This window comes from Urocitellus parryii, chromosome 7 (assembly GCF_045843805.1).
Source record: "Urocitellus parryii isolate mUroPar1 chromosome 7, mUroPar1.hap1, whole genome shotgun sequence".
Classification (NCBI taxonomy): Eukaryota; Metazoa; Chordata; class Mammalia; order Rodentia; family Sciuridae; genus Urocitellus; species Urocitellus parryii.
This window is the reverse complement of record NC_135537.1, coordinates 59,434,119-59,506,207: the sequence shown is the minus strand read 5'-3', so window position 1 is coordinate 59,506,207 and position 72,089 is coordinate 59,434,119. Positions and strand designations below refer to the sequence as shown.

At 39.1% G+C, this 72,089-nt stretch overlaps 1 protein-coding gene across 1 annotated transcript; it reads right to left on the bottom strand.

Annotated features, from left to right (window-relative positions):
- Positions 1–44,192: 44,192 nt before the first annotated feature.
- Positions 44,193–46,069, bottom strand: Msc (musculin). Its single transcript, XM_026397314.2, has 2 exons — positions 45,536–46,069; positions 44,193–44,636 (listed from the first exon to the last, which is right to left on the bottom strand). Exons 1-2 carry the CDS (start codon positions 46,067–46,069, stop codon positions 44,550–44,552), a joined length of 621 nt encoding a protein of 206 aa, XP_026253099.1. The 3' UTR covers positions 44,193–44,549.
- Between the last annotated feature and the right edge of the window lie 26,020 nt (positions 46,070–72,089).

Sequence of the window (72,089 nt, the reverse complement as noted above, 5' to 3'; positions counted from 1 at the left end):
GAAGTTTCCTGGTGGAGTCTTTTGGGTCTTCTAGGTATAGAATCATATCATCAGCAAATAGTGCTAGTTTAAGTTCTTCTTTTCCTATAGTTATTCCTTTAATTTCTTTCATCTGTCTGATTGCTCTGGCCAGTGTTTCAAGAACTATGTTGAATAAAAGTGGTGAGAGAGGGCATCCCTGTCCTGTTCCAGATTTTAGAGGGAATGCTTTCAGTTTTTCTCTGTTTAGAATGATGCTAGCCTGAGGCTTAGCATAGATTGCCTTTACACTGTTGAGATAAGTTCCTGTTATCCCTAGTTTTCTAGTGTTTTGAACATAAAGGGGTGCTGTATTTTGTCAATTACTTTCTCTGTGTCTATTGAGATGATCATATGGTTCTTATCTTTAAGTCTGTTGATGTGATGAATTACATTTATTGATTTCCATATGTTGAACCAACCTTGCATCCCTGGGATGAATCCCACTTGATCATGGTGCACAATCTTTTTGATATATTTTTCTATTCCATTTGCCAGAATTTTATTGAGGATTTTTGCATCTATGTTCATTAGAGATATTGGTCTGAAGTTTTCTTTCTTTTGGTTTTGGAATCAGGGTGATATTGGCCTCATAGAATGAATTTGGAAGTACTCCCTCTTTTTCTATTTCCTGAAATAGATTGAAGAGTATTCCTCTTAGTTCTTCTTTAAAGGTCTTGTAAAAGTCAGCTGTATATCCATCCAGTCCTGGGCTTTTCTTGGTTGGTTCTTTTAATGGCTTCTTCTATTTCTTCACTTGATATTGGTCTATTTAAATTGTGTATATCTTCCTGACTCAATCTAGGCAGGTCATATGACCTCAGAAATTTATCGATGCCTTCATTATCTTCTATTTTATTAGAGTATAAGGTTTCAAAATAATTTCTAATTATCTATATTTCTATAGTGTCTGTTCTGATATTGGATTTTTCATAACATATGCCAGTAATTTGGGTTCTCTCTCTTCTTCTATTCATTAGCATGGGTAAGGGTCTGTCAATCTTATTTATTTTTTCACAGAACCAACTTTTAGTTTTGTCAATTTTTTCAATTGTTTGTTTTATTTCGATTTCATTGATTTCAGCTCTGATTTTATTTCTTGCCTTCTACTGTTTGCTGCTGATTTGTTCTTCTTTTTTTAGGGTTTTGAGATGTAGTGTGAGATCATTTACTTGTTGGCTTTTTCTTCTTTTAAGGAATGTACACCATGCAATAAATTTTCCTCTTAATATTGCTTTCATAGTGTCCCATAGATTTCAATATGTTGTGTCTGTGTTCTCATTTATCTCTAAGAATTTTTTAAATTTCCTCTTGATGTCTTATGTAACCCATTGTTCATTCAGTAGCATATTGTTCATTCTCCATGTGATGTAGAAATTTGTCTTCCTTATTTTATCATTGATTTCTAATTTCATTGCATTATGATCAGATAAAATGCATGGTAGTATCTCTACTCCTTTGTATTTGCTAAGAGTTGCCCTGTGGCATAATATATGGTCTATTTTTAGGAATGATCCATGTGCTACTGAGAAGAAAGTGTATCCACTTGATGTTGGTTGATATATTCTATTTATGTCAATTAAGTCTAAGTTATTAATTGTGTTATTGATTTCTTTAGTTTCTTTATTCAACTTTTGTTTGGCAGATCTGTCCATTGGTGAGAGAGGTGTGTTAAAATCACCTATGGTTATTGTGTTATGGTCTATTTGACTCTTGAACTTGAGAAGAGTTTGTTTGATGAACATAGCTGCACTATTGTTTGGGGCATATATATTAATGATCGTTAAGTCTTGTTGGTGAATGGTTCCTTTGAGCAGTGTCCTTCTTTATCCCTTTTGATTAACTTTGGCTTGAAGTCTTCTTTATTTGATGTGAGTATGGACACCTCTGCTTGCTTTTGAGGTCCATGTGAGTGGTATGATTTTTCCCAACCTTTCACCTTCGGTCTGTGTATGTCTTTTCCTATCAAATGAGTCTCCTGTATGCAGCATATTATTGGATCTTTTTTAAAAATCCAGTCTACGAACCTATGTCTTTTGAATGATGAGTTTAAGCCATTAACATTTAGGGTTACTATTGAGATATGGTTGTATTTCCAGCCATATTTGTTTATTTTTGTTACTTGACTTGATTTTCCTCTTTGATTAGTTTTTTCTGTAGTGTACTACCTCCCACTGTAGGTTTTCATTGTTATTTTTCATTTCCTCTTCATGAAATGTTTTGCCAAGGATGCTTTGAATACCAGTTTTCTGCTGCAAATTCTTTTAACTTTTGTTTATCATGGAAGGTTTTTATTTCATCTTCAAACCTGAAGCTTAATTTTGCTGGATACAAAATTCTTGGTTGGAATCCATTATCTTTCAGTGTTTGAAATATGTTGTTCCAGGATCTTCTAGCTTTCAGAATCTGTGTTGAAAGATCAGCCGTTAACCTAATTGGTTTACCCCTATATGTAATCTGCTTCCTTTCTCTTGTGGCTTTTAAAATTCTCTCATTGTTCTGTATGTTGAGCATTTTCATTATAATGTGTCTTGGTGTGGATCTTTTGTTATTTTGCATATTTGGCATCCTGTAGGCATCTAGGATTTAGATTCCTTTTAATTCTTCAAGTCTGGAAAGTTTTCTAATATTATTTTATTGATGGCTCATTCCTCTGGTTTGGACCTCTATACCTTCCTCTATCCCAATAACTCTTAAATTTGGTCTCTTTATGCTATCCCATATTTCTTGGATGTTCTGCTCATGGTTTCTTATCAGTCTCGCTGTGCTGTCTATATTCTTTTCAAGATCATATACTTTGTCTTCATTGTCTGATGTCCTATCTTCTAAGTGGTCTACTTTGCTGGTGATACTCTCATTTGAGTTTTTAATTTGGTTTATCATTTCTTTCATTTCTAGGATTTCTGTGTTTTTTTTTTTATAACCTCTATCTCCCTATAGAGTTGATCTTTTGCTTCTTGGATTTGTTTATGTAATTCATTGTCAAAGTGATCTTTCATTGTCTGCATTTGTTGTCTAATGTCTTCTCTGAGACTCCAGAACATCTAAACCATGTATATCCTGAAATCTTTATCTGACACTCTTTCTGAAGTAGATGTTACCTCTTCTAATGTTGTATTGTCTTGCATTGTTTGTGGTCCTTTCTTTCTTTGTCTTTTCATGTTACTCACATTCCTTTCCAGCTCTGTGAAACTGTTGTGTTATTGTTTTTCCTCTATAGATTTATATTGCTCTTGTATAGTTCTGAGATCTCTCCTTTGTGGGGAAATACAATGTTAACAGTTCCCAATACCAACAATACATAATCTATGAGCAAGTTTTTGTTATTAATACATTTATAGTTCATCTCTATGTCTATGTTGGATTCAATTATTATTTAAAATATAGTCATAGTTTCATAAAAGGCATACAGTTTCTGGTGGCATATAGAGAACTGAGGGTCAGATGTAGGACGTTATGTTAAGGGAGAAAGATGTGAGAGTATGGGGTTAATATATCTTAGCAACTTTGGAGAACTCTAATGCAGGGGGCTATTAGCAGGAGAATAGACAGGAGGTATTTTAGGGTAGACAAGTATGTGGGAGGACAATAAGAAGCATAGAAACAAACACCTATTTGCATTTAGTAAATTACACATGTAGAAATAGTAACACTTGGGAGGTTGAGAGAGGAGAGAAGGAGGATGAAAAATAAAAAGAAAAAAGGGAAAAAGAGATAGAAAAAATGAAAATAAAAAGAAAGGGAAAAAGGAAAAAGGTAAAAAGAAAGAAAAAAAAACACTCTTAGAATTTTGTTTTCTTCTCTTCCAGTAGGTGGTGTTGTTCATTCCAGGTTGAGTCTCTGCCCGCAGGGTGGTGGAAGCAATCCGTGAGGTGGCTTTCCCTCACCTGCCCAGTGCCTCTCCAATCCCGGTCTCTTTGGGTTGCTCCTGGCCTCTATCTCCCTCCCCTCTCCTGCCCACCAGGCCCCAATTGATGGATCTCTTGTCCACAACCCTGGGTTCACTCCAGGCAGGTGGCGCCCTGGATGCCTCACACTCCTAATGGACTGAGCACTATCTCTGTGTTGAGTAGTCACCAATTCATTACAGCTGGGGAGAGGAGGAGTTGAAAAACAGCAACCTGTTCTGTCATATTCCCTCTGATAGCCACACCCACAGAAAGCTGGCAAGAAATATTTTGAGTTATCACAGCTGTGGGGGTGGGGAGTTGGAGACCAGTCACCTTCTCAGTCGCACTCTCTCTGATAGCCACGCCCACCAAAAACTGGCAAGAACAGTTTTGAGTTATCACAGCTGGGAAGAGGGGGGGACTGGGAACCACTCACCTGTACAGAGGCCCATCCTGCTGTCAGCCACACCGCCAAACGTTGACAGTATAGACTTTCCAAGATGGCGACCGCCCATTTCCATGCCAGGGCATCTGGTGAGGTGGAGGGAACTGGGCTGTTCCTACGGTATGTCCAGAACTCTGACCTCAGTCCAGTGTCCTGCGCTGACGTGGGTCGCAGTCTGACGCGCTTCAGCCGGGAAGGGTCTCCGCTCTGCTGCCAGAAAGCCACTAGGCTCAAACTCTGCCCGTCTGTGGCGGGTTCCAGCGCCCCACTGCTGGCCTACTTCCACCATCAAAGAGCGACTCTGCCTTCCCCACATTGTGCGCTGTGCTTGCATCAATCGGCTATTTAGAATTCTGTCACATGCTCCGAGAAGCTTAAATTCATCATTGGGAGCCTCCATAGGGGAAACCATCCAACCCCTCCCTCGGAGTCACCCACAGAGCCGCCAGTCACGAGGTCTCCTCTACTCCGCCATCTTGGAATCTCTCCTGCAACCACCCATTCTAATCCATAAAAGGACATTTTTTTTTCATATTTTCTTATATTTTTTTTCAACCTTTAGCGGATACTGGCTAACTTTCTTACTACAATTCTTGATATGTTCAGGGGAATTAAGAAGATAACCAAAAAGTCTAGCCTATTTTCCCCTGACTTTGATAAAATGTATAATAACTGCCCCAAGAATAGAAAATTTGGGGTAAAAAAAATCTTCCTCCCAACTTAGGGAGCGTGTTTTGAGTGCCATTGTGTCTAGCATTAGGATATTATTCTTTTATCCTGGTGTCTGAACACTGAAAGCATCCAAACAATGTACTTGTCCAGAAGTTTTTAAATTTTAAAATAACTATTCAGTTTAAAATTACATACTGAAATTCTTGGAAATGAACTTAAGAGTGTTTCTGGGGGAGAGACCCACTCAATATGTTACACTGTGGTCTAATCAAGATGAAAATCAGAATTATATTATCACAAATGGCCTCTCATCACAATGGACTCAAGTCAAAGTGCTCAAAATGGGGACAGGTTTGTGTCCCTCAGGCACAAAAAAAGAGAAAATGAGCTCAAAATTCTTCTCCCCTGACAGGACAAGTCAGTTGGTCTCAGCTGTTCTTACTTTTATTATTAATACTGTCATCCCTGTCTGTGGGGTCTACACCCTTGAATTCAGCCAGGTAGGGATGGCTTACTATGGCTGCATCTGTATCAAAAGTGTAGAGACCTTTTGTCTTGTTGTTATTCCCTGGGCATATGGCATAGCAACAATTTACATAGAATTTGCATTGTGTTTGGTATCATAAGTAATCTAGAAATTATTTAAAGTAAATAAGGGGGTATGTGTAAGTTCTATGAGAATATAGCCTAACTGCTGCTGCTGGAGTTAAGTGTACAATATTTTTAAAATCATGATGATAGTTGAAGTTATGGCCCTTTGTCAGTCCCTCTATTAAAAATGCATATTGCTAATTTATGTATAGGATGTCTGACAAACACTTCTGGTAACCCTCCTATTTATTCAGAGAAAAACATTTGTTTCTCTGTATATTGTTATTACCCAATTGAGTCTTAGATGATGGTCTATCTATTTGAGGCCCTCAGAATTGTGTGTGTGTGTGTGTGTGTGTGTGTGTGTGTTTGTGTGTATAGGGGTGCTGGGAATGGAACCCATAACTTCCAGTATGCTAGGCAAGTACTTCACCACTGAGCTGGATCTCAGTTCTGCACTTGGAACTTTTATATAGAGTTTGTATTCAGTTGGAAACTGAATTGATAAGAGCATACTTTGACAATATCCCTTTTTGTCTTTATCTGGGCTTTCCTTGATAGCTCAGAATCCATTTCAAATTAGACTCTGAGACTTGGGCCAAAAGCTCATCCCTTAAACATCACTTGGGGAGTTAGGAAGAAGAATTAGGAGAATTATCAAGTTGAACTCTTCCAGTAGGTACTCAAAAATGGCTTTTGTCAAACTCCAAAGGCAAAGTGAACAAATCAGTCAATAGCTCTCTTTGGAATGCTTTCTGTCTTTGACAGGTATCTTCTGGATTTGTTACAAAACGGAAACTTCAGTTTTCCACTTTGAATAGGAATTTTTATGTTTGACTTTAAAAACCTGCAACCCAAGAGGATATCAAAGAATATTTTTTTTCCAAACCAATTACATGGTAAAATAGGATTATCATGTGCATCTCATCTATACAGAATTCATACCAACTAAATGATAGATCTGCTAATTAATTGCTTCCAAAGCACTTAGGTAGTGCTGAAGAATGCTTTTTTTTTTTTTTTTTAACTCTCAGACTCCCTCTTTAATTAGATTTTCAATATGTGGCGCTTTCTTTTTTTTAAAGTGCTTCTTTTTATTCTTCTCCATTACCTCATCCTTTTTCCTCCTTGTTGGACTGAGTGACAAGGGGCCTTGGATTCATGATGAAAGAAGATGTAATTGAGCCTAGTGAACTAACCACAGGAAAATCTGAGTTCCAACTCTGGCACTGCCTCCCCTTCATTATCAAACCTTAGAGTTTCATAACGGAGACAATGTATATTGTTATAATATTGCATGGAGATGTTGTAAAGATTACTGAGTTATGTTTATTTTGGCATCACTGATCCAAAGAGCTAGGCAGGGAGAAATGCTTTTCCAAATGCATTCCACTGGAGAGAGGGCGGGAGGTCTGGGAAGCACTCTCCTCCCAAATGCCAATCAAGTCAACAGCAACAAGGTGTGTGACTTTTCCACTTGCAGGAAGTTGTAATTCACCTATTTTCTTTTGTCAGCAGTCTGAGGGACCTGTCTGGAGACTGGCAGGAAGGACCCGTTTTTCTTGCTGTGCTATTGACTTCATTCTGGTATTGGTTTCAAAGGCAGGTAAGAGCAGAAGAGAGTAGTCCTAGATCTGAATACCCTCACTACTTTCTCACACGGACTGGCTTTTCATGCACTCTGGAAAGTACCAGTGGATGGTGTTCAATGCAGAATCCCTTTAATCACTACGCAGCCCTATTATGCTCCCGTGGAAGAACCTTTCCAATGATGACATCTCAGTCTGTGGCAGGGATTCTCAATGTTGGCACTCTAGACCTAGAGGGTAGGGTAACTTTGGGGATTGGAGGCTGTCCTGTGCAATGGGATGTTTAATAGCAAGCCTGGCCCCTACCCATTAGATGGCAGTAGCATTACCTCTCCCAAGTAGTGATAATAAAAAATGTCACCAGACACTGCAAGATATTCCTTGGAAGGTCAAAGAACCACTCATCTACAAAGTCATAAAATATTGTAATTAAGAGAAACTGCTCATATCACATAGTTCTGCTTTTCCTGAGTCGTGACTAGTTGACTGCTCATGGTACCCTTGGTGATTTTAGGTAGAAGGCAACATTAGATGACATTGAATCACATAGTAGTAGCTAACGTCTTTCGATTGTTTTTCGGGTGTTCTCTTTAATCAAGCAGAAATTCTCCATTTGGTACTAGAGCATTGTTAACGCTTTCTAATATTTTACATATGGAGAGGTCAAAAGAAGAGAAACCTCAGGTATGTAGCCTTCAGCAGATATTAGGTATTATTTAGTAACATTGCTTCATTTTTACAGCATTTAGTTTTAAGATTAAATAGCACTGGTTCTCCATCTGTCCTACTGATATAAGAGTTTCTTTTAATATTAATGCATTGACAGTCATGTTGGAAAATATTTACCTACGACTCAGGGGTTCTACTCCTAGGTATTTAGCAACTGAAATTCATAATTATATTCACCAAAAGATACATGAAGGTTGCTCCCAGCATTCTTATCAGTAATATTCTCAACTTGGATATTATCTGCATACCCATCAACAAATACACCATCTATACTCACACGATAGAATTTATTCAGCAATAAGAAGGATGAACAAAATAGTGTGGGTGAATCTCACAAATAAAATATTGAGTGAAAGCAGTCAGACCAAAAAAAAAAAAAAAAAAAAGAAAGATGAGAGAAAAAGTAAATGCTACATGATTCCATACTAGAAACTCAAAAGCAGGTAAACCCAACCTATTCTCTTAGAAGTCAGAAGAATGTTTGTCCTGTGGAATAAAGACAGGGGGTCTTCCAAGGTGCTGGTAAGGTTCTGTTTCTTGATCTGATAGCAAGGGCATGTTCAGTTCATAAAAATCTGTCGATAAGGATAGTCATGATTTATACACACTTTTATATATGCTACACTTCAATTATAATTGAAATAAAAAATATATAAAATGGTAAGTAAATAGAAAAATTCAAATAATATTAAATAAATAATTTAACAGGTGGTATGTCAAATTAAAAAAAAACATAATTATAAATGTGGTTTGTAAACACCTGAATTCAGGGAGACCCAAGTTTTGTACAACATCTTTATCTTAAAGATGGGCAAGAAGAAAGAATAACAGATTTTTATGAACTGATCAGAGTGACCAGCCAATGAATAGCCAACGACTCTGTGACTACAAAAGAAGCTTCTACTCTCTTTCCACTCTACTTTCTAATAAAACAAGTCCTCTACCAATTTCTTACCACCTGGTCTCACCCTCAGTTTCTGGCATTCTCTTAATGTCAGCCTCCACACTCAGCAGACTGGCACAGACACTCCAGCACCTTGGAGTTGACAGACCTGAAACATGGAGCTGAGGTATTTCATTATCATGACACTTAATACCAAAGTGATTCTATGATGGTACTAGAAATTATGGAGAGAGCACACTGATTGGACTAATATTTCTTCTCAAATGCTGCTAAATCTCTTTGCAAAGTAAGAGTAAGAATACCCCACGGGGCTGGGGATGTGGCTCAAGCGGCCCGGGTTCGATCCTCAGCACCACATACCAACAAAGATGTTGTGTCCACCGAAAACTAAAAAATAAATAATAAAATTCAAAAAAAAAAAAGAATACCCTTGATCTTTGGCTGGTGGTACACTGAGATGTGACTTCTAAAGTGATTTTGAGCCTACCTGGTATGATTTTTTTTTAAACTTCACAGACCACAATTCTGTCAAGAGCAAAGGCTTAATCATTGTCTTGTCAATGTGTTTGGGAACAATGAAAGGCCCCTGGTTTTACTTACAAGTGACAGTTACATCAGCCTGAAAGAATGGAAAAAGCTACTATAATGAGAAGTGAGACAATAAAGAGACCTAACATTTGCAAGTTTACAAGTTGTTGGATTCCAACTAGCAGGAGAGGAAGCCCTTCAGCTAGAACTGACATGTCATTCTGTAGCCCTTTGCCTGACCTTCTCTACACGTCAACTCACACACAAAAGACACTGTGCTCTAAATGACTATCTTACCTCCAGGCTGGTAACTGTATCATCTTCCTGAACTATGCCCCTACCACATCCACTCTTGTCAGGAAGTAAGCCTTCTTAATTCTTTAAGCTCAAAGCCTGCAATGATCTTCACAGTGACCTTGAGGGACCGATCACCCCTTGGTTCTTGCCAACTACAGATTAATTTCTGCTGTTTAACCCCGGAGAAAACTGTCAAGGAACTGTGGATTCATGGAAGTCTCCCTCCGTGGGCTAAGTCAGCTTAAACATATTTGCAGATAAATTGGTTTGTGATAGATATTTTGATGGGAATTACAGAACACAAGAGGCTATTTAAAATTCTATTAGAAAAATCATGCACAACATCGGTAGAGACGAATATATTGGCTTCCATGTAATGACTGCAAAATTGTTAAAAGAAAAAATGGAAGTTAAACTGCTCTATTTTGTTAACTAAACCAAGAGAAACAGAGCCAGGGACTGGATTTGAGGATTGGCCTCAAATAGTTTCCTGTAATGAAAATTGGGATGAGAGCAACAATCCAAAAGCAATGAGAACCAACCTTAATTTAAACAAAGCTGTTGGAAGCTCTGAGGGTGAGTACTTTTCCTTACCTCGTTTTCCGTTTTAAAAATCCTCTTTCTCACTTAGGCTATATGAGAAATCACTTAGAAGTTTTTGAAAAAAAAATTTGTTGCAGGGCCATCTAAGACATTTTTCTTCCCAGCAACAAAAGAAAAATCCAGGGGTCTATCAGAGATATTATTCAAGAGCTGAGTTGCTGGGAGATGAATCTGGAGTTGCTTTTTACAGTTCTGTGTCTTGTCAATGAGTGGAGATAGATCGAGTTCTTTGGGAATTGCTGTAACATTATGCATATATGATTAGTCTCTGTTTTAGGGCCTCTGTAACTAGCAGGTGTTTAGGGATGTGTGCTCTAATTGAGACAAAAGTCACATAACATAAAATTAGCCATGTTAAGGTGCAAAACCCAGTGGATCTTTTTTTTTTTTTAGCATATTCACAATGTGTGTACCCCTTACCTCTTCCTACTTCTGAAACATTATCACCTCCAAGAGAAATCATGCCCATTAGCAGTCATCCCCCATTGCTCCTTTTCTCCCAAACTTTCACAACCAGAAATCCACTGTCCCTAAGGATTTCCCTATTCTAAGTGTGTATTCTTGTGTGACAGCTTCTTTCAATTAGCATAATGTTTTCAAGGTTCATCCATGCTACAGCACATATTAGTACTCTATTCCTTATTATGGTGGAGTAATATTCCATTGTGTGTCTATAACCACATTTTGTTTATCTATTCACTCATAGATGAATATGTTGTTTTCACCTTTGGACTATTGCAAATAGGACAGCATGCACATTTGTGTATAAATATTTGACTATTCTAAATATTCAAATTCTAAATTCTGTGTACACGTAGGAGCAGAAGCTCTGGGTCACATAATGCTAGATTTAACTTTCTGAAAAACTACCAAAGTCTTTTCTACAGCACATGCTCATTTACTTCTGTGCAGGTAATTCATCTCTCCTAACATCTCTTTGAATAGGACTCTTGTAAAATTGGCCTCTTCTGGATAAGGCTTTAGGTGAGCTGGTCTTGAGAACAGAAGAAGCAGCAGCAAATATCTGTTCCAGTTGGTAATGCCCTCTGGTGGGGCTGGTGATATGGGAGTTGGTTTAATCTGCTTTGTGAACTCACCCAAACTCTGCAGGGGAGGCCAGCTGCCATATTCAAAACTGTTAAAAACAGTAAAAACTATGGGTGGTCTTTTAAGCCCTCCATCTAAGATTGGCAATCCTCCTCCTTCCTCCAAATTTATGTACAGCAGCTGGGAAACTTTTCAATCAAAAGCACCAAGCTCCAGAGTCCCTTGCAGTCCCTGAGGTCTCTGTTCTTGTGATGTCTCCCAGATTAGGCTGAGCCTTCTCACACTCCTTCACATGTCTGGGGACTGGCTCCTGAGCTTTGAGAGACGGGAGTAGTTCCGAGGTGGGCCTGCAGAGAAGGGTAGAGGAAGTGGCCCATGGAAAAGCACAGCCATCATCAAGCATGAGTGACAGGAAGGACTATTGAGATGAATATGGAATATTTGCAACACTCTCTGTGGGAAATGGGATGTGGAACAGACGAATCAGAGGCTCTTGAGAGACTGTAAGGCGTTGCTTGGAATCCTAGATGAGAGGAATAATTGCCTCTTCTAAAGTTTCTTTTCTTTCTTTTTTTCCAGTGCTGGGGTTTGATGATGCACATGCCTCTTGCATGTTAGGCAAATACTCTGCCACTTGGTGCTTTCAATCTCGTGTCTGAATTTTTTAATCCAAAATTAGAATAAAGCTCCTTTGCTCGGTCAAAAAACCAACAAGACCTAGCTCTAAACTCTCCCAAATTGCTCAATTCAAACATGGATATGTACAAATGTGAGGTTTGGACATTCTAGAAAGTCATCCAAACCATTGTTTAAATTTTGATTCCATACTTGTTTTTACTCAGTGTTTGCTGAAAGTTTCCAAGTTCTCCAAAATTAATAAATAATGAGAACAGTTTAGCTATTTCTGTGAGTTGCTTATGTTAGAATCCTTCTCCAGCGTTTAGTCTTCCAAGCATTCCTCTACATCGCAGATGGCTGTTGATACAAATCCTCATTTTCTGAATGTTCCGCTGGGCTACAGAGTTATATTAAACGTGGACTTAAGAAAGCGTTTGGTCTCTCATTATGACTTCAGTGCACCCTGACTTCTTTATCTATGCTCATTTATCAGGCAGACACCTTGCTCTTGGGATTACTCTTTTAATTCTTGAAATTTTAGCAGATTGGAATCTTGTCTGCTACCTGGTGCTTTCAAAAAGGGCTACCTTAGGTCCTCTGGTGGCCACAGCAATATTACTTGACACACCAAGTAGTTCATTTATGACCCCAGGTAAAATTGGAACTCAGAATCTGAATTATTGACCAGTTTATTTAAGAGTCGGTCCTTTTTGTTTCTCTTTGTTAACAGATTATCTTTGATTAGGCTGATATATTCTGTACTGCCTACTGTTCCTTGTACCCTTATAATAAAATCTAAAAATTTCATCTCAACATTTTCTCCCGTCATTGAATACAATCTCTCAAGAGATCAGGAAATGTTGACAGTATTTCAGATGTCACATCTTTTCTCTGTCATCTAAAGAAAGGAGAGTGAATATTTAAGAATCGTATTTCTAATAGCTTGAATAGTCATGGATGTTATGAGAAAGGAATTGAAAACCCAAATCGGCTCCCAGGTCTTCTGGAAAAGCCCGAATCATGGCTGATGTGTTGTTCCCTGAGAGGTCAGAGGTCTCACTAGGGCTGGAGCCAAGACAAGACAAACTCAAGCTGGGATGGGAGATCATAAAACAGCCACTAATAAGCCCCCGGAAGGAGACTTGATTGTGGAATAATTCTTTTTTTTTTTTAAGCTAGCCCCAAGATACAGTGCTAGATGGCACAAATGAAGTGATGAAAACCCAGTCTAGGGTCATGTCTTGTGTTATTCCATGTTTAAATATCCAGTTAAGAGGCTGGTGGTGTCTATAGGAAAACTCCACGCAAAGGAGAACACAGATGCTCAGCTGCACCATCTTTGAGCTCCTGTGTACTGGAAAAGCCAGGTCCTTGTGCTTAGCCTGATTTGTATGTCAGTCTCCTTTTATTTTATGGGGGTCACAGATTCTGTTTTGTTTTCCATGCTTTTTTTCCTGAGAGCATGCCACAGCGTTACTGTACCTTTCCCCAAAGTGAGTCAGATGTGCTGACCGTTGGAATACCAGAGTGGTGGTTCCCATAGCAGCCAGAACCACATGGAAGCAAACAATAAAATATCAGAGGAGAGCTACGGTCACTAGAGTGAATTGAGGGTGGATTCAAAACGCTGTGCCTTTCTGAAGTTGACATTTTCTTTTCCAAACTGCAAGCAACATTGTACCTCTTTCTCTGAAGGAGTCTTCGCTAAAGCGAATATTAAGCCACTCAGACTTCCCATGAAAGGACTCCTTAAATTTCCTCTCACACGTACAGCTAGGGCTAGGATGACGTTATGTGGTGGACTCACATACAAGACCCTTTTGTGGACTTTCAAAGTAAAGCCAGATGTGAGCTGCTGCTTCCACAGAGACTAAATGAGGTTTCAGGTAAATCAGATATACGCATGATTATAAAATTGCATGGTCCATTTCATTGAAATCTGCACTGGTGCAGAACATGATCTCCACGGTACAGCCTTAAAATGTGGAGCTGAGGATTTACCTGAAAATATTTTCAACTTACATAGAATCACATTTGGGTGAAATAATTACAGGGACTCACTAGTTTTAGAATATTTTCCTTTGGAACAAGGCAACAGAAGAAACACATTTTTTAAGAAATATAACCAGAAAATATTTTATGGGTTCAGTGTAAATAAGACCCAGAAGACATTAACAGCAAACTATGAAATAAAAAGGAATGTGTCTGAACTGATTCATTTGCACAATACAGAGACAGTATAGCTTAGGGGTTAAGAGCACTGTCTTTGCCTGTTTTGTGTTGCTATAACAAAATACCTGGTGCTATTAATTTATAAAGAAATGAAATTTATTTGGCTCAAAGTTCTGGAAGCTATATTGGGTAGCTACTTCTAGCATGGGCCTTGTGCTGTGTGATAACAGGGTGGCTGGCATCACAATGGTAAAAACTGGTGTAAGAGCAGCAAGTGATACATGCAGAAGAGATATTCAGGGGATGTGCCAGGCCAACTCTACAGCAACCTACTCTTCAGGTAACCAGTCTAATCCTGGGTGAGAACTTACTCCCAAGAGAAAGAGCATAAATCCCCCTTAAAAACCCTAACGCCTTGACACAGGGACATTAGGAATCAAGCCTCAACATAATTTTTGATGGACATAAACTATATTTGAATCATAGGCAGCGTACATCCTAGAGTCAGCAGGTCTGAGTCTGTCTGAGCTGCCACTTTAACAAGCTTGTGACTTTAATGTCTCCAAGCTTTTCTTTTAGGAGAGACACTGCAGAAATAACAATTATTCCCAAGTTGTTGACCATTTGCTGCATGACAGGGACTATATGAAATATTTATAATCATTATCTAATTTAATCTTCAAAACTGCTTTAAGACATCAGCATTATTATTATCCAAGTATAATTTCAAGAAACTGTGCGAGGAAGAGTTTAAGAAAATTGCCCACATACCTCATAGGATTGACCTGTGTCTGGAGTGGTTACTAATTAAGTGTATATTTGCACTTAATTAATGATACCGGTGATAGGACTGGATATTTTGTACAATGTGTGTCATTTTAAAACTGTCTTTTATTTTTTTTATGATGGAGTTTTAATTTTTTTTTCTTCTCATTTTCAAACTTGAAATGTTAAGTCCTGATCTCCTCCCACCCATAAGAAATAAGTCATAAGTCCTAAATAAATAAATAAATAAGTTTTCTTATGCTACTTTTTCTCCACCAAGAGTTATCATTGAATGGCAAGGGGCTGTTTCATTCTTTGGAAAGTTGTTTTTATACTACTGTGAAATTGGTCCTCTAGCCTCTCAGCTTTTGATACCTTTTTTTTCTATGTTTTTGAAAAGGCATTTTTACCATTGGTTTATAAAATTTGCTCTTTAACTTTTGGGAAAGTATACAACAAAATTTCTCTAGGGAGAATTTCTTCCATGAAAAGAAAAGCCTAAAAATAAATCTGAGCAATCCAAACATCCGTGAATATTTTAAAAGAAAATATTAGGATCGTTACATTTATACACACAGAGATGTACATATTTTTTGAAGGTTGGACAAGAGCCTCAATTCTGACAAGTTGTGCAAAATGAGAAAACAAAACAAAAATGAGTGCACACAGAGCTATGATACAGTGAAAACTCTCCTAAGCTTTCTTGTCTTGTGGCCAGATAAAATAAAAATGATTGGGAAAGAATTCCTTATAATGCAGCATCATCAAGAAGTAAGTTAAAAGATCTGGTAGTGAAATGAGGGCCAAAACAGATAATCACAGACTTAGTACATAAATAATCATCTGTCCATGGTGTGGTTGTGGCCCATGAACCTTGATGCATTCTTCTGACAATGGAATGAAGGTGCACTGACCACTCTCACTATCTTCCCTGGACCACCTCGTGATGAGTGCCAGGAATTTGCAGATGATGTGTGGGGACTGAGCACAATCCAGAACGTGAATCAAGGGCACATTATGCTGCTCCAAATTATATCTGGTGGTAGGGACACAGCTCTCTAATGAAATGAGTTGCCTCAGGAAACTAGCAGTTACACACAGCCTTATTTCCAGAGTTCCAAAGGCTATTGCATTTCCCTTTATTGATCTCTTGGGGCTCTTGTTCAAAAGAGTTTCGATGGGACACCAGCATGTCTTCTGATAGGATGCCTGTGCCTTACAGGTTAGTAAATATTTTTAATTTTACTAAAAGTTATTGACCACTAAAAACTTGATAGTTCAACAGAACTATCAGAACTCCAAAAGTATATTATACTTTTGAAAGGTCAATGCAAAATCAGACATGCAGAATTTACTGTCTAAAATCGTCCTTGCTCAGTTCACTTAGATATGAGATTTAATTTTTGTTTGTTTGTTTTATAGATGAATTTCCAGAGTTTTCATTGACTGTTAGTAAATGATTCTTAGATAAGGGTATAGGCTTCTGCTATCAAAAGAATTATTTAAATACACCTTCTATGACTCTGGGGTCTGCCTACTGAAACCAATCACCGAGTCTTGGGAGAATCCGGTCTTACAAACACTTTTGAAGTACACATATAGACATCATAGTTCTGGAACAACTTCCAATATATTTGCCAAATGTGTTCTCCTCTCATAATATTTGAACATATTTAAAGGAAATCGAATCCATATGTTTCTGACTCATTTACATTCGAATCACTAATATATTATTTTCTAAGAGCCATCTAATGTCCAACAGCTTTTTGTCACTTATAAAATATATATATATATATATATATATATATATATATATATATTTAAAACTTTTCACCTTGAAAACAGACCAATCAACTTTAAATGAACTTATAAGGCCAGTACAATTCGAATGTTCAAGGTTCCTCATTTTGAGTGCATCCTAAATCTGGCAATGTTCCCCACTTGTTATGTTAACTGTGAAGCAAGCCAATTTTTCATTCTTTTACTATATAATTATTAACTTCTCTGCCATTGTGGTTCCTGTTAATTCATTCCACACGTTGGGTATCCTCTGGAGACTTTTATTTTTCAAGTATCTTTAAGCTTAGGTCATTTGGGGCTTAAGGAGTCAAAGAAATATGGTGGAGGGACAATTTTGCTTTTTTTGGAATGCGAATTATTTTTCAGCAAATAATTTCTCAGCAAGTATATACACTGTGTGATCCACATCCAGCTCTGAATTCTTTGAGTTCATTTTAAAAACAAACAAATAAAATACCAGACAGCACAATCATTCTAGGAAAATCCTTCACGGACATTAACGCAGACCTTGAATTTAAGGTGATTTGAATAGAAATCCTCTCTTTCCAATGCTCATGTATAAAGAGGATTGAAAGACTGCAACCTCCAAAACTCTAGTATTATACATCACTGTGCCACAGCCAAAAGCTTTTATTATTTTAGCAAATATTATTTTTTCACTTTCTCCAAAAAGTTCATCTTGTTTAATGCATTTCAGCAATCGCCATAGATATGTTTCTATTCCTCACTGAAAATATTTCTATTAATTGCTTCCATGTGTTAGAATCCATGGTGATGTAAAGTTGTCTTTGCTGTAAAGCACCCAGGTATTTACTTGTGACATGACATTTTAAGTATCCTATCTTTTTCCCTACATTTACTTAATGACTTCATATGCTTCATAGAGTACAATTGCTGTCAGATTTGTAGATTTATCTTGGGAAATAAAATGGAGCTCAAGAATCTTCAGAAGAAAAATTACTTTGGGTCCCCTGAGATATTTCATGTGTCTGTATATTATCTGGCAATCTCTCTTCCAATGCATATCTAACACAGGGTATAATTAACACGTGGCAAGAATATCCTGGCTCTGCTAAGCTGTTTAACTCAACATTTTTTGAAATAATTTTTTTTCATTAAGAAAGAGCTTATAAGCATTCACAATATCCATGAGGGCTATTTTGATTAGGAAGTAAAGCAGAGGTTATTAGAGGGTAAAGTAAAATAGCTGAGACTATGTCTACATGATAGACTCATTATAGTTTTATAATATGTGGATCTGTAGCAACTCACGGTGGACAAAATGAATGGCATGATCAAAGAAATAGATGGTGTGGGTGGCCTTGCCTCTGCAGCCAAATAGTTTGTTGGTCCCACCTCAGGAGCCATTTCATCAGCCTGTGCACTTGACTGATGGCCCCACTGGACTTTGTACCCTCCCTGAGCTTGATTCTGCCCCTCCCACTTTCTTGCACGTTAGTTCCAGAGTCATCTCTCCTCCTCCCTGACACATTTAAGACATCTTACTCCCTTCCAGAGCTCCCACCAACATACACAATAACACTGGCCTGAGATGTATCTTTGTTCTCATGGAAAGTCAGCCAATATTTTAAAAGAGCTCACAGCAATTGGGAAGGAATTTGCTATCATTTTCCAAGACAGATCCATGTTGGAGAACATAGGAAACTTTCAGCAATCAATAAAATTCTAGGATCATAATACGTTCCTTAAGTATATTTTGGACAATCAGCTGCTTGGTGCTATTTTGTACTACAGAATTCACCTCTATGTGCTGATTGATTCAAGCAGACACACACGAAGAGCTTTATCTGCCTTTAGTAGCTGCTCCAAGCTCAAATGTAAAGGGCAGATCAAAGGAACACAGGCTACCATGAGCAGTGTCAGTAACTGCCTATTCTATAATTAAATCCATGCTTTAGATCCATACTCCTATCTTAGAAATGAAAATTGCTACTTTGATTCTTACTTCAAGCCAGAGAAATACAACATACATTTTGGCAGTACTGAACAGTATGGAGAAAGTTCCCAGTTGGAAGCCAGCTAACTCCCTTTAGTTGACATTCCCAATGCTTCCTTACTAGGGACCCATGAACTAATGTTCAGAGGGGTTTTGTTCTGGAATCCTAACTCTGCCCTTGGCTTGATATATAATTGTGGGCATGCCACTTGTAGACCAAAGGATCTGATCCACATAGTATTAATAAAGGATAAGATTTAGATGAAGAGTCCTTTAACACACATCTGAGGAGAAATGAAAACAAAAAGAATGTGAAAGTAAATTGGATGTGTTTGCAAAAAGGGCCATTTGCACTTTTTGGTAATATTTTGCAAAGGTAAGAAAAGTCTTAGAAATGACACCCCCTGCCCCGAAACAAAAACAGATAAGCTAATTGATTTCTGATAGTAGGAATCTACTTATTAATGTACACTTCTCCCACACAAAATGAATTTTGGATGAGAAATTGCTGGATACTGACCAAGAGTCAAATCTCATGAAGTGGGAAGTTCAGTGACCACAAGTTCACCCTAGGGGAGCCCAGTTCTCTAGGAGAGCTCACATCACCCCACATGGGGGGTGCACACCTGCCCTACAACACAAGTACATGATTTGTTTAACATTTCTACTTAAAGTTTCTGAGATTGTTCTAATGCACTTAACAAACCAGTCTCCCTGGTATGCTTTGAATACAGTAACAAATGGAGGTAGAGTTCTGGGAACACAGTGGACCTGAGAGTAGAGCGAAGGAATAGGGGGAAGAGAGATCTAGAGGTGAAAACTCAAAGTTGCTCTTTATTGCACACTTGGATTATTTATTGCAATTCACTGAGCGTTGGTTTCATTAATTTTAAAATAGGAATGATGTTATTGCCTGTGAGAGAATTTAAGTCCTCCGTATGTTAAGAAAACTCCATACCATTGCCAAACATTATTTATTTTTTTATTTGACAAATATTGAGTGAGATTCATTATAAACGGTCCAAAGCATTATTAAAATGCTCTTAGCAATGAGTAAGATATGAAGGTTCCCACATTCAAAGAACACAAAGTCTGGTGGGAAATATAAGTGAGAAAATCTTGATAAAATAGAACAGTGAAGACGCAAAAATGTACTAACTGATGTGCATTGGGCTGGAACTGCCTTTATTTAAGAGAAATGCCTTTAAAGTGAAAACTGAAAAGGGGTATGAGTTATCAAGAGCCTATTTTTTAGTAAGTATTTATTGAGAACCTGCTATGTGCTAGGCTCTCCTGCCTCTCAATACCCAACCATGCACAAAACCCCGGATCCTTGTTCCCACAGAGATTGCAGTCTATTTGACCACAGACAACTATTTATAGGACAGGAGTATGGGCATGCACATGCATGTGTGTGTGTGTGTGTGTGTGTGTGTGTGTGTGTGTGTACGCTTATTATCAGTGGACTGGGTAGGCCTTACTGAGAAGGAGCCACTGAGGAAAAGACCTGAAGGAAGTGAGGAAATTAACTATGGGCCATTTGGGAAATAGCATTCCAGGAAGAGGCTCTAGTTAGCCCTGCCAGTGAAGATGGGCGGAAGTCAGCCCCTTCTGAGGACAGCAAGAGGCAGAGTCAGAGGAGTGGGAGAAATGATGCAGAGAGGGGAGTGAGGGCTAAGAGGGAATGGCACCGATTCTTACTCACCTACAAGTATTCTCCTTTCATACTCAAGTGTCACGTTGAGTTTTGAGGAGATGGAATCATGACTTCCATTTGCGAAGAATCACTCTGGCTGGAAATTCCTCCTTTTAAAAGACAAGAATGGAAGAAGCTGGGATTTCTGGGGGGAAGGAGGGCAATGAGGAGAGGGCAGGGTAAGGGAAAGCAAGCAGGCCTCGTGGCAAGAGGCTGGACCTGCTGAGAGTAGAGAGAAACTTCTAGCAGCGGGTGGGGAGGAAAGGACCCTGGTCCACTAGTGCTCAATATTCAGTTCTATAAGTCATTTCTGTTGATGTGATATATAAAATTTTAACACTTCTCCAAACCCTCAGTAAGTTCAGATTTTCCCATGCATCCTTACATAGTGGTTTAGTGGGGAATAAAGAATCCACCCCTCCCCTAGGACCCAGGCCTGGGAGACGGGTCCAATCATAAGGAGGAGTGGTGCAGGCTCACATGGCATGGTGAGCAGAGAAATCAGAGTAGAACAAAGACATCTATAGAGGGAGGCGGCCTGAGAATGAGGACAAGTAGGGCTCTGGCAGATATTACTATAACTACAACTGCCTGAGTATTGCAGGATGTCAAGAGAGTTTCTCCTGCAGTCAGGAAAGATATCTGCTCGCAGTGACCCTAACTAAAGACCTGAGGATAGATAGGCTGGAAGTTGGGCTTGAGACCATGGGCTCTGGGGTCCAGGTGGAAGGGTCAGCATGGCCCAGGACCTGGCATCATTGCAAATATGGTGATCGGGGAACCTGTGGTAGTTCACATTTTGGCTGAAGAGTAGAGTGAGGAGAAGACAGAGGTGACCTGAAGCCAGACTGATAAATTCTTCAAACCATTTTCTCAAGTTCATACTTTATCTTCACAACCAAAGGATGATGCTGACATATTGAAGGCGGGGCTTCACAAAACTTTTGAAAGCTCTCTCTGGTTAAAAAAAAAAAAAAAAAAAAAAAAGATTATTGTTGAAGTTTGAAGTCTATAGAAGCTCTGTGGACCTTGAAGTCAACTCAACATTATTCTACAGACTGCTGGGGAGGCTACCACTTTGTGAATACCTACATTTTCTTCCTGATTCTTATAATTGTTAAATGAAATAGAACAACATCAGTGGAATTGCATGATTATTTTAATGGCCCAAACTCTTGGAGAACTAATAAGTACTTCTCGATGAACTACCATGGCTAAAAGAATAATTTTTCACCATTTGATTCTTCCTTAATGCCACTGTTCATATCTACCAAATTATCATGTATGTGCTCAGTGATAATAAATATAAATTATTCCATCTCCTTTCAGGTCATCTCTAGGGGTGATACAAATTAATCCAATTCTCAATGGCAGCATTCAGGCATCTATTGTAAAGTGATAGTAATTGAATAAATCACTATTGTATATGTCACTAAATGACACAATAACATCTCAGATAAAATACTGAAATGGCCAGACTTTCGAATCAATACTAAGCCTGTTCCCTGACCACTCAGCTTTTAAAAAACCCTCTGGCCTCAAGCTGTGGCATCTGTCCAGGGCCGCTGAAGAACCATGTAATGGTGGCCAGAAAAGGAATGGACAGAAGAGAAAAACAACTTGAGATATGGACTGAGAAGAGATCAAACAGCAAAAGAGATATGCTAATCTGCAAAGGGGATTTTGCTCAGAATTAAATGTGGCCCAAGCCGGGAAGAATAGTTGTTCTGTGGTTATTGTTACGTCAGATTGTGGAATTGCTATTTGCAGGTTATATGTTCAGTTTCCACTGGAAAAAAAATATTTATTCCACTAACCACTCCATGGGACATGACTAATAAATAATAAATGGAAATAATAACTCCACTCTGTACAATTTATTTCGGTGGGTCAGGGCACACTTTTATTGCTTGCTGTTGAGGACATTGTGTTGGGAGTGGGTCCGTGTGTCTATTTATCAGGAGACAGGTACTGATATTGGCGGAAGAGGGAGACCAACAGGAACTAATCAATTCCACCGGTGCGGCATCTGTCAAGTTCTTCAGCTGCCAGAGTACAGTCTGCATTCAACATTCTAAGAGCCACGGAAACCACAAGCCATTAAAACCTTCTTTCCTCTTGCAGTTATGCATCCTATCAAAAGACAGATTTCCCTGGTTTGGGACACACTGTGACATTCAATGGTGGGAAGGAGGTGGGGGCCATGCTGGCTGGCACTGTTGACTGTTGGGCCAGCTGTGGGGCGTCACGTTACTTGGAAAACAACTCTCCATTTTTCCCTCCCCTCAAGGTGGAGGGTGGTAACTCTTGGGCTCATTACCCTTGTCTGTAAAATATAGGAATGTGAGAATGTGCTGGGGTAAATGTCAAAGCTGTTGTACTTTGTGGTCTTGATATCTACTTGGGTGCCCAGCTTTGCATTTTATAAAACCATGGCCTTGTGTACTTTGTGGGCATCATGCTGCATAAGCACTTGCTGTGCCAAACATAGGCAGATGTGGATCGACCAGACAGTTCTACTGTCTATCATTAAAGCTCTGCTTACGTAGAAATATTTCTAAGCTACTTATTATTAAATAATTTTTTAAAAAAACAGGTGGCAAAAGATAAGTAAATATCTGCACAGAGAAAAACAAATGTTACATGTGATATTCATAGAAAAAATCTGGAAATAATGGCGTATATTACACGTAGCTATTTCTAAGTAGTAGGATTTGAGTTCGTTTTGTTTGTTCCTTAAATATACTTTCTCCTACTTTAAAGAGTGAAGATTCTGGGCTTAGAGTCTACCTCTACCACTTCATAAGTAGCTGAGTGATTTTATGTGTTATTGAACTTAAACTTCAGCTTCTCCATTTTAAAATGGAAATACTAAGTATCCACTATCCACTAGTACATGAAATTAGATGAGATTAGATACAGGAAAAGCTTAGTTTGGGCCATGATTCACAGTAAGGACTCAGTAGCTGTTCAACGTTCCTCATTATGTTATGTTGGTACTGTTGTCGTTATTGATGTAATGTGTTTATCAGGGAAAACTAATAGTCTTTGCCACAGACTTGTAATGACCTGCTCACATTGTGTCCTTCCTACACCCTGTGGCTGAGGGTTGTCCCAACAGCACTTCCTAAGAGGGTGGGATTCATGAGTCCCAACCCTATCCACACCACACACCAAACAGTCTTCTTCCATACTTTTAAGAAAAATCATATATTCATGGTTTTGCCTTAAGTAAAGAGAAAACAATTTTCAGAGCCTGGGCCTTTCGCCAGGATCTTTTGCATTCTTTTAAATCACTATAATCATATTGAATGCCACAGGCAACGTAAGGGAGAATCTAAGGAAAAAAATTCCACAACGAACATCTCACTCCTGTAATCAAATCCTTCATCTTTATGAAACAATGCAAAATATCCACTGGTGCATGAATCTTGAAATCTGAAAGACTGAAAAAAAAAGCAACAGGTGAAAGAATTGCACACTTAGAAAATAAATTTAGTTAGGTTGCTGGAAATCCTCACACTTTCACATGCATTGAAACTGAGAGCTTTGGGAAAGGGTAGTGAAAAGTCTGGATTGGTCTCCAGATATTTTGAGTTTCTCCACAATGTTATTTACCCAAAGAGTCTCTCTATAAAACCATATAGATTGAACTGTGTGCATTTATAAATAGAATCAATGTCATGTGGGAGCATTTACCTACTGATAAAATTCTAAAAACCTAAAAAAGTCATATCTTCCAAAAAATAGTTACCCCACCCATTTGTCAGGACATTGTCCTCCCCTCCTACAGTTGTTCTAAAATTTCCTCAGAGGACTCATTTCTCTGGATTAATCATTATCTCTAGAAAACACATTTCTTGCTTTTTTTTTTTTTCTTTTCTGTGGTGCTGGGGATTGAACCCAGGGCCTTGTGTATGCAAGGCAAGCACTCTACCAACTGAGCTATATCCATTTAAATGGGAGAAGGTAAGGGTTTTAGTTTGAAGAGCATGCTCACCTGGCCCTCTCTACCCTGGCATTCTGATATAGCTGTTTCCAAGATGAACATCTTTTATTTGTACATCATTTTGTGGTTTCCAAAGACTTCTAGCAAGTTGACTCCTGCACCTATTGGCAGACGCAGGGTGTGAGGAAATAATGGTGGCCAAGGCTCATTGGGTTTAGTGAGGTCAGTAAACTGAAGGAGAATAAGCTCGGAGACTGGCCAACTTTCCATCCCTCCATCCTCTCATGAATGCTCATGCCTTCTCCCAAGCTTAGGTACGTGCTCATTCACCGAGCTGAGGTTTAGATGATTCTCTATTCCAGAGAATCTTGACCTCTTCCCCTTAAGTCATCCTCTTCCCTCGTGTGGGCTCTCTCTGCTAGTGGTATTGTCTCCATGTCCCCCTTCTCCTCCGTAGCCACCCCTTCCCCACCATGAAACACATCCTCAGGATTCTAGGCAGTGTCTAAATTACCACCCCTGCCCCCTGTTCCCAGCAGGGACCTTTTGATTTCTCTGTGAAGACCCCTCATGAGGTTGGGACCTGGTCAGAGCAGGTGTTTAATAAAAGTGGAATGAATGAAGGAATCTTCCGCTCACCTCTCTCACTTCCGTATCCTCTGGGTCATAACTCAGGTCTGTGACACCTCTGTGTAAAAACCCAAGTCACCCCCTGAGTCTGCACTTCCTGTGTTGGTTCCACCTCCAACCGTTCCCCACACTGCCCTCTACAGCCTTGTTCTCACCTCACCCTTCCTCATAAAGCTTCAAAGTCCTTAATTTGGCCTTGGAAGCCCTCTACAAATCTGACCCAGTTTCTCTCTTCAGTCCTACCTCCTGCTACATCCTATCATAAAACCCCTGCCTTCATCCATCCTGCCTCCAAACATGGCCTGGCCAATTTCTGAGCCCTTTTCTTTCTAGAATATTGCTGGGTGTACCCCATGCCCACCCCATCTATACCATCCAGTTCTACCCACCTTTGAAGTTTTCTTCGCACAGGGTCTTCATTAGTAATTTTCTCTGTCCTCTCAGAGACATAGTAAGTTTTACTTATGGCATTGATCACATTCTTTTCTATATTTTGTTTAGTTTTGTTTTTGTTACTCTGTCTTAATTTCCTCTGATGGGTGAGATCTCATGGTGGGAAAGAACTGTATCTATTCAACTAACAAGGGCCTTATAAATTTTAGGTACCCAGTAAATGATTCTAATTGAAGAAAAGTAAACACAGAAATACAATTTAGTCCTTACAGTGATTATTCATAAAAAAAATTGCGGAAAAAATACAAGAAAGAACATGACAGAGTGAAGGCTGTCAGGGTGTGACTCTGGAGATAGTTTACCCAAACGGAAAATGCAGGCTCATACTCTCTGCTGTTTGCGTCTGTTTCGGTGTTTGACAGAGAACTGATTCATGCTTTCTAACCTGATGAGAGTATTTTCAAAGTTTAAGTACACATAAAATTTAGTTTTTCCAATTGACAGTGGATTTACAGAGCTCTTCAAACTTCTCATTTCAAACAAGAAGAAGCAAAGCAAAGTTCAAGGTAGTTAATCATGCTCTTGTATATTAATAATGTGCTTGATGCTGTGTTAAACACTTTATATGTGAATCACCTTGAATCCTTATTGCCCTATGCTGTAGGCATGGTTATTAATGCACATTTCATAGGTGAGAGATCTGACTTTGGAGAGGTTGAATTATTTGTTCAATTTACATAAAGCAAGGAGCAGGCAGAATTAACAAAATCCATGTTGTCTGATCCAGCAACATCCTCTATTATGTAAGTAGAACATTGCTTTCAGTGAGACTCCTGACATCGCTATATGTCTCTCATACATTACTTTTAGTTAGATTTTGCTAGTAGGTAAAAATCTTTTCCAGTACCTAGGAAATGCAAATTTAAATCGAACACAGCTTGCTTTCATATCCCTGAGTGATATCTGTCTTAATGTTTATATGGCTTTCTGATATTTTTGAAGCTTTCTATGATTGAAAAAGTCTATGACAAAAAATAAAATAAGATTTATTGTTCTCTAACACTACAGAATCCTCCTGAGGAAGGGTCATGACAAAAATTCCTTGGCAGGCTTTATTTTATCAAATTTTTTTCCTCCACCCAAAAAGGATTTTTGTTTCAAGATGATTTTCTACTGAGATTCATCTCACAACTCAATTTTCAAATTTGGGTAATGAGTTTTCAGGGGAATTCCTCAGAAAGAAGGAGAGCAGAGATCAGCCTATTTTTGAGATCTGTGAGGGAGGAGGGTAATCTTATTCCTTTCCCAGGCATAGGCTGCCCTCTGCTGTCAAATATAAGGTTTACAACCCTGTGTCGGTTGACTTGGCTCAACTTTTCTCTCAGCTGTACTGCGTAAAACAAGACTGTGCCATATTAAGTGCCACATTTACTTATGAAACGGATGGCCTTAGATCTGAAAGGCAAAATTCAGATATTCCAGATGGTGGGTTGAAATCATGAGATAATTTTCATATGTGCCTGAAAAATAGCACTTTTACTTTATGGTGACTGCTTGAATGCGCCAGTCTTCCGATAGAAGGTCAGAGACACTGGTCAGATCATCTCTTGCATTCTCCTATTAGAAGGAAGAGACAAGTGATCTGAGACAAGTCCCCACTGCAGGGTGGTGGTCCAGATTAAGTGACAGCCCCAAAGCACCCAAGCACTTGCGCACATAGCAATTGCTTAACAAGTTGACGTTCCTGTCTGATCTTCATCTTACTCTTATCAAAGGGAGACTAATGGAAACACCTCCTGGAGTGACCTGGTACCTACATGATTGCCCGCCCTTCCACCATTTAGACCCAGAGGTGGGTACCATAAGAATCCAGGTATGACAAAGGGACCCTGAAGCACTGTGTCACTCACTTGTACTCCCGGCCTGGGATTCCCAAGGCTAGCCTTCCACATTTCAGTAAGATTATCAACAAAGAACTAAAACAACTTGTGCTGAAAGCAAAAGCTTGGTGAAGCCCTAATGTGAGTTGAAATACCCATCAGAAAAATCCTGACTTCATAAGCATCTAATTGAAGTTTCACCATTGTTTAGTTTTCAGTGATTCCTTCTGAAATCTTTGACTCTAAATGGATTCTAGTGCTGATGAGTGGCAGGAGGGTGCAGCCTGCCCTTTTCTATTCCAACACTCCAAAGCCCTGAAGTAACTCTTAGTCCTTTGTGGGAGGTCACTTCCTACAGGAAATAAACACTATATTAGGCTCATAAGATTATGTTTTGGCCTCCTAAATTGGCATTTAATTTCTCAAGTCACTTACAATTTAAAGCGCTATTGACCTAAGGCACCAACTATGGTAGAAACATAGCAAGTAAGATTTTTGTGGATTTGACTTTTAAAATTCTGTGAGTGATTCGGCCAACACATCAACTATTACCAGGCCCACCGCCACATCCCTTTCCAAAGAACAATTCAGGAAAGTAAAACAACATATCAACGTCACTCCAGTTTTGCTTGCTGTGGTTTAAATTTTTCTTGTGTTTTGGGAGTTTAAAAAAATGAACCAGAAAAGAGTACAGTTAATGCAGAGAAGAATATAGTGGGCTGATGTTTTTTGGAAGAGAGATAAATTAGCCTTCTACCTCTTCCATTCCCTTACTATGGAAAATACCTCATCCTTAGGCAGACAGTCAAAGTTTGCCTCCATAGGGTGCTTTATTTTTTTTCTTTTTTCTTTTTTTCTTTTGGTGAGGAGGGGGAATAAGAGTCTTTGTGGTTTTGTAAATCATCTTTGTTAACCCCAAATCATTCCCATCAAATTTTTGGAGTGTGGCAGATACTTTTGTAACTCCATTCATTCAGTGATGGCAGGGGACTTACTAGGAAATCACTCACAAAATTTTAAGATTTCTTAGCAAGGTCCACACGCTTTTGATGATCCTTCCTCAGGCTTCCCTTCACCTTCTCATGCTCCCCTCCAACTGGCCTGCTGATCCCTACATCCCCCATGATTGCTCTGTCCCATCCATCTCCCTGTCTCTCTGCGTAGGTTGGTGTTCTGCTGAGATGCCTCTCCAGCCCCATCTTGTTGGTCACACTTGTGGCCATTTTTATCTTATATTAACTCTCGATGCTTGGGAAATGCTTCATGGTCAACACAGACTTTTTTTTCAGAGAATACACTTCCTTTATAGCACTTCTTCCAATATAAGATAGCTAATTGTTTACATACTAATCCTAACAACCAACATTTGCTGAGCACATACAATGACATGGGGATTCTGTTTTACAGGCACTATGCCTACTCTTCCCCTTGAACAGGAGATGTGGGAGCTGAGGTAGAGGAATCAAGTGGCTTGGCTGTGATTGCACTGCTTTGAGTGGAGTGCCCCTGTGATCCCATGCCCTTCAGTCCATCAGCCTTGCTATTGGTCGCCATTTTGCAAAGCCGTTGGATTCACCATCTCCTGGACCTTAAGCCCTTCATGTTGGCGGCACACAAATTTGACTCCTTTTGGTAAGTCAAGTCCCTGTACCTAATTTCATGGCAAGATGAATACTGAAACAGTAAATGAAACTAATGGATCATTGCAAAACCTTTGGAAGCAAAGATCAAACAGCTTCCTCATTTCCAAAGGTCAAGAGAGCAGATTCTCAAAAAAAGTCAACATAAACTGCTCTAGGTCCAACTTCGTACTCTCACCTCCCTTTCACTTTCTTGCATTCGCTTCTTCTCTGTACTTCAATCTAGCAGAGTGGTTGAATTCTACTTCCTCAGAATAACCAGCATAGCTGCCTACATGGCACCAGATCTTCTCACTGCTTTCTCTGTTTTTCATTGAGGCAGTCTGTGAAATCTAAACTCCCAACAACAATACTTCCCTGGGACTAATCTGACGAAGACAAAGGGTAAACAACAAAACATAAAAGTTATGAAGTGCAACCCTAGAGGGACAGCTGTGTCCCCTAACTAAAGTTAAATAAAGGATATGTTAGAATTTCATGGCATAAGAAAACCTTATTAAGGATGTCTCAACCATAAATAGTATTTATTGAGAATTAATGAAAACAAGGAGAAACAATAAATTATTGACATATATCTATAAAATTCATTAGCAAACGATAGCTTCAGCTTATGTTCTAATAGTACAGGTATATGATATTTATGAATGGAAAATTCCTACAAAATGGATATTAATAACCAAAGCTTTCTCTTCCTTATTCACACACTCCACAACCTTCCCTAGTAACATAGAAGTCAATAGTAATTTAGTACAGTCCTCAACAAACAGAGTGTTTAATAAAAAAATGATGTTAAACTTGAAAGTGACATTAATGATTCTATAAATGAAGGCATTATCCCCAAGTAGAAAATGGCGGCAGAAGGTGAAGTGATAGGTTCCAGATTCTTTAGTTTTGTACCTGCCCTTCCACTCAAAAAATTAGAAAATAATACAGAAGAATCAATGCCCATTGTATTCCTATCCTGAATCTCATCCACATATTTATCCCAAGTGATAGCCACCAATTTGGTGCTTATTATTCCCAGGCACCATGTACCTCAGAAATTAAGGGTCGTGGTGACACTCTGGGAACTGAGGGTCACCATGGCACACAGAGACTCAGGGTTCACTGTGGGAGTACGAACTGAGATACAGGAAGTGAGAAGTAGAACTTTTCCAGAAGAGAAGAAATCCTTGAATTCTGCCACATTTACATTCCATGTCTTGTCATCAGTGAATATGGCCTTAATTTTGGCCATAATTTTGGGAAATTCATTCACCTTGTTTCTGCCTTTACTCCAGAGTTTCTAAATGGGCATGCACTGCTGCTGCCAACTGGAAGTCTTCTGGTAGCCACCAGACTGGGGGGGGGAATGAAGAGAAGTAGAAAGTTCTTTAATGGAAAGGGCCGTTCTTTGTTTTGAAATAATATCTTTCCTACATTTTCTTCTGAGTGTTAAAATGCTTTTTATTTTTGAAACTGTGATAATATTAATCAGTAACTAACTTTTAAACATCCAAAGTTGGCAAAACAAAAATAATTGACAACCCTGTGTGTGATATTTTTTTTGAAATTTCTAGAAAATGAAAAATCTGGACGCCAAAACCCCAGATGACACTAAATGAAAAATAAGATTAAAAAACATTTATGAAGACAGGAACCACAATATTCTTGCCAAAGAGCTTCTTTTGCTAAGAAATCAGCAAGGAAGAAAATGTAAAATCTGGTCTGTTTAAACATCACGCATGGTTTGAATGGTTTGTAAAATTCATGTGTGCATTTTTGCTAATATAGGATTTGAAAACTTGCATGTGTATATACCTATGTATATATGCATGTAACTGATAGTGGACCAATAAATTACAAATTCTGTACCAGAGTAATAACCATAGCAAAAGTCGTTTCCTAAAAATAACTGTCTTTCTCATGGGTACATCTATATTCTTGTGATAATAATATTGACCACAAGAGGGCAGTGAAATTCATGTTATTGCTTGTTGACTAAATTATCAGTTTTATCTCAGACTCAAACCAGTCTGACCATTTGTTCAAAGTGCAAGAACACATATTAACAATTTTGTCCATGTTTCCATCTTAATCAGTAATACATTGGGGGTTAAAGAGTTAAGATGGAAAAGAAGAGCAGAGCACAGTGTTGCTTTGTGTGGTTTTATATTTTAAAACAGACATGTAATCATTGCGCATGTGTGAATTACATCCTCCTATTTTCAAATGAACACAGCAATTGAATCTACTACTGTCTATTTATTCTTAAACAAAGAATAGCCTGAGTTTAACATTTGGAAAAAGATAAATAATTATAATAATCTCCCTTGTTTACTTCACAATTTGTGAAGTTCAAATGAGATGAGTATCTTTGGCCTTTACTTGAACTAGTTACCAGCTTCAGAAAGATCTTCTCTGAACTGTATCACCTCTTGCAAATGTGACCAAGTGACAGAGCACAGGAGCTAACTCAAACTTCAGGAGTCATTAGTAAATGAGTAAATGAAATCCTTGTAGTAACTCCTGAGAGCTATTTTCTAGAAGAGCTGTGATAGCAATCTTGTTGTGGTGGAATTATGAGGGATCTGAGATTCCACAGATGGTTTACAGACAGAAGAAATGGGGACCCGTGTGGGTGCCCCTGACCTGTGGAAGGAGTGCAGAAGTCAGTCTGTAAGCCTCTAGCATTTCCTCCAGCAGGGTATGTGCTCTGAAATCAGCCCTTTCACCACCCCAGAGCTCTGGAAGAGGAGTCTCTGGAGCCTGACCTCTGGGAACCCAAAGTGGAGCCACTGGAAATACCCGTTTCTTTCCTCAGGGCCTCATCAACATAACCACAATTTGACCCAGTAAATTCCTGGGGCCTGAAGACATCCTGAAGATCCTGAAGCTGTGGCCAATATGGATCTGTGGCCTTTGGTGCTTGCTTGGTCTTTCCCCCAATTTCAGCTCTCCTGGGACTCCAAATCCCAGTAAAGAATTAACATACACACTTTTGCTTCAGGCTCTGTTTCCCAGGGAATCCAAGATAAATAAATATATATATATATATATATATATATATATATATATATATATATGGGATTGAACCATTGAACCCAGGGGCACTTAATCGCTGAGCCACAGCCCCACCCTGCACCCCTTATATATTCTATTTTAAGTTGTTTAGGGCCTTTGCTAAACTGCTGAGGCTGGCTTTGAACTTGCAATCTGCCTGCCTCAGCTTCCCAAGCCACTGGGATTATAGGTTAGGTGTATGCCCAGTTAAAATAGTGTTTTGATATTCAAGATTGTGATGACTTCAAGAAGGTGTGCAATTTCAATCCTAGTATTCAGGACTAATGCTCTAAATCATTTCATCTTGAAGTCAGAAATGAACCTGGGAGTTAATAGGTCAGGAATTGTTGCAATTTACATATTGGCCACAAGATGGAGAGCTAGTAACATCTTCCCATGAGTGGGACCAGCTTCCCAGAGCTCAGAATCTTGTCTGCCTTCAGTTTAGATATTTTTTTCTAGTTGAATCTGTGATTAGCACTGGAGCTGCATAAATTTCCCAAAAGAACAGAACCAGTTGGCCTGTAAGCAGTTGACAGAGTGGGAAAAAGTCAGTTGGCCAATGTCTTAACTGCCCTGGAAGTTGGCTTTCAAATGACTTCTTCTTGATAACATGTATCACTGAGGTGATATTCATATCATACAAAACCAGTCATTTCAATGTGAGCAATTTAGTGACAAATAGTACATTCACAGTATTTCTAGTTCCAAGCCATTTCCATTATTCTAAACTATAACCCATTATCAGTCAAGAACTTTCTCCCCACTCCTTCTTCCCCACTATACCCTGGCAATCAACCAAGATGCATTGGTCATAATAGATTTATCTATTCTGGATATTTCAGCTAAAAGGAGTCATAAAATATGTAACTTTTTTGTTTCTGGATTCTTTCATTTATGCTATAGTTTAGATCTAGACTGTCTCCCAAAGGCTCATGTGATAAAGGCTTAGTCCCATCTTGGTGGCATGGGGAGGTGTTGGAAGCTTTAAGAGGCAGGGCCTAGTGGGAAGCCTTTTGGTCACTGGTTGCATCCCTCAAGGGGAATATGGGGCCCCAGTCCCTCTTCTTCCTCTTAATTTTGCTCATCCATGTACTTCCCACCATGATGTGCTGGCTTACCACAGGCCCCAAAGCAACAAGACCAACCAAGCATGACCTGGAACCTCCAAATCTGTGAGCCAAAACAAAACTTTTACTTTATAAGCTCATCGACTGTTCCCAGTTAACACCTAAGGTAGTAAGGTTGGTCTTGTTGGTGGGTTTTCTTTCACCCCTGAAAGACCTCACTTAGGGAGGCAACAGGAAGTGGCTGGTCAAGGGTCACATTCTGAACTAGAGAGGACCAGGTTTAAACTCTGACTCGACCACTTATTCCCTGTATGACTTTTGGTAAGTCACTGAAGTTTTCTAAGCCTTGGCTTTCTTATCCATAAGTGAAGATAATCTCAGGTCTACTCATGGGCCTAATGAGAAGCTAAAGGGCTGATGTTTGTAAAGTCGATAGCATGTCTACATTATTATTTTGTCTTTTCCAATTTCAAAGCCTTCATCCTTTATTGGACTCATCCAGCAAGTTTCTTTTCTGTCTGAGGGATCCCTGGAATGGTCACATGGAGTGCAGAGCTGGTGAGCTCACACGAAGCAGGAAGAGCAATGCCAAGCACCAGAGAAAGGAAACCCACTTTCCTGACTGTCCATGATGATGGTCATGATATCTTCAGTGGCTCCAGGGTACAGACTTTCCCAAACCAAATCAACATCATTTTACAAATGAGAAAAGAATTCAAAACTAAGAGTAGAAGTGACTATTTTTTATCCAGAATAATTTATCAAATACTTATTGACCACTTATTGTGTATGAGATAGATGGGGATCATAATTTCACTAAGTACAAAATGTAAAACCATGATCCCTGCTCCAAATATGTTTGGGATATAATGAAAGAATAAAAAAGGCAAGCTTGTGCAGAGCTGAGGCCAAGGATTTTGTTTCCAAGCTTTGTGTTTCTAAGTTTTTGGTGGTTAGTACACCCCCTTCCAATGAATCTAAACCCCAAATTCGATAGCAGTCTTTTTAGGTCAGCAAAGAGTAGAGTTCCTGAGGGAATGATATGATTTCTAAATTCTGTACTGTTTTAAACTTGCCCTTTTAAACCTGAATGACAGGCAATGACTCACGGTGACTTTACTGTTCACTGTCTGGCCCAAGTTAGAAACCTCAGAGTCATCGTTACTTTTTTCCTGTCTTCATCACCCACATCCAGTCAATAATTTCATCACAACAATTACTAATATAAAACCACTCAGTCAGTTTCATTGTAGCAGTCGAATGCCTCCTGACTTCATCCCTTGGGTTCCATCCCATTGTCCCAATCTAGACCCTTTGTTTCTCTGGCCTGCCGTGTATGATCCATGCCCCACTCAATCCTTCTGCACATCACAAGTCACATCACATCATCCTAAGAGCTCATGCTCAGGGGATCTCATCTGGAGAGAAGAATGCAGCTGAGGTGGGACCCCAGGAATACAAACAGTATGGTTTGGGAAATTGTTCAGAAAAGTGGAAGGTAACACAGGAAAGCAACTAGAAATGTGCTACTTTATAAGGGGGAAAACCCCCTAGGTTGGTGAAGCAAAAGTCAACATTTCAGTATGTCACGGGCTTCCAGGAGTTTAAAGAAAGCCAGTAGTTATTTACATACCATATTTTTGGCTAGGAGTACTTTCATTTGGATCTGTTGTTTTTCTGCCACAACTTTTACTTTGGGGAAAATCAAACACGATCATAAAATGTTTATTAAAAGGTCTGAGAAATGTATGTCATGATTTTTTTTTTAACACTAATGAAGTCTGTCTTTAGGATGAGATAGCCTTCAGATAGCCTTCTATACCATGATTTCTGGGCTTCGTATCCTGAAGAGGCTCATTTGTACCTTTGTAAGAAATGTACCTTTGCACCAGAAATGAAGAGTCTGTGGTAAAGTTTATGATCAATAATAAAACTGAATAGAAATGTCACAGATCTCCTGCAGGACCCGTTGAAGGGCGTGCAAGGGATTTGAATCTCACCCAAAACATTTAAGTGAAGTTTGGCTTTGTCAGGTTGTGGGTTTGATTATTATTTTGTCTTTTCCAATTTCAAAGCCCAAAAAGCACATGTTGAAAAGATAACCAGCAATATAAAGATAACAAGGATTGGGAGATGGGGCCCACAAGAGAGGTGTTCAGGTCACAAGGGCTCTGTCCTAACAATCAGGTTAATGCTGATTATAAAAGGGTTGAGGCTCCATATTGGATCACTTCCATATGCTTTTTCACCGTGTGATGCCTCCTTACATGGGATGATGCAGCAAGTCGGCCCTTGCCAGATGCCGCCCCCTTGACTTTGGATTTCCCAGCTTCCAGGACTATAAGAAATATGCCTCTGTCCTGTATACATTGTGCAGTCTCAGGAATTCTGTTCTATCAGCACAAAACAGTCCTTTCAGGCTTCTAGCTTCCCTGAGTTGTACAGTCAATTGCAGGAGACACAACTGATACCATTCAGAAGCCCTGTAAACACAGCTGCCATTTTAGAACTGTAAGAGACTTAAAGCACCATCTAGCCCAGGCACACGGTTTGGGGTGAGAAAGCAAAGTTGGAAAAGGAAGTGCTTGTCCAAGGCCATCCAAGTCAGATTTTCAAAACCCTCCACCAGCCACCAGAGGCAGCCTTGGGGGCTTGGCCAGTGTGCGTGGAAGCAGCTGCAGAAAAGAGCTGTCCTGGTGCCAAATTCTTATCTGCTGGTGTCCTTGAGATTGGGTGGGCTGAGTGCCAGGGGGAAACTCAGAGTCTGTGAATTCTAATCCTGGACTTGCTAGTAAACAGTTCTGGTCATAGTGTCTTATATTTCCCTCCCTTTGTCTCAGGCTCTCTGTCTAGCAAACAAGGGGTAATTGCTCTAAGTGATGGAGCAGACAGAGGTTCGGGGTGCATCCTGAAGGAGTTGAAAAGCAGCAGAGCTCCTATGAGTACATCTGAATCAGTGCATCTTGTTGATGTTATTTTTAACCCTGGTTTGTTACTGTAGCCTTATAATTAAGCTGTACCTCTTTCTATTCATCTCTCCTGACCACACAGATTTATTTTAACAGTCTATTCTCTCACCCCCAGTATGAACAAGATGTGTTGCTTGCCATATAAATCAATATTTAAAGATTTTTGAAACTCATAAAAGGTCAACCTCTTCGGAGGAGAACTGAAATACAATCGCAGTTGAAAATCCTGATGTCTTAGATTCAAGGAAAAATGAGGCATGTTCTCAGTACTTGCTCAAAGCATGCCAAGGGATGCACAGGTAATCCCTAAGGTAGTGATGATGAGGATATGGCCATAATTATAGATGAACATTTGCTGAGCACCTACTATGTGCACGCACCATGGTAAAGGTTTTACATTTGCTATTGCATCCAATATTCTAATAACCCCATGGTAGGTTCCATTATATCATCATCCTATAAATGAGAAAATCAAGCCTGAGTGAATTTGAGTCACCTATGAAGTCCATGCTCATAACCACCACTGGACACTTAACCCAGTCACTGGATTGGAAATGGAAGCTGCCCATCATTTACAGGTCTTTCTGGTACACATCCCTGCTCCCTGCCCTGCCCCCACTCACATGTCAGGGTTCTGAGAAGTCTTACAGGGTTCTCCAAAGCCTGGTTTTGTGCCTTTCCTCCCAGAGTGCCACCTCCTTTCACAGCGCTCAACACACTGTGCTTCAATTATTGGTTCATTTTCTTCTCTTTCTCTTTTAGGATTCTTTGAGATGAAGCAACCATCTCATTCATTTGGGTCTATACATAATGGTCCTGACTCATAGCTGATGATCAAAATGCTATCTATTTATTTTTGGATAAATGGTTGATGTGAAAATTTACTAACAATCTGTTTGGGCTACTTATTGCTGAGTAAGAGATTTAGCCAAATTTAGTTGCTTAAATTAATAACTATATTATCATCTCTCGCAATTCTGTGGGTCAGGATTTAGGATGGCCTCGGGGAGACAGGTCGCCTCTTTATCTGTACTTGGTGGCTTCTTCAGCCTCCACTAGAAGACTCCACAGTGGGTAAGAGCAAGAACCACTGGGATCAAGTGTCTGGGCCTCAGTCCTCGCTGTCAGCTGAGCCCCTCACTTTTCTTGTGTGCAATCTCTGGGCTCCCGTCTCCTGTGAATTCTGCATGTGGTCTCCCCAGGAACATGAACAGGCTTCTAATGTGGAAGTTCAGGGTCTCAAATAAGTAAAACCAGAAGCAGTGAGTCTGCCAGGCTCAGAACTGGAAGATTCACTCTTGCCACCAGGACCAGCCCTACATAAAAGGACAGAAACTGGAGGCCTAGTTCATGGGCGATCATCTTTGATAACCAAATGGTTCATAGTTTAATAGGACCACCTCCAGCCCACTCCAAGACTCCAAAACAAAAAAATGTTAGCCAAAGGAAAACTGTCTCATAGAAGGTGAATAGCTTTTTTTTTATTCCTTCACTATGATATGAGGGAAAATCTATGATTAGGGCACATAAATGTTGGGGTTACCAGAGAGTTTGGAGCATGATGTAAATAACCAGTGAATTCCTAAGATGTTCTTTTAGGAGGCTATGATTTGGCCTCTGTCTAAGCCAAACATCTCTGGCTATGCCCAGATCTGGTGTGTGTTATAACTATGGTCTTGCTCTTCCCTTACAGCTCTCTGCCCTTCTCTGTAGTTTCCCAATTTTGTCCTCCTAGGCTCCCCAGGCTTTAGCTATCATCACCCTTAGAGCATTGCCATTTGTAATTTAAATGTTCCATTAATTAGATTTAGCCTGAGGGGTCCCTGATATTTTTGCACATTTCTGTTTCCTAATCGTTGCATAGTTACCTTAGGGATCATCAGAATCCCTTGGACTTCATGTCCCTGAACCTGTTACCTTGTGGCATCCTTTCTTTGAATTTGAAGAGGCTTGATTCCCAGGCATGCAAGAATTCTCTGGAGTTTTATAAAATCATTTTTATATTTTTATCTTTTTATTGCCATTTGTTTCTTTTCGTTTATTTTGTACTCCAATGTCACGTCAAGGCATTCAGTCACTTCAGTGATGGTCAACTACTTGGCAGAGCTACAGAGAAAAGGGGTTTCATTGATCCAGGCTCAGTTGCACACGCCTGTAATCCCACCCCTTAGGGGGACTGAGGCAGGAAGATCAGGAGTTCAAAGCCAGCCTCAGCAAAAGTGAGGTCCTAAGCAAATCAGTGAGACCCTGTCTCTAAATAAAATACAAAGTAGGGCTGGAGATGTGGCTTAGTGGTCGAATGCCCCTGAATTCAATCCCTGCCCCACCCCCCCCAAAAAAAAAGGTTTCATCGAAGATCAGTGGAAATGATTTCTATGTTTTCTTATCTACATGTATTAAGACAATAGATTGTTACGATTCTTACACAGCATTCAGAAAATATACATATATGGGCCAAAGGAATGGAATTTACAATTCAGAGTTTGGGGTATCACTTTCCCTTTCGTTTGAAAGCCAGGTCCTGTCATGAGGCTACAAAGGCTCAAAATTCAAGAACCTAAATAGAAGGTAGGAGAGCTGGGTGTCAGGTGTAAGAAATGGTATAGAAATCCAAACCGGCACAGACTTTGGCCCTGTGGACCTTCCTGGCCTGACCATGGAGCTATTGCATGGAAATGGTCTGTTCCTACCCCCAAGAACTCCAGAGCTCTCTACCAGACTTTATGATGAAATGTTTGCTGCCTATCCTAGGTGTGATCTGCGGGCTCCTATCCTCCTGAGATCACCACAAAACCAAGAAAACACAGATTCTTATCCATGAAAAGGCTTCAGGAATTATCTAAGCAAGTGATTCTCAAACTCTCTTGGTCTTTGATCTCTTTAGACTTTTAAAAATCAATAAACACTCAAAAAGCTTTTGTTTATGTAGCTGGCTTGTATCTTTTGATATTCACTGAATTAGAAATTAAAACCAAGCAAAATAGTTATTTTTATCCATTTAAAAGTAGTAATAAACTAATTACATGTTAATGCAGATAATATCTTAAATGAAAAATATTTTTTCCAAAACATTTTAATAAAAAGTGGCATAGTTTTATATTCTTTGCAAATCTCTTTAACATCTGACTTAGAGAGAGCTGGATTCTTTTTTTTTAATATTTTTTAGTTGTAAATGAACCTTTATTTTATTCATTTATATTCAGTGCTGAGCATTGAACCCTGTGCCTCATACATGCTAGGCAAGCACTCCATCACTGTGCCCAACCTCAGCCCCAAGAGCTGGATTCTTATACATGTTTTCTACTTAATTCTTGATTCTACTGTGATATGTTATTTTGGTTAAAAAACCAGCCTCACACAGATATGTAGTTTTTAAGGTTAGAAGTATTTTAATGTCCAATTCAGTTTATTGTGAATATTCTTTGATATTATACAAACTCTACAAGTATAGCTTCTTAAAAGTTGGCTGCTACATGAAATCTGAAATCAATGTATGTTTTGTACTCTGTAATGCCAAAATCCGTCAGTCTATCTTGCACTCTAAAATGAGTCTGATTTTAATCTCATGCATAATTTCTGATGTGTATTAATATGGTCTTTATCTTTATGAGGAAATTAAATGAAAATTTGTCCTTCATGGTAAAAATAAAGACCAAAATAAGAAAATTAGATGTGGCATAAAAGAGCCAGGTGATAAAAGTGGGTAAAGGGAATGGAAGGACAAATTTGTAGATGAGAGTCAAGGACACACAAACTATTATATCAAAGAAGAAAAGAAAATTGAGACTTGGGTTTTTAAACGTTAGCTTTGTCCAAGTGCTCAATCATAATTAATGTCCTCTCCAGTTAGGAGGCAGGAGGGGTTCTGAGCAGAGTCAAGATACATTAAGATGCAGAGTCAGGAATTAGGGGACGAGACTGGAACCAGCTACATCTGGCATGGCAATTTTTCTTAAAAATGGATTTTTAAGAAACCCAAGAATGGCACATGCCTTTAATTCCAGCGGCTTGGGAGGCTGATGCAGGAGGATGGAGAGTTCAAAGCCAGACTCAGCAATTTAGGGAGGCCCTAAGCAACTCAGTGAGACCCTGTATCTAAATTAAAAAAAAAATAAACTAAAAAAAAAAAAACTTTTAAAATAAGCAAACACAAGTAAACAGTAAAAGCCTGTTGTTCCTTGTTCCTCTCTTCTCTCATCTTCGAGGGTTAACAATTAGTTGTAGTTGATACGAATACCATATTTTTACCAAATGAAAACCCCTACTCTTAATTGTTCCTGGATCTTTCTTATCACGAGCAATGAAGAAACACAAAATTGATCCTTAACCACCTCGGTGACAGCAGAACCAACAGGGAGAAGGCTGAGATCCCCTGAGATAATTGCTACTTATGTTAACATTATCCCATGTACCTGTCTGGCACTGGCTACTTTCTTAGAATCATGATTTCAAAGTATTTCTTTGGGTCAGTTTTTACTGTTGGGGCATAAAGAAGAAAAATAATTCAAAAAGCAAACAAAATAAAGAAAGATAAGTGGTGGAAAGATCCAAGCCCCCTGGCCTTCCAGTGGGTGGGGGATGTGCAGAAGTTCCCACCTAAAGGAGGGGCAGCCAGGTGCTTAGTTACAAAGGGAGTCAATCTGGTGACTCCTAGTGATTTTTCCCACTAGTTAGATTCTTGATAATGAGAAATCTCTTGTGAATTTACCCAGTTTTGTCCTTCCAACTGGGACTAAAATGACTTTCTGAGCTATTGTAATTTTTAATGTTTTCCAGAAATATCAAACAAAATTATCTGTCTGTTAAATTAGGAAGCATTCTTTTTTATGAGCAGAGAAATTTTTTCTTTAAAATTTTTCAACATTTGTTGGAGAGTGGGGGAGGGGGAGGCTGCCCATAAAAATCACTTTGTAAACTGCAAGCCCTATTGTTGCTATCTGTGGAAGGAGCCACCAGAACTAAAGTGAAATTGAACTTGAAGCCCAGTACAGATGAATACACACAAAATCAATTCAACATCTACAACCAAGAGAAACGCCTAAATGTTTCAAAATTACAGTGCCGAAAGCATTTCTTTTAAAATATTCATCTTAGGAAGAGTCTGTGGAAGGGGATTTTTTGTTCTCTTTGGTTGAGTCAGTATCACTAATAATGATGCTTTGGTCCTTCAAAAAGCCCCCTGCAGAGGATTTTTTCAATTTACTCTTTTTTTTTTTTTTTTTATTCACTGCTTTTTACATTTAAGGCTTTTTTTCCCAACACATTTTCTCTTAGGGCAGTATAATTGAATTGATGAAACCTTAAGCCTGTACTTACTTCTCCTTTCTCCCCACCCCACCTCCATCCAGATCCCAGCCTCCACTCTCATTTGTCCAACCTAAATCTCCAAAAGTGAGGAGGACTCTGGGATGTCTTTCTGCCACTCTGAGCACAATGGTAGATATAGAAAGGGCTGCTTTAAGATGCCCAAGGCTCTCTTAGTTAACAACCTTTGTCCAGAAACTTGAATCAATTTACATTCATTGCTTGCAACTTACTAGAAATTGCCCTTTTCTTCTTTTATAAAAAAATGATCCTTGGCATTAGACTTTTTATAGAAACAATGGGGCAGAAATCTTTGAGAAAAAAATTTTTTATTCTCCATAAATTTTAGGATTATAAAGTCATCACAAAAATGAATTTGCTGGCACACCACCAGCCTCTGTGTACATGTGAATTGGCAAACTGCACCTCCTAAATGGGAGGGGAGCAGGTGCAGAAATCTGTACATTTGTCCCTGAAGTACGTTGAGAGAATATAATGATAAAAACAAATACTTTAAATATTATTTATTTCCTTATGAAAATTCACAATATTTCCTTTTTTATCTCAATGTCCATTCTTATTTGTATTCATTATAAACATAGGTATTCTGGTTTTTTCTGTGTGCTTTCCCAGGGCATTTCTTTTTTTTGCAACTTCTGGAAACAGGACCCGGCCCTTTTGTTTTGTTTTGTTTTGCTTGGTTTTTTGAAATGGGGTCCTCCTCTGTTGCCCAAGCTGACCTCAACCTCATATTCTCCAGCCTGGGCTTCCCATGAAGCTTAGATTATAGGGAGCAGCCCAAAGGAAACCCAAACCCGGCTTTGGACCCAGTCTTTAAGGCTAGTCTGAAATTGGTCCCCTTTACCTGTTTCCCTCTGTTTCCTGTAGTAGCCAGTTCACTGCCTATTAGAAGGTTTGCTTTTTAAATACAGGATGGTTTGTATGCCCCAGGCCATCCTCCTAGGTAGGGTTATCACTGTAGATGAGGAAACAGGCTGGAAGGGGTTAGCTAACTTGCACTTGGTCACTAACCCAGTGAGGTGGCAGAGCTGGGTTTTTCAAGCTAAGTTCTCCTTATCCAACACAGTGAACTCCTCCACCCCCATAACTTGCTTAAGAAATGACCTTGACTAAGATCTGGCTTCCAGCAGACATTCCAAGCTCAAGAAGCCTGCTTCCCAGAACTGATGGAAGTGTATTTGACCATGCTGGGATCTCCTGACACTAGTTACTTCACATTCCCTTTTGCCAGAAAGACCCTGATACCACAGAGAGTCCAAGGTGACCCCCATCCCCCAGCCAGGTATCTGGCACCTGAGGACTGAATCCCCAAACCTGGATCCCTGAGGCCCTGAGGGATAGGGGTATGAACAAAAGCTCATACCCCTATGAAAAAAATGGTGTCATCAGGCAGCTCTCCAGAATTTGAGTTTGGTTTAGTTCAAAACAGGAAGTCATGCTCCCCACCTCTCTCTCACCTCCTAACTAAAGTCCAGCTGTGTTTTCTCTCTGTTCAAGAAAAACTGCCTTTTATTTTATTAAAAAAAAAAAAACAGGCAGAACCCCAAATTGGATGGTTCAGTAGTTTATCCTTCACACTTTAAAAAATCTTCTACAAAAGAAATGTTGCTTTTGAAAATATCACCATTTTTTAAATTGCTATTATGAATTTTCCAAGTTATTGCAGTGAAAATGGAAGAAAATAACATGGAGAATGAGGTGGTGTGAGACCAAACGTTTGGGGGGGAAAAAAAGGAATTTTGCTGAAATACAAATTGGCTTCTTAGATTGTATTCTTATTCTAATTCCCAATTAGACTTGAGACCTGGGCGGCTCAGGTAGATGGGTATTTAGGGCATTCTTAAATTACTTGCAGTTGTAGATGCTGGAGTGTGATTTAGGTTATTTAATGCATTTGGTGTGTGTGTGTGTGAGAGAGAGAGAGAGAGAGAGAGAGTGTGTGTGTGTGTGTAAGAGAGAAGTGCACCTATACTAGCTTCCTGAATGTATGCCTCTCAAGATAGCTCTGGCCTCAAAAGACTCTCGCGGGCTTTTTAAAAGTCTCCATTTCTTTCCTTCCAGGAATCATTACTTGAAAGAAAAATCAGAAATATACAGATTAATAATATTAAAACAGACATTTTAGAAATGTGACCAAAACTTGATTACCATCAACCATGGTGACAGTGACCCAGCACCCTGTCCAGAGCTGAGACCAGCTCCTTTAAAGTTCACATCCAGACCAAACCGTCTCAGGTAATGTGCAACAAAGACCACATTCTGACGCGCTTAGGGACACACAATTTTCACAATGTTTTTATTATTCATAAAAAAATAAATTTATTTACATCTGTTATTTATTGTGGTAGTGCAGCCTCATGGCAGCGGCGCAGTACCGCTAATCATGGTAACCATTGTCAATGGGTCCCAAACAGGTCCAGAAGCCCTCCTAAGTGCAAGGAAGAACTTGGGCTGCGGGGAAGAACTTGGGTACCAGAAGTGGTGATGGGGGAAGGGCGGCCAGAGGTTGGGGGTGGGGGTGAAGCCTGTCGGGGAAAGTCCAGCATAGTGAATGAGGGAACTTCGAGGAGCAGGGAGAAGGGAGCGGCCCAAAGGAAACCCAAACCAGGTTGGTACCAGCAGGCTCCACATTAGACTGGGAGCCTGTGAGCAGAACATTAATTAGAAAGAGGAGAGGGCTTGGAAAGAAGACCCCAGTCTGTGGGGAGTAAGAAGTCAGACCTCAGCAAGGAAGTTGAACAGCCCAGAACGTGCCTGGCAAAATCTGCCAGAGCTGGTCTCCGAAATGCGTCTCCTTCTCGCCCTATGCGAAGTGGCAAGTCCCACCTGTTCCGAGGGCGCTGCCTGGTGGGTTACAAAACTGGTCCAGCTATGCCACTCTCTTTTCTTTGCAATTTAAAAACATGCCTTGAAGTGGATCCCACGCCTGGACTTTTAGGCGGATCAAGAGATCTCTCTAACCGTTGTCTAACCGTGAAAGGCCCAGATTGTGCAGAATTCTGCCATCACATATATGACAAATCCAGCTCAGCTCAGAAACTACCCCTTAAGCGATTTGATGCTGGGCTCCGCGGTGGATGAGTCTAAGAGCTAAGGCCCCAGACTGGATCTAGGTCCGTGCTCGCCACAAGAAGGAGGGTCTTTCTGATTACAAAATGTGGTCGCAGGACACCTGCCCTGTTCACAGTTCCAGGCAAGGGGAAAAGTCCAGGAGAATCCTATGGGACCTTGTGCCCATTCTCTAGTGTCCTCTCACTCTCTCCCGTCTTTCCGCGGCTCCAAAACACTTGCGTTTAACAAATAATCCCAACAAGTGAGTTCCAGTCCTCTCTAAGCAGTGGTTCCACATAATCTGCTGGCTGCGGAAACTTCTTTCGTGTCAGAGTCAGGTCGTCCGGAGACCACGAATGGCCACGTCTGGAAAATTTAAAAAAAAAATTAAAATTAGAAAAAGGCATCTGATATTGAGGACTAGCGGCAGTCTTAAACCGAAACTACTCTCCTAGGAGAACTACAGTTACCCCTGGCTTTCAGTAGTTGAGTTTTTATCAGCGTTCTGGAAATTTGTGAGTCTTGTCCCTAAACTTGGATTTTAATCTTACTAGACACTGATTAGGAGAAGACAGACAGTATCCATTCACGCTTCTTCCGGGTCTATGCCCACCCGATAATTCAGGAAAACGCGTATGAGTTTTGGGCTTTTGAGTTTTAATTCCTCATCTTTCTTTTTTCGCCCCCCACCCCAACCCCTCACTCCCATCTCCATCTGCTCCAATTAGAAACTGAGGCTTCCATAGGCTTGGATGCGATCTTTCCAAAGCTTGGAGAGTTGGCAGATCAGAGAGGGACTTTCCAGACAATGCTGTCCGGGGAAACCCTGCTATTCCGCATCAATTTTTAAAAATCCAAAAGTTCTTTTATAGAAATCGGTCTTCCCTCCTTTTTAAACAAAAGTAGGGTTTACCGATTGAAACCGGCCAGGACCTAAAGTGGAAAAAGTCGGGCAATTGAGATTTGCCAGACAGCTAGTAAACTCCGTTGAAACTAAGATTTACCCCGGAAGTAGGATACTAGCTAATATTTGTCACTGGACGAAACACCATATAAACTGATCAGAATGATGCAAACACGGAAGACTGGATAATTCTCCAGAAAGATGGCTGGCCTCTCCTCCCCTGATTTGGGAGAAACTAAACTGGCTTCCTCACCATCGATCCTGGAAACCTCCCTTTTGGGTCTGTCTAGGGGCTTAACCCAAGAGCCAGTCTGGACACCTCGGGGCTGTTTGCCCCGGGACTCGCGCGCAGCGTCCCTACCAGGTTCACCGGGTGCACGTAGCCGTTTTCATAGCGATCTTCCTGCAGCAACTGCCGCAGGTGTGCGATGTAACTGGAAGCGAGTCGCAGGGTGTCCAGTTTGGAGAGCTTGGTGTCAGGGGGTACCCAGGGCAGGCTAGTCTTCAGCCTGGAGAAGGCTTTGCTCAGCACACGCATCCGAGCGCGCTCTCGGGCGTTGGCTGCGTTCCGCTGCGACTGCTTGCACTCTGCGGCCGATCCCTTGGCCGGGAGTGGCTTTTTGCCACAGCCGCCTGCACTGCCACCTGTGCCGCCACTCCCAGCCACCCGGGGCCTCTTTCTCTTGCAGCCTCCTGAGTCGCTTGCTGAGCTCAGAGAGCACTGCTCCTCCTCGCAGTCGGGGTCCTCCTCCTCGGCAGACGAATTGTCACTGGGAGAGGCGTAACTGCGCTCGGCGCCACGGAGAGGCGGCCTTTTGGAGGCGGGGACCGGGTACCCCCGCTGTAGCCCCCGCAGCTCCATCTCTTCGGGGTCACTCACCGAGCCAGTGGACATAGCGTCTTCCCCCGCGCCCACGCGCGCTCGCCTTTCTCCGCCCTGGCCAGTATCACCGTCTTCGCCTGCAGCTCCCTGGCAGAGACCGAGACAGGGAAAGCTCGAAGGAGGACAGAAGACCTCGGGCCCGAGGCGCGGAGGCGTGTGAGTGAAGTGGGCGGTGAAAGTGAGCGCGCCCCGCCGCTGACCCCGGAGGATGAAGCCCAGAAATTGACGTCGGGATCCAGGGTCCGCACGCACAACCACTAGCTGTGCCTTTTGACAGGACTATTTATCTGTACTCCTCGGGACAAACCACCACCACCCCCACAAAGAAGAGGGTTTTGGAAAGGGGGGCAAGAGGTGGGGCAGGGGCGTGGAAGGGGTGGGGATCACTTTTCCTCGCACAGAGAAGTGGATGGTGGGGGTGGGGAAGGCAACGTCTCTACCAAGTCAGAATTTGGGCCCGCGGCCCCACTGACCCTCAGGATGTCTGTGCGAAATAAGTGCTTTATGGAGTAACAAAGGGCGACCCCTTATTCCTACCCAACCCATCATCACACTCAACTGATCTATAGTGTAATGAAGATTGTCTGACACTTAGACCTCCCTCAGAGTCCGGATCCTGCCTGCTGCTTCTCTCCCAGTCTTTTCAGTAGAAGTCAGTTTTTCAAGTTCATCACTCACCACCTATCCAAGTCTCCTCCAACAGAAAAGGCAAAACAAGCAAGTCACACCAACAATGTGCAACAGCCGCCTCTCATTCTCCTCCTCCTCTTTTCCTTCTATGTAGCTTTATGATTTATACAGCACTTTTATCTATATTGTTTCGTTTCATCTTCAAACAGCATCTGTAGCTTAAATGTTATCTCCATTTTGCAGAATCACCAGGCTGGTTCCAAAAAAAAAAAAAAAAAAAAAAATCTCTTTAGGATCCCTAGCTTGTTGGCACTCCAGTAGCTACAAGTCTGCCCACCACACACCAATGGATTTTTAACTGGTATTAAAGTCTTGAGAGTTCCCTGCCCTAACTCTTTTAGTTATATTTAGGGAATCCATTACTATTTTAGCTGTGATACTGAAGAGCAAGCTACCGGATGCAGGATGCTAACTCAGCACAATCATCCTGCCCCCCAAATAAGAAAAGCAACACCTAGAATTATGACGTCCCATTCCATCAAAACATAAAACACCTATCCCTCCCCCAAAGGAAACAAAACAAAATTCAATTCGTGTCTCCTTTTTTCCCTAACTGGAAGGCTGTTGCAATGCGTGGTCAAGGGATGGTACTTCCTTTTGGAAACCATACCAGTGGTCAGTCCCTGAGTGAGTGTGGGCTATGTGCCAATGTCATGTGAGCAGCCCACGGAGGAATTCTACCCCTGTGAGGTTGAGGTTTGGTTATTCCCTTCTACCATGAGGAAACTGAACTTTGTCGCGGTTAACTGGTTGTTCCTTTGTCCTTCCACTAAAAGTCCCCATGCTCCCAAAATGAGCGAGGTGCAAGGAGACTAATGGATCATCAGTTTGGGACAAGGAAGACAGAAGCCACTGGGTCAGCCTCGCTCCAGCAGATTCTTACAGCAGAACAAATGCGAAGGGCTCTGTGCCTGAAGTGCCACGACAGGTGGCTGGCCAGGGGTGACTTCATCACTCAGGCATGGTTCCACCTTGTCTCCCAGGCCATGCCTCTCCCGTGGGAGAAGTTTCACACAATCAGTCCCGCTGACCTCCATTCTTTCTCCCTGTACATTTTGTCTGTGGTTAGGTAGTGGGGGATGGGCTTGTTCTGGGACTAGCTCAGTAAAAAGATCGCTTGCTCTCAGCTCTCTCTGGGCTGGGGAAACGCGGGATTATTTGACAGAGCATGGAAATTTTCTTGGAGCGCTTGAACTTGAACTTGACTCTAAGCACGCTTGGCCTGGCTAAGGAGGGGAGAGAGACAAAGATGTAAGGAGGAGATCTCAGGCTAGCTTTCTGCCTTGCCTATTGATGAGTTGAAGCTATCAGTATAAATACATAGTCTCACACATTAGGGGCAGGCATATAGGTTTTTAAAATCTGGATTGTTTATACAGGTGCAGAACAAAGTCTTTCTTTAGAAAAGATTAATGGTGGGGAGAGCACTACATTTCTCTAAACAGTCCCAAGAACTGTACCCAGCCTCAACACTAAGGGGGTCATGGCCAGTTTCTTTTTCTTGAAGAAACTCCCTGACCCTAACAATTCAGGCTTATTTTTCATAGCTTTTGCCTCCTTCCTTCTCTATTCTTCCTTCTTTCTCTTTCTTCTCTTCCCTCCCTGCTTTCCTCTTTTTCTCTCCCCCTTCTCCCTCCTTCTGCTCTCTTTAAAGAAAGTCAGATATTTTTATTTTTGTTTCTTCATTTGTCTTCCTTTCATTTTCATTTTGTCGCCATTTCTTTCTAGCTACATTCTCACCCTTTTAACTCTTTTTATTTTCCAGCTTGTGAATGTGCAAGGAAGATTAGGAAATTTATCATATACGTATTTCTTTTTAGTGTAGAATTGCAGCTTGCTTTCATGTGTCTGTAATATCTGAGGTTTGTCACCTCTTTCCAGTATTTTTACTTTTTCTTCTCTGGATGATCTTAACACCTGGCAAGTTGAACAGTGTAAGTCAGTCAGTCTCTCTCTCTCTCTCTCTCTCTCTCTCTCTCTCTCTCTCTCTCCTCTCTCTCTCTCTCTGTCTCTCTCTGTCTCTCTCTCTCTCTCTCTCTCTCTCTCTCTCTGTCTCCCCACTGTTTTGATGTCACTCCTCATTGCAAGTAAATAAATAATAAAGTCCTAGTTTTTGTATCAAAGTGCACACTGAACCCAATTTCTGTTCGCCTCTGCTTTACAAACTTTTAAATTTGTAATAGATATACACTGTTGTCTATCCTGTTCATTAAGGGTCTTGAAATATTTTATTCATATTCTTTGTAAATATACAGTGTTGGGTGAGTGGGGTTAAAGTTGCTTTATAAAGCAGACATTAATACATTTAATAATTTTTCCTCAACCTGGATTTTCTGCTTACTGGATATATAATTTGGGGGACAGTTTGCTTTTTTTGAGACTTAGTTCTCTGAACTATAAAACGAATTATATTTTTCTGGAAAAGAAGAATATGTATGGACTATTGTCTACATCAGAGACTGGCACATGGGAGATCAGTAAATGCTACTTCTTCTTCTTCTTCTTCTTCTTCTTATTATTATTATTATTATTATTATTATTATTATGGTGGTGGTGGTGGTGAATGGTCTTGCTGGATATCACACAGCTAATAAGTGTTAGTGTCTGAGGCTGATCCAGGTTTTGTACTCCAGGGGTTGTTCTGGGGTTTGGATAACACCTGGATTTTTATTTGCTTTGAGTGCAGTCTTCAAGGGTCTGAAGTGCAAAGTCTCATTTCAAAATATTTTCCATACGTCCATAAGGGCACTCACTGAGGAAAAAAAAATGGATGAATGGGACTTCATTAGAAACTTTCCTTTCTGTCCCCAAGTCCTCTCATTGAAAATTAAAAACATTTTTTTTTTCTGGCCCTACTATCCCAACTGAAAAAAATAAAGGAGGTGAGGCAGGTAAAATGCCCAAATCGGAGTTTCTAATGTGCTGAAAGGATTAAAGGTTGTAGTATATGTGACAGCAGCATGCTTGGGTGTAACATGGAAAATTGCCTGATAAATAAAAATATTTTAAAATGCAGACTTTTTTTTTTAAATTAAAAGGACAACAAAGTGGAATAATAATTACAAAAGATAGGGAAAAAAAGACCCATTCACTGACCTCCCCCAACTCTATGGTAATCCTGGTTGAGGAAGCTTAGAGTTTGGCAGGTTAAATGGGCTGGGTTTTAGGGAGAGCAGAGCATTCCTCTATTCTCTGTGAAGGGTAGATGCAAATCCTGTAGTGAGTAGGTACTTAAGAAACCCTTGTGGGAATGCATATGAAGGGATAGAGCTTTCCCCATATGACTTTCCTGATGCTGTCTCTCTCATTAATCTCCTGAGCCCCACTTTGTCCCATTGGCTGAAGGAATTTCCCATACTTTGAGGCAATTGTCTGTACTTTGGTCTGGAAAAACAGCATTAAAAAAAAAATGTGGATCTGCACTGGATATTAGCTACACAAAGCTACTGAGCCCAAGAAACCAGCCCAATCATGGGCTTTAATATCCAATACCTACTGGGTATTGAAGATGTAATGTTAACAAAAGAATGTAAAATAGCTCCTCAATATTTTAAAATATTAACTACATGTCAAAGTACGCTAATATTTTGGGTATGTTACATCACATGAAATTTACTAACAAAATTAATTTCAACTTTTTAATTATTATGTAGTTATTTAAAATTTAGAATTATATATGTAGGTTCCATTGCATTGCTGTTGGACAGTTTGGTGATTAATCTCAGGGATTATGCACTGCAGTGAATTTCTATCTGCTATTAAGTAAGAGTGGCTCCCACTCCCTTGAATGGAAACTGTCATGACAATATGGTGAGCCCATGTGATATCATTATTTTCCCTTGTCATCTGGCCTGCATCTCACCATGTGTACTTAACCTCGTGCAATCCTGCGAAACTGTCAACATGCTGAAAAGCACTTCCAGTTAGGATTTCCACAGCCCCTTATCAAACAAACCTTCACCTGGAGAAGTGTAGGATTTGATGGACCACTCTGAAGACAGGGCTCCAGTGAGGGATTTTTCAGGGTAATGTTGGGATGAAAGTACAGTGCCCAGGACAGAAAGATACAGGTTTGCATCCTGTGATATCCAGTCAAGTGGTATGCAAGTCATGTGGCATTTGGGTTGTTTGCAGGGTGCAGCATTAGGACAGGATCTCTCAAGACTTAGACCCTTTTTTAGCTCCTCTATGTAAACACCTGAACCCTTCTCTAGGTCCAGGTCAAATTTTCTACTGGTGTCACCCAGCATGTCACTGGTCTCCAGCCATCATCAGACTGGGAGCCATGAGATCAGGGGCTTAAGGGAACTGTTGGAATCCAGGGAAGGAGTCCTCTGTCATCCCTAACATTACTAGTCCTCAGCTACTAGTTTACTTTTCCAAGAGTTTGCTGCAAGATTTTTGTTCCTTCCATTGTGGCTTTTGTTGCCTTAGTTGTAGGGAGACCAGTGTACAGAGTCAATAGGATCATGGAGACTGGAGGTAGGGAGAAAAGCTGGGAGTTAAGAATGAGAAATGGGACTAGGGTACAAAAAGGGAAAGTGCTATGACAGTAGAGACCAGATTTTCCCTGCTATGTGAGATACAAGACAGATATCCTCTTTGATTGTCTTTACAACTAACAATACAGGTGGCTTCAGGGAGAAAAAAAATATATATATCTACCATCTATCTATCTTAGGCCTTAGGAAGCCTCAGATTCCATGTGGAATGTTGTATATCTCCTGCAAACAACTTTGAATACCATATTAGCCTGCTGAAGAAGACTAGCTTTCAGGAAGGAAAGGCCCTGTGGTGAAGGCCACTATGGACGCTTGTTTGCAGATTGTATGATCCTCACTCATGATGTTGGACAGTCCTGAAGGATGAGCTAGTCAGAGTTAGGGCTGAGGCTCATGGGTTTGAGAACAATCTTATTTTTAAAAATCTCTAGAATCAGTCTTTCATTCTTAGGCAGAAGCTAAGAAAGTTCTGTCTTGGGGAATTTCCTCTTTCTAAGTACTTTTGATTTTGTTGGCAATACTTAGAAAATACTGAATCACCTCTTGAAATTCTGGTCTTCAGTGTGTGGTCTCAAATCTTCTTTGATTTAATTATGCAGTTAGGAGAGAAGTGCCACCTTATCATGAGGCATGCTCTGGTAAAAGCCCCTTCAGCTAGGAATATTAGGAGGTCAAATGAGACGGCCTGAGACAGGCTTCCCTGGAAAATGTAGAGCACTGTCCAAGGTCAGTTAGTACATTATTGTTCCCATCTCTGTTAGGGGCTCATTCTTTTCCTGCCTCCTCTCTCCAGTCCTGGACTCTGTTCATCCTTTGTAGAATTAAATACCTCCTGGCTCCAGAAGGAAGTTCTCACATAATAGATACTTGGTGGTATCAAAGAACAGCAATTCTGTACTCTTTTTCAACTAGTCCCTTAACCAATCCTTTTATAAAAGACTGGCCTAGACTATTTACGTATGAGATTTACTTTCCTAACCCAGGCCTCCTATTCCAAAGGGACTCCTTAATAGATGATCAGAACAGGGAAGCATTTGGGTCAGTATGCTCAATTTCTTTTCTTTTCTTTCTTTGGCTTGGTTATGCTGCTTTGCCATTAAAAAATATATATATCAGAAAAAAATACACTGCTATATTCCTCTGATGGTTTCAGTCCTGAAGGAGAAAATGAGGCTGTTGGAAATAGAAGGAGAGAAGGTACTCTCCCACCTTGTCTTATCACTCAGTCCCTCTCCTTCTCAGATTATTATATTTAAGCAACTTCTTTTAGGAAAGAGAGGAGCAGAGTTCAAATAAAAAAGAAAATGGGAAGACTAATCTGCAAGCTCAAGGAAGGCAGAGTCTATCTTGTCCTTATGAATATCCCCAGGGCCTAATAGCTTGTGAAAGGAAGGACCTATATAGCTGATGATTGAAGATATTCACTAACACATCAGCACCCATGATTCCTGGGAGACACACACTCAACCCATTATATATTTGTCTTTCATTTAATCAACTCAGTCTCCTGCTCTGTTCTCTCTTCCATTGCCAACTCTTAGACCCAAATACATTTCTCATGGATTGGATAGATTTCTAAAGAATATTTCCTATTTTCACATGTAGTTTATATATCCACTTATATCACACCTGGTATCTGCCACAAACTCTAGAATAACTTTTAGACAATTGAAGAATTACTCTTATTGTAAACGTCCCAGCAGTGATATCTTCTGCTTATAAAATCCATCCTTAAATGTCATTTGTAATTGTTTTTTTTCCTATTTGAAAAATATTCTGAATTTTCATAACATTTCAAGGACTCACAGACGTACAATGCCTCATTTCGAAACTATTACATAGATTGACAGGAAGGCCAAGTGCAGAGCCCTTGAAAGTCCACACATTTAATGCTGAGCTGAGAAGGCAGTAATCAGAGAGTGGAGAGAAAAACCAAGAGAGCAGTGTTACTGAAAGCAAGGGAGGTTTTCAGGAAATAATGGGTGGGGACTTCCACTTGAGGTGGTCTGGTACAATTGCATTTTGAGTGAGAGCCAAAATGTAAAAAAAAAATATATATATATATATATATATATATATATATATATATATATTTTTTTTTTTTTTTTAAAGAGAGCCGTGTTTAAGAGGAAAATAATATCTCTTTGGAGGAGGTGTGGAATGGAAAGTGAATGCTGAGTGGGGCTGAAGCTGCTGCCAGGTCCTCTGGGTCTGCTTCAGGCAGGAACATCCAGGAGTTGAGGTCCTTTGTAAATAAAGGAACAAAATGGTTCCCTGAATGGTGAGAGACTGATCTGGGTCAGTGCTCAAGTGAGGATGTTGGATCAGGTAAGGAAGTGAAGGGGTGCAGGCCAGCCGGGCCAGCATATTGATTCTGTGATTGGGCCGGTTTCGACTCATGTTTCTCCTAATTACAGGTTATTATTTTTTCTTGTGTCTTTGCGTGCCTGTTAATTATTGGCTGGATTCCAAATGTAGTGAATTTTGATCATCGAGTCCTGGCCATTTTTGTATTCCTGTACATTCGATTGAACTTTGTTCTGGGATGTAGTTAAATTACTTGGCAATAGTACGATCCTTTGGGGTCTTCCTTTTAAGATGTGTGGAAGGAATTGGAGGGCTCCTCATTCTGGGACTATTTATTCCCCACAGCAGAGGTGAGACTTTTCTGAGTGCTCAGCCCAAGGTCCTGTGCTTCATGAGACCTCCTAGTCTGACAGGAGCAGGTGCTCCTGGATTTGTGTGAGTACCTGGGACTGTCCCCTTTCCTTCTTAGCACTACTTCAGCCTCTGGTACTTTCCTCACATCCTTGTGATGATCAGGTGACTGCTCCAGGAACCCTGTACACCTCCAGGCTAACTTCCTGTGTACCTTTCTTCTCTCTGATACCCTCTTCTGTGTCCCCAGTCCCCCCAGCTCTGTTTTCTCAATCCAGGCCCCTCCTAGACCTCCTCTTTCAGCTCCACAGCTGAAAACTCTGTCATGACAATAGCTGGGGCAATTGTAGGGCCTTCATGTTTGTTTCCCATCTTTAGGGTCATTGTCTTTCATTGCCTCATGTCCAGAGTTACCCTTTTTTATGGTTGTTTGAGGCAGAAGGGTAAGTCTCATCCCTGTTAGTCTTGACCATAAATGAAGTTTTTAGACTGACACTTTAATAGGAGATTGTATTGTTATTTTATTTTTGTTATTGTTGTTGTTGTTGTTATTTTTAAGGACGAGAGCTGCTTATGTATTCTTTTGTTTTGAGGAGAAGATGCTAGAGAAAAAGAAGAGATTAAAGATATAAAAATATGGGAGCTGGGCACAGTGGTGCACACCTGTAATCCCAGTGGCTCAGGAGGCTGAGGCAGGAGGATACTGAGTTCAAAGTCAGCCTCAGTAAAAGGGAAGCACTAAGCAACTCAGTGAGACCCTGTTTCTAAATAAAATACAAAATAGGGCTGGGGATGTGGCTCAGTGACAGGGTGCCCCTGAGTTCAATCTCTGGTACCAAAAATTTAAAAAAAAATAAAAATTATATGGGAAAGAGAAAGGGCAAACTAGATGGACTATAATCTCTTAGGAGGTGGAAAAAGAAAGATCATCTTTGTAGAAGCAGAAGTGCTCCTCCTTGCCTGGTGCAAGAAGAAAATAAATAATGCAGGTTGCAACTGTAGATCAGCAGAGGTTTGTGATGGAAAGTTAAAGAAGTTGAACCCTGATAGTTTGTTTGGAGTATAAATTAGATTGTTTACCCAGAATGAGTAGATATGAACTATAGGGATCAATAGAAATGGAAAATTGGGGAGTATATAAAATTTGGAGAATACACAAAGGGTCTGACTAGGAGTAATAAAAGTAATTTAAAGTTCAGGTCCTGGAAAGGTTGACTGACAAGCACATGCACCCACTAACAAATGTGAAGTGAGACCTCACCGTGATTGATTTTTAGATTTCTGTTAGAAAGAGTAGAATCTTGATAAGATTATCTGTTTGCATCTTTGATAACATGAGCTTGCAAGAATGAATCATTAATGGATTTGTTAGGTTTTGATGAGGTAGAGAAGCATTTAGGAATGTGGGGTTCAGGGAAGGTACTCTTCAATATTTAGATGAAGATTTTATAGTTGGGGCAGAGTGAAAGTATTCAGTAGCGAGAAAAAAATGAAAATGTAGTTTATTTTTTCTTTCATGGGGTCAGTGAAGAGGGAAGGATTTGCAACAATTAGCACCAAAGCTCATGTGCTGAAGGCTTGGTCCCAGCTAATGCATGACAGGGAGGTGGTGGGCACTTTAGAGAGAGAGGCCTCCTCCTTAGGTCATTGGGGGTATGCCCTTGAAAGATATATTGGAACTCTGGCCCCTCCTGTCTCTCTTTGCTTCCTGGGCATCATGAGGAGAGTAGCTTTGCTCCAGCACACCCTCCCCACCATGATGTTCTGACTTGATACAAGCCCGAAGTAACTGGCCCACATGACCATTAACTGAAACCTCTGAAACTGTGAGCCCAAACAAGCCTTTCCTCATGTAAGCTGTTTTATTCAGGTGTTTTGTTGCAGTGACAGAAAACTAGCAACTAGCGAAAACAACGATGTTGTACAAATCTTAGTGATACAGAACACAATGCAAAAGAATCTATATATTTCTCATATCTTTATATTGTGCCTTGTTGGTATAAAATAGACTGAAGACCAAAATACATGAACACATGTAAACACTTGTACCTAAATGCAAAGCATTCTTCAATTTTAGGTTTCACAGAGGTATTCACAGATTTCTTTCGGGTTATTTCCGCACCATTCAGAACATAGGAAATTTGGAGTATTTTAAATCAATAATAAACCTTGGGTTGCTCAATGTTAGCTATAGGTCACTTGTTGGCATGTGGTATGCAATTTAACAGGGGTAAAAAAGATAGAGGTCGGATCATTACCTACACCCTTATTTTATTCGTTTTGAACTTAAAACATCCTCCACATTTTACATTTTATTGAGGTTAAGACAGGCAAGGTCTCTTGCTCTACAAAGTGAGTTGAAAGAGTTTAGATTCCAGAATGAGAGTCATGCCTACTTGGCTAAGCCACACTACTCAGGTATTTAGTCAGATATTATTCTAGATTTTTCTGTGAAGGTATTTTTAAAAGATGAGATTAGTGTATAAATCAGTAGATGTCTAATGAAGCAGATTACCCTTCATAATGTGGTTGGGTCTCATTCAATCAATTGAGGGCTTGTAACAGAAAAAAAAAATACCTCCCAGGAAGAAGGGGAATTCTGCCAGCTGACTATCTTCTGAGAATTGCAGTTCTGCCTGGGTCCCAGGCCTATCAGCCTACCCTGCAGTAACTTGCCGGCCTCCACAACTCTTTGAGCCAATCCCTGAAAACTTCTCTCTCTCCTCTTCCTCCATATAAATATAGAGATATATACACACATTTTATTGATTGCATTTTTCTAGAAAACCCTGATTAGTGCAATGCTGCCACTAATACAACAATGTTAAATCTTAGAGAACTTAGTAAGTAGAATGATGTGCAACACCAGACTCTATTCTCAAGTGAGGGGTTTAAAGTAGACCAAGGAATAGTGAGTATCGTAGTTTTTGAAATTTGGTACTCATTTTAGAGGCCATGGAAAAATGAGTCTGATCAGGGAGAAAATGCTGTGAATAACCATAAAATATCAATACATTGAATTTCCATATTTTCTTTTAATATTATGATACTTGGTTTAAAATACTAATTTTAATTACAAATTTTTCTTCACATTACTTAGATGGATGATACCACTGACTCTTTTAAATAAATAAAATATTATTCTCACATCATAAAATTTATTCTTTAAAAATGTGCAATTCAATGGTTTTTTAGTATATTCAGGAAGTTGTGAAATCATCACCACTATGTGCTTCCTAAACATATTATCACTCCAAAACAAAAAACCCCACAACAATAAACAGTCATTCCCCATTTGCTCTTCTCCTGCAGATGCTTGGAAACCACTAATTTTGTTCTCTATAGATTTGTCTTTTCTAGATATACCAAATGAAATCATATAAATCCATTTAAAAGTCATCCATACCCTCCCCCCCAAAAAAAGCCACAGTTTTTATAAGAAGCCATAGATCTTTTGTGCCTGGTTAATTTCACCAAGCATGTTTTCTTTTCTTTCTTTTTAAAAAAATATTTTTATTTTATTTATATATTTTTTATGTGGTGCTGAGGATTGAACCCAGCACCTTGCACATGCTAGCCACTGCCCCAGCCCTCCAAGTATGTCTTCTAAGGTTTATCAATATTTTCATACATTTTACTACATTATTTTCCTATGGCTCATAAAATATCCTTTTGTATGTCTATACCAAATTTTATTTACCCATTCAATAATTTAGGTACATTTGGGTTATTTTTAACCTCTGGTTATTATGATTTGTTGTGGTTATTGATTTGCATTTCCTTGATGACTTATAACCTTCAGCATATTCTTATGTCCTTGTACATTTGTGCATCTTTTTTGGAAAAATGTCCATTTGAACTCCTTTGTCCATTTCTAAATTGGATTATTTGTCATTTTGTTCTTGAGTTGTAAATATTATTTACTTATTCTGAATAGTAACATCTCCATAAAATAAATAATTTGCAAATATTTTCTTCCATGCTGTGTTGTCTTTTCACTTTGATAACATCCTTTGAAGTCCAACAACTTTTATTTTATTTTGTTTAATTAATTGATTAATTTTTGTACTAGGGATTGAACCCAGGAGTGCTTTACCAGTGAGCTACATTCCCAGACCTTCTTTTTTTAAAATTTTAAAACAGAGTATCATTAATTTGCTTAGGGCCTTACTAAATTGCTGAGACTAGCCTTGAACTTGTCCTTTGATTCAGCCTCCTGAGTCCCTAAGATTATAGGTTTGTGTCACCATACCTGGCTCAATGATTTTTAATTTTATTGAAGTCTAATTATCTACATTTTTGTTGACTTTTTTAGGATTTGGCTGTTATGTCAAAGAAAACACTGTGGAATCCATGGTTGTCAAGATTTACCCCTGTTTTCTTCTGAGAGTTTTATGATTTTACATCTTGATATGTGGTTGATTTTGATTGCATTCTTTACCATATGAATATCTACTTATCCCAGTGCCATTTGTTGAAAAGATTACTCTTTCTCTCATTGGATTGTCTCATTGGATTGCTCATCAAAAATTAATTGGCAAAAAAATGCATGTATACTTAACTCTACACCATTAATCTTTATGACTATTCTTGTGCGCCTAACAGGCAGCCTTGATTATTATAGCTTTGCAGAAAATTTTGCCATTGGAAATTTCTTAGGATTGTTTTGGCTGTTCTGTCACCCATGAGTTTCCATGTGAGTTTTATGACTACTTTTTCAGTTGCTCAAAAAGCCAGATGGAATTTTGATAAGAATTACATTGAATCATTAGATCAATTTGGGAAAGTATTGCCATCTTAACAATAGTAAGTTTTCTTATCTATGAACATGGATATCTTTATGTTCATTTAGCTATTCTTTAATGTTTTCCAACAATACTTAGTAGCTTTCAGAGTATAATTTTTGCATTTGTTAAATTTATTTCTAAATACTGTATTATTTTGAATGCTATAATCGAATTATTTCCTTTCTTTTATTTTCGGATGGTTCATTGGTACCATATGAAAATGCCATTAATTTTTTTTACATATTGATTTTATACATTGCAAACTTTTTGAACATATTTATTCATTTCAGTAGTTTTTAAATGGATTCTTTAGGATTTCCTATATACAAAATTATGTCATCTGCAAGTAGAGGTAGTTTTACATTTTCCTTTCTAATCAGGATGACTTTTATCTGTTTTTCTTTCCTAAATTCCCTAGCTAAAATTTGAGTACATGTTGAATAGAAGCGTGAGAATATATTCTTCTATTGTTCCTGATATTAGGGGGAAAGGATTATCCTTAGTTCACAGATAAGTATGATGTTAGCTGTGGGTTTTTGTAGATGACCTTCATCAGTTCAAGAAAACATAATTTCATTCCTAGCTTGTTTAATATTTTAATCATGAAAGGTATCAGATTTGGTTAAGTGTTTTTTCTTTTTGATCTATTGAGATAATCACACTTTTATCTATTTTTCTATTATACAATGTATTATAATAACTTTTATTTCTTCTTGAGTCATTTTTGGGAGTATGTGTATTTATCTACATTTGTTCATTTTATTTAGGTTATCGATTTTTTTTGCTTTATAATTGTTCAAAATATTCTTTCATGTACTATTTGTTTCCGTAGGATCAATAATAATGTCCTCTCTTTAACTTCCCGTTTTAGTAATCTGAGCACTGTCGCTTTTTTTTTTTGGTCAGTCTAGCTAAGTGTTACATTTGCTAATCTTTACAAAGAACTGATTGATTTTTAAAATTTTTTTGGAATATCTGTTTTATTTATTTTTCCTTTAATCATGGTTTTATTCCAAATTCTACTTGCATTTGTTTAGTCTGTTCTTATTTTCTAGCTTCTTAATATGTAAACTTAGGCTATTGATTTGAGCTCTTCTTTTGTTTTCTGCTCTTTGAAATAAGTTTGTACCCATTACACTATAGAACATGTCATTTTAAATACTGACTTTTAACTCACTAGTAAGATAAAGGAAAGACAAAAGCATTTATCTTATTAGAAAGAAAAGACACCATCATTTATACTCTTCCATCATTATTATACCATAATTTTCACAATTTTATTATGTATCCATGAAATAATTTGTAGACAACTATTTTTAACAAACCAAAGAATACTTTTAAACTTATGTGACTATCTTAAATTATTTATTAGGTTTTAATTTTATAAAGAAGTTTGTTGTGGTAAAAAATAAAAGACAATGTTATCATATTAACCATTTTTAAATATACAGTGTGTGAATATAATGTTGTGCAATCATTATTATCCATCTCCATAAGACTTTTCATCTTCTAAAACGGAAACTATATATCTGTTAAATAACACCTCTGCATTACCCCTTCCTTTCAGCTCCTGGCAATCACCAGCCTACTTTCTTTCTCTATGATTTTGACAACTCTAAATACCTCACCTCAGTGGGATCATATGGTATTTCTCTTTTTTGTGTATGTTTTATTTCACCAGCATAATCTCCTCAAAGGTCATTCATGCTGTATTATATGCTAGAATTTTCTTCGTTTTCAAGGCTAAGTATTTCATGGCATGTGTGTGTGTGTGTGTGTGTGTGTGTGTGTGTGTGTGTGTGTTTGTGTGTGAGAGAGAGAGAGAGAGAGAGAGAGAGAGAGAGAGAGAGAGAAATTTTGCTTAATCATTCATTGTCTATAGAAATTTGGTTGCTTCTATGTTTTAGTTTTGTGAATAATGCTGCTTTGAATGTGGGTGTGAAAATATCTCCATGAGAACCTCCTTTCAATTCTTTTGGGTATATATTCAGAAATGGAATTGCTACATCTATTTTTAAATTTTGAGGAACTTACCATACTGGTTTCCACAGTGACTGTACCATTTTACATTCCCATGGCAGTGTACAGCGCTCCCAATTTCTCCATTTTTATTTCCTATTTTTTTTTTTTTTTTTTTTCTTTTTTAGTAGCCATCCTCATGCATGTATCGTGGTATTTCCTTGAAACCTTGATTTGTACTTCTTTTTGGTGGGTGGGGGCGGTGCTGGGGATTGAACTCAGGGCCTTGTGCATGCAAGGCAAGCACTCTACCAACTGAGCTATATCCCCAGTCCTGATTTGTACTTCTTTAAAGATTAATGATATTGAACATTTTTTCATGTGCTTATTGCCCATTTATATATCTTCTTTGAGGGAAATGTCCATTCTAGTCCTTTTTCCTCTTTCAAATTTGTTGTTTTTTTGTTGTTGTTGTTTATTTTGTTTTTGAGTTTACGGAGTTCTGCAAATATCCTGAATACCAATCCCTTATGAGATATATGCTTTGCAGTTTCCCTCTCAGTTTATGTTTTTTTTTTAAACTTGGTTGTAGTGCCTTTTGATACTCATAATTCAAGATTTTTATTAAAGCCCAATTTATTTTTATTTCTTTTGTTAACTGTGCCTTTGATGCTATATCCATAGACTCCCTGTCAAATCCAATATTGTGAAGCTTTTGCCAATGACTTCTTTAAGAGTTTTATAGTTTTAGCTCTTTGATTCACTGTGCATTTGCTTTTGTAAGTGGGGTTCAGTAAAGGTACAACCTTATCATTTGCATGTGAATATACAGTTTTTCCAGCAAAAGACTATCCTTTACTCCATTGAATGGTCTGATAGCCTTGTAAAAAAAATCATTTGACCATGTCTGAGAGGGTTTATTCCTGGCACTTTTAGATTTTATTCTATCAATGTATATGTCTGTCTTTTTTCCTCTACTATACCATTTTGATTACTGAATCTTTGTAGTCAGGAAGTCTGAGTCCTTGCATTTTCACAATGTATCTGATCATTTGGTATCCCTTGATAATCTGTATGAGTCTTATGATGGCTTTTCTTGTTTTTGCAAAAATAAAAAAAATAAAAAGCATTATTAATATTCTGTTAGGGTTTGAATCTATCTATAGATCCCTTTGAGCAGTATTGACATCATGAGCTATTGTTTTCCAAACCACCTATTTTTCATTGTACCAGACTTTCACTTCTTTGGTTAAGTTGATTCTCAGGAGTTTCATTCTTTTGGATGTGGTTGTAAATGGAATTGTTTTTGTAATTTCCAGTTCAGATTATTCATTATTAGTATATAGAGATGCAACTGACTTTTGCATCTTAACTTTATATGCTAAATTCATTTATTAGTTATAGCAGGGTTTTTTTGGGGGGTAGACTACCCAGGGTTTTATTTTTACTTCATTTTTTGTAGTATTGGGACTGAACTCAGGGGTGGTTTATCACTGAAGTACATTCCCAGCCCTTTTTATTTTTTAATTTGAAACAGGATCTCATTATGTTGCCCAGGCTGGCCTCAAACTTGTAATCATTCTGCCTCAACCTCCTGAGTAGCTGGGATTACAGATGCGCACCACAAGAGAAGTCTCTGGTTTAGGGTTTTATACATATAAGGTGATATCATATACAAACAGAGGTAACTTTACTTCTTTTCCTCTCAAAATTTGAGTGCCATTTATTCTGTTTCTTGCCTAATTGCTCTGGTAAGAACTTCCAGGGGTATGCCAAACACAAGGGGAAAAAACAGGCATTCTTGATTTTTTGTTATTGTTGTTGTTTTATTTTTTTTCCCATCTTGGAGATAATGCTTTCAGTCTTTCACTATTGAATATGATGATCATGATAGGTTTTTCCATATATGGCTTCTATCATGTTGAGGTAGTTTCCTTCCACTCATCATTTGTTGAGTGTTTTATATTAAAAGTTGTTGAATTATATGAAATTCTTTTTCTGCATCCATTGAAATGATCATGTGGTCTTCTCCTTCATTCCATTAATGTGATGCATTCCATCAATCTATTTTATATATTAAAACATCTTTGCATTCCAGGAAGAAATCCCACTTAATCATGGTGTATAATCCAGTTAATATGCTGATGGATTTGATTTGTTAGGATTTTTTTGAGGATTTTTGCATTGATGTTCATAAGGGATATTGTTCTGTTCTCTTTTTCTAAAAAAATGTCTTTGCCAGGCTTTGGTGTCAAAGACTTATGAGTTAGGGAGTTTTTCCCCTCTTTAATTTTTTAGAATCATTTGAAAAGCAAGTTAGCACTCATTCTTAAATATTATATTATTTACTAATGAAGCCACCAGGTTCAGATATTTTCTTACTGGAGATTTCTGATTACTGACTCAATTTTTTTTAACAAGTTATAGGTCTATTCAGGTTTTTTTTTTATTTCTTCATGATTTAGTCTTGGTAGTTTTTGTGTTTCTAGATATATTTGTCCATTTCATCTAGGTTATCCAGTTTTCTGGCATACAATTTTTCATTGTATTCTCATAACCTGTTTTATTTATGGAGAGTCAGTAGTGATGTGCCCACTTTCATTAGTAATTTTGGTCTTCTTTCTTTCTTTCATAGTTCATCTAGTTAAAGACTTGTCAGCTGTGTTGATTGTTTTTCAAAGACTCAGCTTATGGTTTCATGGATTTTTCTTTCCTTTCTAGTCTCTATCTCATTGATCTCTGTTCCAATACTTACTGTTTGCTTCCTTCTGGTAGCTTTTGATTTCATTTATTGTTTTTCAAGTTCTTTAAGATGTAAAATTAGGCTGTTGATTTGAGGGGTTTTATTTGCTTTCTTTTTTTTTTTTTCAGTGTTAGGGATTACACTGGAAGGCCTCATAAATGCTAGATAAGCACTCTACCACTGAATTGCATTCCCACCTTTTTTCTTGTTTTTTTAATAGAGGTGTCATATGAAGAAGTTACCCCCTTGGCACTGCTTTTACTGTGTTCTGTAATTTTGGTATGTTGTGTTTTCATTTGCATTTACTTCTAAATATTTTATCATTTCCATTTTAATTACCTCATAAACACACACACATATTTGTTGGGTTTTGTTTGTTTGTTTGTTTTTGGTATGGGGGATTGAACACAGGCATGCTTAATCACTGAGCCACATCCCCATCCCTTTTTACATTTTTATTTTGAGGAAAATTCTCACTAAAAATTGCTCAAGGCCTCACTAAGTTGCTGAATTTAAATCATGCAGGAAACAAAAAATAGTTACAAATTAGTGTTATAATAATTGTTGCTCATGTATTGATCTTTACTGAGATCTTTTTATCTTCTTTTGGCTTCTAGTTATTATGTAGTGTCCCTTCATGTCATGCAGGACATCTTTTAGCATTTCTTGTGGTAATTTATTCTTATTTTCTTCCTCACTTTTGAAGAACAGGTTTTCAAGGTATGAAATTCTTGGTTGACAGCATTTTCCTTTTAGCTCTTTGACTGTATCAGCCCACTGTTTTCTGCCCTCTAACATTTCCAATGAGAAATCTACAGATAATCTTATTGAGGATCACTTGTACGTGATGAGTGACTGCTCTCTTACTGCTGTCAGATTTTCTTTACATATTTGTCTTTCAAAGTTTTAATTAACATTTAAATAACACGTTGTTTTGGTGTGGGTCTTTTTGAGTCAATGGTACTTGAAGTCTATTGACCTTTTTGGGTATTTATATTCATTTCTTTCATCAAATTTGGGGAGTTTTCTGCCATTATTTCTTCAAATATTCTCTTTGTATTTTCCTTCTCTTTTCTCCTTCTGGAACTCTCACAATATATATGCTGTTTTGTTTGATGGTGTCCCACTGTACTTTAGGTTTTGTCCTTTTTCATCCTCAGACCATTTATTTTTATGGTTTTATCCTAAGATTCCCCCAATTCTTTTTTTCTGTTGGTTCAAATTAGCCTTTGAATCTCTCTAGTGAACTTTTTACTTCAATTACTATACTTTTCAACTCTAGAATTTCTCTTTTCTTTTTGGTTTTTCTATCTCTTTATTGATATTGCCATTTTGTTCATATATTGCTTTCTTGATTTCCTCCAAATCTTAGTTCTTTCAGCATCTTTAAGGTGTTTAGTTCAGCATAATTTTTATGTTTTGTTTTGTTTGTTTTTGTTAAGACATTAACATCATCTCATCATCTGCCATCAGGTCTTTTATTTTGGGGCAGGAATTGTTTCTGTGGATTTTTTTTCCTTGAATGGCTCATATCCATCCCACTTTTTTTTTGCTTTTTTAAACTTGGCCTTTGAATCTAATAATGTAACTCTGGAACTCAGATTTCTATTCTTTCCCAGGAGAAGAATTCTCTCTCTCTCTCTCTCCTCTCTCTCTCTCTCTTCTTTTCATTTTTTTCCTCTCTTTATAAGGCATGGTTCCTGTGGCCTACAGATGTCAGCCAACATATCTTTCTGTGTTTATTTATGGACTGGCTTAGTGATCCATTGGGTGTCAGGAATTCTTACAGTTTCATATAATGGATTGATGTAGATAACTTCAAAGAATTTGTACATGTATTCCCAGTCCAGACAGAAGTCCCTCCTTATCAGTAAATATCTTTGATAAATAATCCTGAAGAAAAGATGTCTTCTGCTGGATGAGCTCTAGGTTAAGTTAAATAAACGCTTCTTTACAAGTGGGGTCTTTAGGAAACTATCCGACAAGTCAAATAATGGCCTTTCACTTTCAAGAAACCCCAGAGACCGTTGCATTTCCCCTGTGGCTGTTGGGCTGTTGGCTTTCACTGTGATGGTGAACTCTCATTTTTAAGGATACTATGGAGATGGAAAGAGGAAAGAGAATGGAAATAGGTTAAGTTGCACCCAACAAAGGTCACCATTCTTGCTGAAAGTCAGTTATTTTCCCCAAGATCATACAGATTGCAGCAAGTCTTTGGTTAATTTTTAGCATTTTGAAAATATTGATTTTGAAAATTTTTTTGAGTTTTTTTCATCGCATTTATGGAAAAGAGGATTCCTGGAGGTCCTAACTCTGCCATTTTTGCTGACATTACCCTGTTTGCCACTGAACTTGATGTGTGTTTTATATTTCATGAAGTCCAATTAGAAGGGCAGTGCAGTCAGTGCCAATTCTCCTGTTCATTGTGTAGGAAGGAGAAAAAAGAGTTCCAGTTTCCAACTTCCTTTGGTTCAAGAGTCAGTGTGGAGCAGAGGAACCAGGGAGGAGCTATCTACTAGAATTGAATAAGATCATACACACATGGCTGTCCCATCACATCTTCCTACAGGTAAACCACACTTCCGTGCATTTGTGTTCTTGTTTCTCCATCTTCCCTTGTAACATCACCATCCTTAGACTTTCCATAGCAGAGGCTGATTCATTTCCTTGAGAGACTGGCCTAAGGACAGCTGTATGTGTCTGCAAGTCTCCAACATCCAAGAGAGGAAATTATGTGTGTGTGTGTGTGTGTGTGTGTGTGTGTGTGTAGGATTAACTGTTTGTATCTATGATGATGACAAGTGGATAGTCTTGCATCTTTTTATATAAAAAAATACTTCTAGGTAAATAAAATGTATAAAGACTCTTTGTGGTTTCTTTTATTCTTATCTCTCTAGTACTTTCACAAACAAACACAAATCTTCTCTATGACCAAAAGAGTAATTTGAGTATAGATTCAATCAATAAATTATGGGATGAACCCTGTTAATTTAGTTCTTTCAGCAAAAACACCTACTATGACTGTGTGGTGATTAAATATTTGTACTGGTATTCTCTAAGAATTTCAAAATCTTACTATTCTTTCTGACTGCTAACCATGGACGATAGAATTAGCTTTTGTACTGCCCCTTAGTTCATCTACAGAACAAAGTGAATGTTTCTCCTCCCTCTTTTTGTCTTTTTATCCCACACCCATACTGTAAATTAATTTCAAAAAAGTCTACATCAGTAGACAAGGAATGTTTGGTAAAAATGTTTAGGCTTGTACCACTGCCTAGCATGAGATAGGGCACACTAGAGAATAGACACCAGTACTTTCTCTTTCTTCTTTGGCAGATTTGCAAATGATGCAGAGACACACGTGCATGTGCTCATTGGAGATATTGAGATTTTTGAGACATTTTCCTCTTTAATGATTCCACCTCGACTTCAGATATGTTCAAGAAATCATTTTCAAAAATACTTCATAAACTTACTTTGCAGAGTTCAGAATTTCCGGGGTCAGTGTTGTAGTTAGGGGAGAGTGCCCAAGTCTGCCTATTTATTGTCTGTTACCTAATTTCCTCTTTGTACATAAGCAAACAGATTTGACATGTAGCTTGATACTCTCGGTTATGTGGGGGAGGGTGGGAACGTTGACAGCTGCCCAGAACTGCTGCAGGGTGGACGGCTGGATGCAGGTGCATGGACTGTCTCAATTTGACAGGCTTTAAGGCTTGCATTATCTCTAGTGATATCCAATATCCTATCCAATGAGGTCCTTAACAACAACAGAAGCAACACAGTTATAGATATTCATCAGGGCACATAGTTCCACAATGTTCACTCAAATCTACATAAATTAAACATCTAAAGTGTGTTATTTTTGTGGTCTTTATGATCACAACATCACATCAGTTTAGAAATTAACGCATGCCCCTGAGATTGTGATAAACCGTTAATTGCATGAGTTTCTTTTCTGTCTATGCCTAATCTGCATGCTATGTGAAGATTAGAAATCTTCAGCTGCCATAATTTCTTGCCCGAGGAGTTTGAGGGATAGGAAGTAACCGCTGGGTGAATTACTCTTTGGATTTTATCTTAACTTTGAGATTCTATCCTCAGTGACCAATGATCTGAAATTAGTCCCACTTTACCACAAAATAGATCATGGATAAGTTACTAGTTTTGAATCTCAATTTTCTTTGCTTTAATTGAAATTAATGATCCTCCTGTGAGTTATCATAAGCTACTTTTGAGCATGAAATGGTAAGAATGCATGTGAAAGTAGTTTGGAAAACACTAAAATGACTATTAGAGGCAGGCAAGGGCTAATATGTATATTTCCTCCCTGCTACATTCTGACCTCCAGACTGGAGAATTATTAGTCAAATAGGGGCTCAAAGTATCATCTTTTTAGAAAATAAATAGCCAATAAAGTGCTTGGGAAGTGTAGATTGAAGAACATGACTTTTTGAAACCAAAATTGAGTCCCCTTTCTTCTAGCCTAGATAAATCTCCTTTGTATTTGTCAAGTGAACTGAGTCTTTTGTGTGGCCTTCCAGCCCACCTACTGCAGGTTTAAGGACTGTTTCTGAAAAGTACACAGAACACAGATGGTACAGCAAGCCTGCCCACTGAATGAAGCAGGCCTTCCCTGGATGGGTTAGTACTCAGACAGGAATTGCAAAAGCTTGTGCTAGGGCAGGAGAGAGATCTTACTGGACAAGTTCAGGGAAGCTCTCAGAGAGAGCTTGATGTCAAGCCATAGGGGAGCAGTGACTGTAACCCCATCAAGTAGGGAAGTAGCCTCTACTAGAAGTCAGGCCCTTCACCCCATAGATGTTACCTCCCTTTCCTATGGAGATGAACAAATAAAGAGAGAAAAAGCCTGGGAGTCTTGACTTGATTACTCTCCAGAGTGAGGAGGAAATTAGAAGTTTCCCCTTCAATACATGGATTTGTGAAGAAGAGCATGAGTCCTTCCCCTCACCCAACATACAAGGTATACAAACAAGTGAGAGTTTGCTTGTGGAAATTCAAGGCAACTGGCTATATAAGGTGTGTTAAATAGTCCCCTTATTTTATAGGAAGAAGAGGACTAGTGCAGCTAGTTGACTAGTTCTCAGAAAAAGGATTAAGTTCAGAAAGGCACAATCACCAAGAAGATAGATTTCAATGTAGGACCTGGCTGCCAGAGAATTATAGCATCATAGGGGAGCAGAAGAGGGTGCTGATACATCAGAGAGGAGTGCAAAAATCGATGTGGAGGGATGGCCATGATTTTGTTCACAATCATTGTTTTAAATCTTAAAATATAGGGATGATTTAGATAATCAAGATAAAATCAATAAATTTTTTTTTGAGATGTAAAAGAAGGAATAAGTATTTTTTTTTCTCAGTGCCCTTCAAAGGTTCATCTTCTCTGTTGTATTAACCCTCCAGTTCTTATGATAGAAAGAGCACTTAGGGTTCCACCTGGGGACCACCATTCTTTTAATCCACATGTTGAAGAGGAGGCTGACACCCTCCCAGGGCTAATGGGTGACCTCTGACTCAGACCTGACTAGTCAGAGCATTTCATTTTCTTGACCATAGGAACTGGTTCAGGGAAGAGCCTGTGACCCAACCCAAGCAAACAACACCTTTTCCTAAACTTCTCAAAAATGAAAATTCCCTCTCCTGGAGAGTTTGCCGTTGAGATGATATGATAGAAACCTAGAGCTGCAGCTGGTTATCTTGTAACCATGAGGAGGAAGTTGGTGTGAGAATAAAGCCAACCCAAGGGAAAGTGAAGCTGAAAGAAGAAGAGAAACATGATGTTTTAGCACCTTAATGAGGCACGTTCAAGGTCAGCATCCCACTACAATTTTTAGTGACATGGACCAATTAATTTCATACATTCCTTTATTTTTGTTGAAAGGAGATTAAATAGGTTTTTTATAAGATGAAGTCAGAATAATCTAAATACACTTTCTTTTTATTCTTTGCTATCTCTTAGATATGTTACCTGTGAATAACAGTTCTCTTTTCTTCCTGCCTCCTTTCTCATTTTTATTTGTAACCTGATAATAAATTCTGGTTAATATATACCTAGCTGAACAATAAAACAGAAACTCATATCTTGTTTATCAAAGGTCAGGAGATTTTTTTTTCATACCACATGTATGCATTTGTATATATACATATAAATACACACACATATACACACACGTATGGATATATATAAAATATCTTTGCCTGTGACTCTATGATTATAGAGTGCTTATAACATAATATAAATCTCTTTTTTATAATTAATTGTTACATAATCAACTACCCCCAATGTGTGGCTTACAAGAACAGAAATTTGGGCAAAAAATTGGCTTTATGGTTTTTCTTCTCCAAATGGCATCAACCTGAGTCACTGAGAGACATTCACCTGATTGCTGGCCTGGTCTTGACAGTTCAAGATAGCTTACCTGGTGTCCTAATCTATTTTGTGTTGCAACAACAGATTTCCCTGGACAGGGTAATGTAAAGCAGACATTTATTTCTCATAGTTCTGGAGGCTAGGAAGTCCAATAATAAGGTGCTGGCACATGGCAAGGGCCCTCCTGGTGGAATGTGAGACAGTGAGAGAGGACAAAGGAGAGCAAGAGGCCAAACCCTTTTATAACTAACCTTAATCCATTCAAGGGGGTGGAACCCCCAGGGCCTAATCATCTCTGAAAGGTCTCATCTCTAAGCACTGGGGATTGAGTTTCCACCACATGAACTTTTGGGGACCACTCACAGATGACATAGCACCTAGTTGATTCTCCTGGAACCCCTTTCCAATTAGCCTCAGGACTTTACCACAGATTATTTTTGTTGCTAGAACTCCATGAGTGATTGCTCCAAGCGATCTTATGTATAACTCCAAGCCTTCTTTCACCTAAACTCAGAAGTCCCAGGATGCCATTTCCACTTCATTCTATCAGTCAAGCAAGTTAGGAAAGCCAACCAGAGTATATCTAAAGCCAGATGATTCAAGGCAGAAGGGGTTAGACAACTGACTCTGTCTTTGAACGAGAGGAGTAGCAATCTGTATTCTGACACACCATGGGATAGTGTAGTTGAAAGAGTGAGCTTTGGAGTTACTCAGACCTGCCTAAGAAAGGGCTTTGTCATTCCTTGAATGCAATTGTTTTATAATTACATTCATCATACAGTTTTGAAAATCAAGTAAATCAACCCTGTGATTTCTCCTAGGATAGCACTCGCTACCTAGAAGTCAATTAGTAAGTTGCTCTCGTTAGAAAGATTTGTACTTTGATGATGTGGGTTGTCTTTCTGCCAAGAGTAGGGATCCTCTCAACTGTTACAATTCATTAACTGTGCTGAGATTTTTATCTCCTCCTATTAACAGTCACCTTTTGGAAGCATTTTGGTTGGTCAAAAACTACTTCATGAACTCCAGCTACTTCATCTTTGCTCCAGAGCTAACACTGCTGCTGTAAATAATTGTGAGATTATTGCAGATAATATCAGAGTGCCTGGGACCAGCATCATTTATTCTGTAGAATAATAGTGCCTTCTAAAGGTAATAAATTCAAGTCCGGTATGGTGGCGCCTGCCTATACTCCCAGCATCTTGGGAAGCTGAGGCAGAAGGATCACAAGTTCAAAGCCAGCCTCAGCAATTTAGCAGGGCCCTAAGCAACTTGGCAAGATCCTGTCTCAAAATTTAAAAATGAAGGGCTGGGGATGTGGCTCAAGCGGTAACTTGCTGGCCTGGCATGCACGGTGCCCTGGGTTCATCCTCAGCACCACATAAAAATAAAATAAAGATGTTGTGTCCACCAAAAACTGAAAAATTAATATTAAAAAATTCTCTCTCACTCTCTCTCTTAAAAAAATAAAAATAAGAAAATGAAAAGGGCTGGGGATGTGGCTCTGTGGTAGAGTGTCCTTGGGTTCAATCCTTGGTACAAAAAAAAAAAGATAATAACTCAGCATCTTTCTCAGGACTATAGTTCTCTTTCTCAGAGCATGGGAATTTCTCAGTGTGCCCCAGCTCTTGCTGCCACCTAGACACAGTTCAGGCGTGGGCTGTCATTGAAGGGCACTTGAAAATCCAGTTGAGAGCTGAACAGTCCTTGTGTGTTGAAATCTCACAAGTGACTGCTGAGATCCCCAGCCTCAGGATTCCCTTGGTATCAGCATCTGTGCAAACAGGTTGTTCTACATTAGTGAAGTCCCTCCCTCTTGAGTCACATACCCACTTCTTTTATGTCACTCTAATCATAATAAATTGGAAGTACATGCTGGCTGCCTGTGATGGAAATAAATTTTATGGTTATAGCATAATGGGAAAAAAGAAGAGACATGCATAATACTCATACTTGGAATTACTAGACCCTGGAAACCATTTTTGTTATAGCCACAGTCAAGTCTGTGGGTTTACACTTGGCATATGAATTCCTATATGCTACTGCTGAAAGTTATGTGCAGGGGGGTGTTGTTAATAAATTATGAGCCTTCTGTAGTCTAAGCTTAGTTTTTTGTTCAGTGTAATATATGGGAATTGCCTTCATTTTTCAGTTGCTTGAGAAAAATACTGACATTTAAATGCTCCCCTATTTAAAATAGTTGTCTTTTCCTTGATTTTTCTGTTAAGATATTTATGTTTTTATTCCTTTAAGTCATATTGTGTTGCAATATTGAGGCAATCTGGAATGTGGGTTTGCAAAT

Coding starts and splice junctions, on each gene's coding strand:
- Msc (XM_026397314.2), bottom strand. CDS start 46,069: ATGTCCACTGGCTCGGTGAGTGACCCCGAAGAGATGGAGCTGCGGGGG. Junction 44,637..45,535: donor ACGTGCACCCGGTGAACCTG/GTAGGGACGCTG, acceptor TAAATTTTCCAG/ACGTGGCCATTCGTGGTCTC.